Consider the following 69,573-nt stretch of genomic DNA (forward strand, 5'->3'; position numbering starts at 1 on the left):
AATGAACCACATACATCTTTACTACAACGGGAGTATCCAGCAATCCCCACGACATTGGCTAAATTGTGAAGCATACATGTTTACGTTATTTTGATCACATAAATTAACAGTCTACATTTGCTGAAGTTATTAATGGGCTCGTCCGGGATTTGAACCCGGGACCTCTCGCACCCTAAGCGAGAATCATACGCCTAGACCAACAAGCCTGTAAAAGGGCTTCTCGTTTGATGTCTGCCTGACAAATTCCTCCATTGTCAGGCAATTCATTTTGACGCTATTTGATATCACAGCTTCTGAAGTTTTATATATAGTCATATTATATATACAAAAAACTATAGTTTGTTTATGAAAATATACAACAAGAATAAAGACATTTTTTTTACATTGTATTGCTATTTTACCTGTTTATAACTATCAAACAAAAAATATTCATGTGTCAGCTACATTAGGTTAATTAAAGTCCCTCGGCGGGTTTAGACCACTTGGCTACAGGCGAAACAACTCATCTCTTCAGGGATTGCCCACGGTCGTTTTCCAACAGATTGAAGGCTACAAATGTAAATGTAAAAAAAAAAAACATGGAACAAAATGGTGGACAGGAACAAAATGGCCGAATGAAACCCCCTTTGTCCAAAATGTTTGTACAGGTGGAGCAAAAGAACTCGGATCTCCCCCTGGATCTTCTGACAGGTGAACGGGGAGCGGCTGGGGGGAGGGATGGGTCTGGGGGTACCGCACAGGGTGGGGGGGATGGGGAAGAGGGGGTGGTTCAGATAGAGGGCAGAACCGGATCAGAGAAGACTTTAACAGAGACAGGCAGTAAGGACGCCCCTCCTCCCCCGCTCCCTTCCCTTCCCCTTGCCTCCCCTTCTCTCTCCCCTCCCCCTCCCCAAAGCCCAACAGATAAAGAGGCCTCTAGGGGAATTGTCCCCGGAGCCCTCTGGTGTCTCAGGAAAAAAAGGCAGAGCTGAAAACTCCTCTGACAGCTCTACCTTGGAGGAGCCTAGAGTCTTTCCCCACAGTTCTCCAAATAAGGTCTCGTTTTCAAATATAGAGCTCAAAGTAACACAAACAGACTCGCAGCTCACCACGAGCTTGCAAAACCTCGGAGTTCGAAAAGGAAACAGAATCAAACCCTGCCATTCTTCCCCAATGAAAATAGACAAACTCCTCTAAATAACACCCTGACAATGCCATCACAGTCTTTTAAAATGCTGTACCTGTTATTTTTAACCTTACTCATGACATTAACCTTCTCAACCATAAATGTTAGAAGTGTGAAGTCGAGAGTCAGAGCTCAGATGGTTTTATCCTTTCTCAACTCCTCTAAGTCGGATGTGTTTTTAATACAGGAATGTGGCCTGCCTTTCTTAAACCACTACAGGGAGTGGGAAAAGCTATGGCCACAAACATCAATATGGAGCGGATCCAATGAAAATAAAAATGACGGAGTGGCCATTTTATTTAAAAAACCCCTTATCGAGGTGAAGGACAGCACTGTGGTGAGAGATGGCCGGGCACATTTAGCACACCTGTCTTTTATGGGAAAGGATTTTAAGCTCCTAAATATGTATGGTTTTAATGACAAAAATGACAGGTATGACCTTTTAGAAGACCTGCAGTACCACATGCTAGGTAGGGCACCCTTAGTTGTCGGAGGAGATTTTAACTGCATTTTTAACAGGAATGATAGAAAAGGAGCAGGAGAAGACTTTAAAGTTGACAAAACATCAGTTTTACTACAAAATATATGCAAAGATTTTAAATTGTTGGACTGTTTCAAAACAATACATCCCAGAGAGAAAGGCTTCACATGGGCCAGTAGTGATGGCACCCGAGCCTCCCGAATTGACCACGTTTTAACACGGGATTGCCCACCAACAAATGCTAACTTGTCACCTGTCTTCTTCTCAGATCACCTAATGCTCTCCTGTACCCTCATACTGTCCGCTGGGGTGACGACAGGAAAAGGTCTATGGAAACTAAACTGCTCCCTCGAAATCAAGCAAATCAGTTTAGGGAGTAGTACAAAGAATGGCAGACCCTCCAAGACATGTACGACTCGCACGCGACTGGCAGACCGGGGGTGGTGGTTCCCATCTTCAAGAAGGGGGACCGGAGAGTGTGCTCGAACTATCGTGGTATCACACTGCTCAGCCTCCCGGGAAAAGCTTATGCCAGGGTGCTGGAAAGGAGGCTCCGACCGCTTGTCGAACCTCAGATTCAAGACGAGCAGTGCGGATTCCGTCCCGGTCGTGGAACAGTGGACCAGCTCTTTACCCTCGCAAGACTACTGGAGGGGGTCGCGGATGATGTGGTCCCGTTTGCCTCCTCGGACCGTGACCTCCAGCATTCACTGGGGCATTTTGCAGCCGAGTGTGAAGCGGCAGGGATGAGAGTTAGCACCTCCAAATCTGAGGCCATGGTGCTCTGCCGGAAACCGGTGGATTGCTCCCTCCAGGTGGGGACAAACTGCCTACCGCAAGCGAAGGAGTTCAAGTATCTCGGGGTCTTGTTCACGAGTGAGGGTAAGGTGGAGTGGGAGATGGACAGGCGGATCGGTGCGGCTGCAACAGTAAAACAGGCACTGTACCGGTCCGTCTTGGTGAAGAGGAGCTGAGCCGGAAGGCAAAGCTCTCCATTTACTGGTCGGTCTATGTTCCAACCCTCACCTATGGTCACGAACTCTGGGTCGTGACCGAAAGAACGAGATCTCTGATACAAGCGGCCGAAATGAGCTTCCTCCGTAGGGTGGCCGGGCTCAGCCTTAGAGATAGGGTAAGGAGCTCGGACATCAGGGGGGAGCTTGGAGTCGAGTAGCTGCTCCTTCGTGTCGAAAGGAGTCAGCTGAGGTGGTTCGGGCATCTAGTCAGGATGCATCCTGGACGCCTCCTATTAGAGGTTTTCTAGGCACGTCCAACTGGTAGGAGACCCCGGAGAAGACCGAGGACACGCTGGAGGGATTATCTCCCGGCTGGCCTTGGAACGCTTCAGGATCCCAGAATGAGCTGGAAAGTGTTGCGGGTGAGAGGGAAGCCTGGGTCGGCCTGCTGAACCTGCTGCCACCGCGACCCGACCCCGGATAAGCGGCTGATAATGGATGGATGGAGAAGGCAATATCAATAGCCTAAAATATCAAAGTAGTATTAGCTACCTCTTACATTCCCAACCATAAAAGGGGTCAACTTTTGCAGCAGGATGGTGCTCCATCGCATACTTCCATCTCTGCATCAAAGTTCCTCAAGGCGAAGAAGATCAAGGTGCACCAAGACTGGCCAGCCCAGTCACCAGACATGAACATCATTAAGCATGTCTGGGGTAGAATGAAAGAGGAAGCATGGAAGACTAAACCAAAGAATCTTGATGAACTCTGGGAGGCATGTAAGACTGCTTTCTTTGCTATTCCTGATGACTTCATCAATAAATTGTATGAATCATTGTCGAACCACATGGATGCAGTCCAAGCTCATGGAAGTCATAAGATATTAAATATGGATCTCACAGCACCACTACTTAATTCACTGTTATGCAACATTTTTATATTTGAAGTAAATTATTTGTTCAATTTTCAAATTACTCTTTGTAGGCGACAACTTTTGTCTTGCCAAAATCTGACCTTTCTGTGTTCATTAAATGATCAATCTTCAGTGAAGCAAATTTATTTTAGTATGTTAAACATCATTTGGGAGGGTTTTAGCTTTCATATGAGCCATTTCTAAAACCAATGGATTAATTAAAAGTCAGGTTATAACCTGTTTCAACAAAATAGATAGGTGACAAGACTTGTCAGGGACTGTACAGTCCCCAGCTGTGCCTCCACCAGTGGCGGCCGGCCAATAGAGGGCAACGGGGCTTGGCCCCACCAAACCAAAAAGGAAAATATATAAAAATATTATTAAATTATACAAATTGTCTATTTGTGTTTGAGCTATGGAATGTACCCAATAATATTTGTAAAATAGGATATCTACGCCAAATATATGCTTTTCCTGCTTGTCCTCCTGTGCTGGTGCACCTCTGAGCTGCTCACATGCACTGCTCTAGGCTTGTGCACGTCGTGGGGCTCAAGCGATTCTGCCAAACGAAGACGGGTCTAATATGCAGTTTAGCCAATCACTGATTAAAGAAATACATGACTCATCCAATCAGCGTCCTAAAAAAAGACTTCTGGGAGGGCTATTCTCATCAAGCCCAAGACTGCGCATTCATGTGTCTTTGATTTCTCAGGGCTCGTGTCTTGTTCAAACCTCGCGTGTTCTTGTCTCTTGTTTTTTCCCCGGCTTCCCTTGTCTCGCAGCGCCATTTTAACGTCATCATGGCAATGGAACAGCCTAGCACCAGCGCTTCTCTTCCAAGAAAACTCAACCCAAACTCTATCAAATCTCTCCTCCAAGACTCGTTTGAGAGAAGGACTTTGGCGGATAAACTCCTGGTGAAACAACTGGGCCCAGACCAGCCTCCTGAACTCACCTTAAAACAGACCGTTGTGAAAGGCAAGCAGCACATGCGGACGTTCTATAAAGACTCGTACACGAGGACGGCTTGGTACCGCTGACACCATCGCTACAGCGCTGAAGGAGAGGCTGAGCGCCATACTAGCAAACGGACAAAAAGACAAACTTATCGCCAAAGCTTACGGCGGGGCTGCTGTAATGAGGGGAGCTACCGGCGGCGTGCAGCGTAAGATACTGGATGTCTACAAGAACGCTCACTATGTCCACTGCTACGCGCACCATCTGCACCTCCATCATGCAGCAGGCAACAGCACACATCCTCAGGATCCACACTCTTTCTGACCTTGGAGGATTCTCTGCCTTCTTCTCCAGGAAGCGAACCACCGTGCTAGACCAGGTGGTGGTGCATAGACTTCCTCAAGCCTTCACAACACGGTGGAACCTTGCAGCCAAGTCAAGCAGCTTCATTTACCAAGCTGTCAGGAAGCTTAACTCTCCCTCACCACTCCCACATTTAGACTTCATGTCCTCTGCTGCTAAACTGTCTGACCGCTGCTATAAAGCACACTTATAGTGTCCTAATTTATGTTGCTTTACATTTGTTACTTTTAACTGTTTTGCACTATTCACTTCAGACAGAAACACAATTTCAAGTCTTCTGTATGTTTGTACAAAATAAAACTGACTTTGACTAGTCATAAAAACATGCAGATTTCCTCACCACACTGATTGTGTCTTTCCCCAACAAACAAGCTTCATATGGGGCATCTTAAGATATAAACTTCTATTAGACTCTCTCTCTATATATATATATAAATATACTGAATTGTATGAATAAGATGTCCTTACTGCTTCAGTGTTGGAATAAATGAGAAATTGATTGGCTGGCCCCACCCAAAATAAAAAAATCCCCCAGCTGTGCCAACATGTCAACAACCATTTCACTATCGCCACACGTGACTGCGCTGCGGAGCCCCGTGACGTATTTAGTGCTCGCACTAATCAAGCTGGTGGTGGCAGTGATCATCAGCAAAGTCCGTCTCTTATGAAGTTCTCCTCTCCGGACTCTAGACTGTCTTTGTGTTGTCCGGTCTTCAGCTGCGTTCTGATCTCTTCCGCCTTTGAAGTGCGCGTGGTGCTTCCGATGCCTACAAGCTCTACCCCTTTTCCTCCTGAGTCAGAGTGCTTGCACTAACTAATTAAATGCTTTGTTTATTATTTAATTTACGATTATTTATATCTTCCTGGTTGCTTAATTTACAATTACTTTTCCTTACATTTTGTATTACTTTTTATATATAAAATAAAATTCATGTTTGACTTCAAACTGCTCTTAAAGCTTTTATTTAAATTATCATTTCTTATTTTCTTTATTGTGAGAAGCACTGTCACATTTAGTCTGTATTAAAAGTGCAAAACAAATAAAAATTGATAGATTTGTTTTTACGTTTACGTGTTGTAGTTTATTACAGTCTGTCTGTCTTATTTCCCTAGAATGATTTATTGAACTGGGTAGATGAGTCTGTAATCAAATTCTGCCAGGGTCGTTTTTATTATTTCGGTTCATCCTCCGTCCTCTCCTAACTCTGGCAGTGCCTGCAGCAAGCGGCCTCCACCAGGCGACTGGTGCTCGGCCAGTTCACTAATGATGGCCAAGAAATAACGCTTCACAACAAAATGCAGATTGGAGACTTCTTTTATTGGAGCAAAAAACAAATTAAATAATGCCACAGAAAACTGTTAAATAATAATCCATAATCCTTGTCCTCTGCGGCCTCGAGCCGGCCTGAGGTTGAGTCTCCCGGTAGATGAGTCTGCCGTCAGGAAGCCTGAAGGTCCTCCTTCCACCAGGCTGGTCATCAGGACCCTGGATGTTCTCCTGAGGACAAACTGAGCCAGCAAGCACAGAGTGCTGGGAAATATTATATCTTCATTGTTGAGTTAATTTCACAATTAAAAACATAAGATACATTATATCCGTAGGAAGAGGCAGAAACCCCACTGGGCTTATGTGAACATAAAATAAATATGCATGAGATGTCTACATAATTGACGGAGAGATTTTTTACAAGAGATTTTTACAAGATTTGATTATATATATATATATATATATATATATATATATATATATATATATATATATATATATATATATATATATATATATATACATATACACACATACATATAATAACTATCAAAACATTTTAAGAGTGTTGTGTTTCAGGGGATTTGTTTCTACAGCTGCATCAAGTCCTGAACGACAGTAAGACTACACGTCTTAATGAGAGAAACCATTAAAGGGTCATGTAAAACCTACAAACAAGTACATGGACAATAATACGGAAATAAAGCAATTACGTTTTCTTTTACGCATCTTTTGAATAATGAGGAATATTTTGTTTTGTGGGAAAAGAGTTTTGTTCAGTTTTATAAGAGGTGAGAGGCCGTATCAACACTCGCCTGGAGGACCCAGTTTCCTTCAGACCTCGGCCTCAGAGATCCTGGAGACTCTTCAAACCATTAATCCCAGTACAGATTATAAAACATCAGAACAGCTTCATGTTTGATCACATGACTACAATAAAGAATCCCAGTACAGATTATACAACATCAGAACAGCTTCATGTTTGATTACATGACCACATTAAAGACACTTGAACCAACGAATTGGAAATCTGTGCTATACAGGTAAACCCCTTGTAATTACAAATAAAGTTAACACTGTATGCCAGATTCCTTGTAATTTGTCCTAAAATGTCATAATATTGTAATGAACCCGGTTAAGGTTGGAAAATACTCTGTATAGTTATATGAAAAGATACTGTTGAGTTGAGGTGTATAAAATAAATAAATAAATAGAAGAGATGGTACTAGGGATAAATTTAGCGCAGTCCTTCGCTAACTGCTGCTTTGAGTCCCCCAAAATAAACACTCCCCCCAAAAAGTCTGGGGGGGAAAGAGAAGACCCTAACAGCATGCATAAACCTTAAAACCCTTTATAAATTAAACACATTTTAAACCATCCCTTTGGCTGAGGTGCATGATAATGCTGCCTCTTAGTAGTGAGGTCCCATACAACATAGTATGCAATAGTATACAACTTGGACTATGGAAAGTGTTTAATGAGTATAAAACTTATGACAGGAAATTAGAACACGAGTCCCTTAGTGAGTTTAAATTATACAGATTGTCCCATGAACTTATTCTGTATTTTGCAGGCGAGTCTCTGGTGTGGAGTCCGTCTGGAAGATCTACGTGGTCAGGAAAGGTTGTTTTTTTTTAGAGATCCTCCAGGCCTGTGAAAGGACAGCAAGAAACCTCTGGTGCACAGTCCTTCTCCCACCTCATTGAGGCCACTTGGCTCCCTAGTGTCTCACCTGAAGATCCAGCCTCTCTGCTGTCTACCTCTGCTCCAGAGTGCTCCATCGTGGATTACACTCAATAGGTCACTTGTAATGACTCCCATCTGTGCAGGATGAAGTGAGCCACCAGTGGGGTGAAGGTTCTTTTTGTTTGCAACATTATATATTTGTGTTGAGCGACCCTATTGAAAAGTGCATTTCTTTTACACCACATGCAGTCCCCAGCTGTGCCTCCACCAACATTTCACTCTTGCCACACGTATTCAGCGCTCACGCTAATCAAGCTGGTGGTGGCAGTGATCATCAACAAAGTCCGTCACTTCTAAAGTTCTCCTCTCACCGGCTGCCTCTCCAGACTCGTAGATGTCTTTGTGTTGCCGCAGGTCTTCAGCTGCGTTCTGATCTAGCCACCAAGCATTCGTTTCATCCCCACTTTAAGTGCGCCCCCGGTGCCTACAAGCTCCGCCCCTTTTCTTCTCGAGTCAGATTGCTTGTACCAACTTTTAATTAAATGCTTTGTTTATTATTTAATTTGCAATTATTTATATCTTCCTGGTTGCTTTAATTTCCAATTACTTGCATTTACCATTTTTTCTTTTTTATATCAAATAAAAATCATGTTTGACTTTACAGTATCACTAGGACGCGCAGCATTACCTTTGTTTCTTTATTTTATCGTTGGTTTACTGCTGCTTTTTGAGAACAATAGCAAAATATACCAAGAAGAAATTGTTTACTACAAGTGAAGTCCTGGCACTGCCGGAGATCGACGAGGGGAACACAGCGTGATCTGTTGATTCTTCTTCGGACGATGAGGATCTGATCCATCCAGAGAACGCACAAGAGAGTGAAGATGGTCCTTCATCAACGGAAAGGTATGGATGGTCTTATAAATGCTATATTTGACGATTTATTGGTGTCGATTTTATATCTATTTATCTTTGTTAGGGTAGAATTCTGACTTACAGACATGCGTTTCTGCTCTGTGAGGTGTTTGGACTGTAAAGCTCTGTTATTGCAGCCTTATAAATGTCATATATGTGTGTTTAGTGTCTTATACATGTTGTGTGTATTGTATTATGCTCCCCTCTGGTAACTTCTACTGCAGCCAAGCGTGGAGCAAGTAGGATGGCCTCTTCAGGGAGTGCGCAGCTCAGGTGGCATGACAGGGAGGAGTCCATCAAACCTACACCTTTCCGGTTCAAGCCTGCCAGGGACCCACATGTGACTCGAGCATACCATGGTCTCCTATTAGCCTGTTCCAGTTGTTCTTTTCAACATCTGCTAGCACAATAGTCAACGCCAACGCTGCCAGAAGAAGCTAAGTGGGATCAAATACAAGTGGGAGGAGCTCAATGTGAAAGACTGCTTTATATATTTCTTGCCATAGTCATCTTCACTGGCCTTGTGACGATGCACCACAGGTCAGACTATTGGCGGAAAACATGCGCTTACAACTTTAACTTCCCCAGTGACTGTCAAAACGGCGGTTTGAGGCCATTTTGTGGTCCCTTCATTTTAGTGACCCGCAAGAGGACGATGAAAATGATAGAAAGACACTGTTGCGCATGACAAGCGTTTTTTAAAATAAATCCTCTACACTGATATGGGGACCGCCTGCCAAGCGAATTTCCATCCAAACAAAAATCTATCCATTGATGAGCAAATGGTCGCTAGCAAAGCACACGTCGCAGTCGAGCAGTTTATGAAGGAAAAGCCTACGAAGTGGGGCGACAAGCTCTTTGTGCTGGCTGATTCCTCCAATGGCTACACATGGAACTTATCCATGCTCTATCTACCTTATCTATGCAGGCAAAAATGAGTGCACACCAGGCCACGGTTTGAGTTATTCATCCGTGGTGGACCTTTTGCCTGGTCACCCGCCGAAAGTTGCATGGCCACTTATTTCAGCCAGAATGGAAAAACCCAAAAGGTATTGCAAGAGGTACAAAGAGAATGGAATACCAAGGGTGAAGACACCAGCTTACTGCAGAAAGTGTACGGTTCCTCTCTGCCAACAACAACTGCTTCATGCTGTGGCACGATGAGCAAGGCCTTTAGAGCAAGCAGCATTTGAAGGTGATACTTTAGTGCATCAACGGCTCATTTGTTAGTGCCTTTTGTAGGAGGCCAAGTTTAAACCTTTTTGAGAAGAGACATTTGGTCCTGAAGTGAAACCTAAAATGATCAGACCTATGCCCTCCCTGATCAGGTAGGCTTATGGGGACATCCCATTTAAATGAGTACACCAGTGGTCGAAAATACTGAGCCGAATCAGAGATCCAGTGTAGGTTGTCCGGACTGGTCTCGAAGTCCTCCTCTGTAATCATTAGTGAGGACATCTTCAGTCTGAGACACTGAATCCCTCCAGCTGCAGGGATACTGCCGCGTTTCTGAGCCCGACCTCCAAGAAAAGAGAATATCCAACGGGGATCAGAGCGTTCACATTAGGATTCATGCAGTCTCACTTGAACTCGACAAATGAGTGGTGCTAGATGCCAGAGCAAGGCCGTCAAGAGAAACAATATTAGAGAGAGAGGTTTAGTTTATTTACTGGATCCCCATTAATCTTCCTGGGGTCCACAGAAAAGACAAAATACATACAAAAACGTGCAAAACAAACGTGAAACAAACAGTTAAAAATAACAGAATATAGAAAATAGTACAGTCAGATACATAGTGCAGTTGAGGGCTAGTATGTATATTATGCAGTTCAACCATAATTTATACAAGAAAATCTGAAAAACGGAATGAAAACGTCAAGTGAGTAATGTCCTGAGGTGTGCCTTTAATTGTTTTTTAAAATGACAGATTACCAGTATGAGATATGACAAAAGACCAGGGAATGTAACACCTGACAAACAATAGAGAGTGTTAAATAAGCAAAGCACTTTCTAGTCATAGCTATGCTCCTTCCCATTTTAGTGACAATGCAGTCAATGTGTTCAGACCACGACAACTGTTGAGCCAACACTACACCCAGTAGTTTGGCCTTTCTGACCTGTTCTATTGCTGAACCTGACATTGACAGGTGAAGCTGTGTGTCACCATTAAGTGTGTTCCTTGAACCAAACACAATACATTTAGTTTTCGAAATGTTCAGGGCTAATTTGTTCACTGTCACCCAATCAGACACTCTCCAGATCCAGAATGGTTTCAAGTTCTAGTTTGTTTGAAGCATGGCTGTACAGTGTTGTGTCATCAGCATACATTACCATGTTGGAATTCTTAATTGACAAAAGGGAGATAATTTGTAAAACTGGAAAATAGTAAAGGGCCTAAGCAACTTCCTTGTGAAACACCACAAGGAATGAGGCATTCTGGGCCAAGTAAATAACTTGGGATACTCAAAAAGTTGCCAATTTATTTCCTAAGTCACAAATGTGCCTAAGGTGTCAAAACACACAAAAGTCACACTTGTAAAACATTACATTTAGCTGATGCTTTTACCCAGTAAGTGACTGACAATAAGTGCATTCAACCATGAGTACAATCTCAGAACAAGAAAGTACAATTTCTTCAAGAAAGTTAAACTACAAATTGCTATAAGTAAGTGCCTTTAAGTGCTACTTTTCCACGCACACACAAGTCTTTGGCTTAAAAGCCAGGAGATGCCAAAAGTACAATTATGTGTGAAATGTTTTTGTAGAAAAGGATCAAATAATAAATAAAAGACATGATCAAAAAGCCATATGTTAAAAGTTAGCAAGGATGAGCGTTAAGTGCAATATAAGCACTCCTAAATGTTTTCCCCCACTATGGCTCTTTGGAGGAATACATGACAGAGTAACGCTGACACACAATATATAGGAAAAAGCAGGGGGAGGAGCTAAGAAGAGTGCTCCTGATTCGCAGAAAATACTCATCACACCTGCACCTTATTTAAGCAATAAGGTACGAGAGGCAGTACTGTGTCGCGCAATAATGTACTGTTCAAGGGAGTTGTTAGTTGTTGCCGGCAAATCCTTGAACAGTACATTATTGTAGACACAGTACTACCCCGAGTACCTTATTGCTTTTATAATACGGGTACCTGCGACTTTATAAATACTAATAGTAAGCTCCCTTTCAGCACAAAATAGTTGTAGCCACTAAACGTCGTGTATCGCATTTCAGCGAAAGAGAAAATAGTCCCAGTTGCCGCCATACACATACGGGACACTCATACGGGACTATAAAACTGACTGCCTGGTCAGTAACCGGTTGAAAGCAGGGTGGAGGATGACACTCCGCCACCGACATAAAGAAGTGCTCTCGCTGCTTCTGTCCGTCTTTTCTCCATAATTTTTCTCCTCCATGATGTTTAGAGAACTTGCCTCGTGTCGGGGAAATTACCGACGTAATTATCTCTCACTTAGTTTCTGGTTGTATGCACTCGCTCCCCGCTAACTAGTCTGCTCTCAGAGCGTTATCTGCTCTGCTGTCCTGATTGCAGGACCTCGATACATGCCAAAATGAAAAAAAGTCCCGTCGCCTTTTTGCAGCTCGCGACGTTAATACTTTACAAACATTAAAGTCCCACGACTGGAAGATTCGTACAGTCTCTACGGTTACAGACGTGGTACGTGGTCATGTTGAGCTTACGTAATTATAAAAATACAACGTTCTTTTTTTTTAAATGTAGTCCATCCTTTCTCTTCTCACAAGGTTTTACAGTACTTTAGCCGTTTAAATGTATTAAGTCAGACCTTGATTTGATCTACCCGTATTATAACTGCTGTTATTACAGGGAGAGCAACGAGGACTAATGATCTCCCTGCACACACTCATCACACCTGCATGTTATCTAATCCACTTACAGGGAGAGCAACGAGGACTAATGATCTAACAACAGGGAGAGGGGGTGGGGGAGAAGTGTACAAATAACCAATATATCACACAGATACAATCTTAAAACATTTTTCTACACCTATTTATTCCCCTATGAAGTGTAGTTTTCTGGAATGTATTAGTGTTTGCTCCAAAATCCTGTGTTAATCCACAATAAGGGACCATAGTCACCTGAAAAAGAAAACAAAAAATCCTGTCTATGTTTTAGTAGTTCTATAAAAGGAAGATGTACTTATGGCACAGGCAGGTTAGGTAAGGGGAAATTAGTTTTCCGCTTACCACAAAGGTAAGTAGAGAGCACTGTCACATAAAGTCCATCTTAATTCCTCTTCTTCCTCACAATAAATAACTATTTAAAAAAAGAAAAGAAATCCACTTCACTTAAACCACTGGGCAACATAGTTTTTTTATTTTTTAATCCAGCGTCTTTCTGTTGCACATCTTTGAGCTGTAGACCACCCCCTAGAGTCTCAAAATCAGAAGGTTCTCCTTGCCATGTCGCCGAAAATGTACATATAGTTCTTATCTAGGCGATCGATACAGTACCGTAAAATGCGGGTTATAAGTAGGGTTGGGTACCGAAAACAGATGCCACTATGGACCGGTACCTACCGGACCGAAACTCAACGCAGATTTCGGTGATTCCTTTCAGTGCCTGAGCCCAAACTCACTTCTTTGTTTTATACACTACTCTGAGTCCGTCCTGGCAGGAGGTTGTATAGCTACAGTAGCTAGCTAGCTAGCCATCAACCTTTTAACAGAAAAGTCCGAAAGGTAAACAGTCAAAAGTGTGGTTGTATTTTGCAAAAAAGATTCGAACAACGCGCCGTGCAGCAAATGCAAAAAAACAACTGTGTGTAAAGAAGAAGAGCCGAACCCCGAGAGAAACGCTCCGTTTCCTCCACCAAACCTCGGTGAGGAAACGTCCGTTTTAAATGCTGGAATTTGGACGAGGAAGATGCAAGCCGTGACACAAAGTGAGATTATTAAGGAGACGTGTTTGTTCCTCGGTTCAGTTGGTGTTTGCTGAATTCAAGAGCAGCTCCGTCTGGTTCAGAAAAGCTCTCCCAGTTGATATTAATGATGACGTGTAGTCCATAAAGCAGCAGAGTTTGTAGAATCCAACAGTTTCTGAGTGGAGTTCTGTTGCACACGGTTCCAATCAGGCCACCTGATGCTTTCTTTCTGTTTTTTTAAATATATATTGTTTATAGTTTGAAGTTAAAAAGTTTGAAGCTTTAGTTTGAAGTCAAGTGTTTTGTATTTATTTGTTTATAGTATATTTACCATAACGGTTAATATATTGTTCAATTTGACGAAGAAAAATTTTGTTCAGGCACCGGTATCGTTTTAAAAGTATCGTTTTAGCACCGGTATCGGGGAAAACCCAAACGATACCCATCCCTCGTTATAAACCGCTACTTTTTTTGTTTTTTTTCCTCAACTTTGACCCGTGTGGCTTAAATATTGGTGCGGCTAATTTAACGGTACAAAATTCACGTGAAATTCAAGTGATCTCACTGTAAAAGAGGGTCCTCTCAGCAGCAGCCAAACTCCCTGCTGTGTACCTACTGTTATCTACGTTACCTGGTGAACAGTGAGCTGTGTACCTACGTTACCTGGTGAACAGTGAGCTGTGTACCTACGTTACCTGGTAAACAGTGAGCTGTGTACCTACGTTACCTGGTAAACAGTGAGCTGTGTACCTACGTTACCTGGTAAGCAGTGAGCTGTGTACCTACGTTAGCTGGTAAGCAGTGAGCTGTGTACCTACGTTAGCTGGGAACGGGTGTCAAAAGTATTCACATTCATGACTTAAGTAGAAGTATAGATACATATATGCCCATGTAATATTATCACATTTTATTACAGTGCAAATACATTAAAGTACCATATGTGTACTACTGAGCATTAACATGCGTTTCATGGAGCGGAAGACATGATAACTAGTTGCTTATAAGTATTGTAATCATGCAAAATAGGCGGCGGCGACTCCGACACAAACACTTAAAGGTGTGGTTCTCAAACTTTTTTTTTGTAAATAACATAATTGTGTGACTCATCTGTGCTTTTATAAGTAACATAATAAAGACATTTGCAATCACTTTCAAGTAAATCAGATTGCCCCATCAGACAATGTTTTGTGTAAGTTCTATCTGTGCAAAAAATTACTCATATTTAGTTACTACTAAATAGCTCATTGTGGAAAATGATAAGCTTTTAATTTTTTTTGCCAAACAAAACAGAATGAGTGCAGATATGTGAGCCATCAGGTTGTATCAGTATTAGTGGATTCCTCGACACATGTTATAAACAGGGTTGTAGATTTGATACGGCCTCTCTCAATTTATGCTCAATATTGAGCTTAGATCTGTTTTTTTATTTTGAGAAACGCAACCGCAGGAAAAGACGAGCTCACGGAGACTTCTGGCAAAACGCCAAAAAAAATGTTGCGCAAGCGTAACTTGTTAATGGCGTACCGTAACCATTTACCTGAAAGTACAGGCATTTGTCCGTGTATTTATTAATGTCTTAGTGTACGTTATAATTTTGTAACATGTGAAGCCAGCAGCTCATTGTTGGTAGAAGACACGAGCACTTTGGCTCTTTCACCTGGAGCAGGAGAGCTGCTCCGGGTTCAGAGAGCTGCTCCGGGTTCAGAGAGCTGCTCCTGTGCGAGCAGAACTCCAGTTGCTCCTCACAGGAGAGCTGCTGTTGCATCTTCACCCTGGGAGCGTTTAAAACGCAGATATAGCGGTCTGCTTTTCACGCGACATATTTTTTGACGCTCTCTGTCCGCTGCTGTGTGCTCAGTGCTCAGATTTTTCTTTTACATGGGTGTGTTTTTTTTTCGTCATAAGGCCCTTGTAGGATTTAGAGATAATACCCTTATTTGGTTTGTTTTAGTAGGCACCGAGAAATATTCTCAGTATTGGTTCATCAAGGTCTATTGTATTGCTAATGTTATGTTCAAAATGGTTGCGTATCTGGAGATATATATAAAAATCAGATTTTTCAAGACAATGTTGTTTCCTTAGGTGTTCAAAGTCCTTTAATTGCCCTTTCTCTGTCAGAGTAGAATGTTGTTACACCTTTTGGGATTTAAGCTTTAAATCTATGATCTATTTCATTTGACTTAAACCCCGGGTCATAGGCACACCATTGAAGTATTTGTAGTTTATGATCTAGTTTATATTCTCCTTTTATCATGTTCCAGATTTTTAAATTGAATTTGATCCATGCGTTTTGTAAATTGTCTATAAGCTTTCCCAGGTTTTTGTGGGCCAATACTGCTTGAATTGGGGGGTCATTCAAAATAGAGTTCAATATCTTTCCACCTGGCGCAATAAAATGAGGTACACATTTTAATTAAGGGTTTAATCTGGACATCATAGAAGTAATCCTTAAAGTTGGGTAGAGCCATTCCTCCTTCTTTTAGAAATTGTAGAGTTTTAAATGTAATCCTTGGTTTTTTTCCCTTGCCAGATAAATCTTGAAATGATTTTATCCAATTCAGAGAATTGTTTCGGGAGAATTTCTACAGGGAGTGCTTGAAATAGGAACAGATATCGTGGGAGACTGTTCATTTTTACAGAGTCAATTCTATGGCTTAATCCGAGGAAAGAAATAGCGTTCCATCGATTATATATCCTCTTTATTTTTTGTTGAGGGGAGTGTAGTTTCTCTGCCAATGTTGAGATATCTCTTGGTAGGTGTATTCCTAGGTATTTCAAGGACTTCTGATCCCAGTTAAGGTGGAATTTATCTTTGTATCTTCGTGTTTAGGAGGTGTACAATAAAAGGTCAAGATTTGTGTTTTTTTTTGCAGGTTTAATTTATATCCTGCATGTCGACCAAATGTTTTTAACAGGTTCATCAATTCAAAAAAGGAGTTAGAGGGGGGTACTTAAAGAAATCAAGATATTGTCAGCATACAGGGTCACTTTGTGGTCTGATCCTTTGATGCTTTCTGTCCATCTTATCCATTGCGCAAGAGGCTCTATATAAAGGGCAAAAAGCAGTGGAGAAATTGGGTCACTCCAGTGTTCTAATGGTACATTGTGTTTGCTCATCGCATAGAAGACTAATGGATGATTAGAAAACCCTTGTGCAATAATGTTAGCACAGCTTAAAACAGTTATGCTGGAGAGAGAAGCTATGAAACTGGCCTTCCTTTGAGCATCTGGAGCAAAACATTTGTGGGTTCGATTATACTCTCAAACTAGCCAGAAACGTGCATTATCTCTGACACACACACTGCAAACATTTAAGGCATGGTTCGCTGCTGGTCGAGCCACTGCTCCTTTGGAAGAGTCTATTTGAGGGGCAGTATATTGTGCCCTATACTGGCTATGGCCAGTCTCTACTGTCCTAAACTTCCCACATTTCTTGCACGTGTTGTGCGCGACCTTTCTGGTCAGCTTTCTGCGGGCAGGAGCAATTCTCTGATGGCCTGATTGTGAAGCAGAGTACAACTGCCACACAAGACGCTGAGGGACAATGGATGGTGGAAGGAACTGAAAGACAGCTGTGGGTGGAGGGGCCATGGATGGCGGAAGAAAATTAACCACTGCTGTGGGCGTAGGGGCCAGGGCTGGAGCAGGAAGTTGTTATCCCTTGCATAACCACGGCATTGTCCTGTTTCTTGACCCGTTGGTTGTGCCACTGCACCATGGTGGTGTGGCTCACATCCACCAGCTGCAGGGTGGTCTGCTCCATGACTGCCATTTCCTAGTATGCGCTTCCTGATCATACGGTAGTCTTGCACAATCAAGTCTTCGTCCCTATCTTTTTCGGACTACGGTGGAGAAGGCATAACCTTATTAAAATTGCCTCCATCAGGCGGGAACAATCGGGACCTGAATCTCCCCGTGACCAGCCTATCTTGATGCCTGGCAGAAATCATAATCGTCCAATTCCTGCCAAAGAGCAACAATGTTGCAGAGAGAGAGAGAGAGAGAGACAGAGACAGAGACAGAGAGACAGAGACAGAGACAGAGAGAGACTAAATCAATGCGTGTGAATATGAATGAATGAATACATACTTTATTAATCCCCAAGGGGAAATGTGGTGTCAAATAACAATATAAAAACAGCAGGGATGAAATATATATATATACGTATATGTATATATATATATATATATGTATATATATATATATATATATATGTATTATTGTGTGTATATATACATATATGTATATATATATATATATATATATATATATATATATATATATATATATATATGTATTATTGTGTGTATATATACATATATGTATATATATATATATATATATATATATATATATATATATATATATATATACATATATGTATATATACACACAATAATACTAATCATAATAAAAATAAAAAAATAGCTGGGATGAAAGAACAGGCGTGATCTTAAAAAAAAATATATATGTATTATGAAAAAATGTAACTTCCACATAAACACAACTTAACAATCAATGAGACCAGGTTTCCCTGTTGCATGAGTACGGCCTCCACACAGTGTATGTTCTCCTGGTCAGTTTGTCTTTGTTTAAAAGTTTCACACACAAGTACACAGACTTCCCCGTGGCAGTACAGAAGTCCACTCGATGGCTGTCCGCCCCGCTCAGCAGTGTTCCTGGGACCCCACTCAGGTCCGGAACGGATCTCAGCTCCGGAAAGGGGTCTGCGGGGTCCGGTGCCTCCTCACCTCCGCTATACTCCTGCAGCATCTTCCCCTCTCCCCTCGTTAGCCTCCCGGCCCACCTGCTCAGGATGCCCCCCGCTCTGCCGAAGGGACTTCCGCCCGGGCAGAGAGGCCAGCGCAGGTGCGTATAAATATTGCTCGTTAGATCCTCAAAACTGAATTATATCTCATGTTTAACCGCTACGGAGACATCGGAGCCGGTGGATCATTTCAAAAAGTCCTGCCGGGATCAGGCTGCTGTCGGCAGGCAGCAGAGCGCTGGAACTCAAACCGTCGCCGTATCTTTTTAAGTAGGCTGATTCTTGACAAACCGACCACAGATTTGATGCTTAAACAACTAACTTCTCGCCTGAAAACATCCTAAAATTACATTTTGTGACTCAATAACAGTCGTATTCAGAGAACGTCAATTTTCAGTTGTGTTTTCTCATCCGCCATTGTTCCTGGTGCAAAATGCATTCTAGCCAATCCGAAGACGAGGATTGTAACCAATTAGATGTAGAGATGGATGGGGACTGGATCCGCCCACTTACTGTCAAAAAGAAAATCTACTCGAGCGCGAGCAGGTAACAGAGCGAGCAGGTTAAAGCTTCACGAGAGCGAGTTTTGCTCGCGCGAGAGCAAATTTTGCTCTCGTAGTGATGTAAAAGTGCTCGTCAAAGTAAATTACGCGCGCGGCTGTTTGATTTGCGCGCTCTCGTGGAGCTCATTTGCGCTCTCTACTTTTGACATTAATTTGCCCCCATAGCCCTCACTCCTCTACGGAGCAGGGGAAGCCCGCTATCCTCACCCTGTGTCTCCGTGAGAGTCCGCTCAGGTCCATGTCGGCGTGCCGTGCCGCCGTTATTTCCGCATAGAGAGAGAACGAGCAGATTCCTACAATCCCTCTATGTCTGAGAAGTGATCCTCTAACTTCATCCTCCTCGTGTTCTTTGTGTCTTTAAGAAATTTCTAAATCCTCTCTAAGCTGTAGGTCTTACTACCACTCCGACTTTTAGGTTCAGACCCAGAGGAGTCACTCTCTGCAGAGTCCTTCTCCCCACTGGACTCAGACTCTGCTGTCCCTCCCCCGACTCACCCGGAGCCCCCTGCTCCCTTTTTTGGCTGCGAGCTTCCGGCATCCCCCCTACACTTCCTCTTCAGCCGGCCAGCTTTAGGCCCCACTGCCTCCATGTCCGCCTCACTCCCTCCCACCCCAACATCCTCCACACCTTCCTCACGCTCCTCATCCTCACCCGCCTCCTTCTGACCCCCGTCACCCACCTGCTGGAGACCTATCACTTCCTGGAACACGTCCACCTGCTGGACCACGTCCCCCTGGAGCCAACCTGGCTCTTCCTGACTCCCCTCCTCCACCTGTTGTCCCACGTCCTCCTGCTGGACGTCTCCCACCCCCTTCCGACTCTCCACCACCCCTATCTGACCCACCTTCTGGACCCCACCTGTCCCCTCCCTAGCAGGAGCTCCGCCTGCAGCGCTCTCACCTGCTCTCCTCTCAGGAAACACTCTGGCCAGGTGTCCTGAGCTCCTGCACACAAAATATTTTCCAGACCCTGAGGTCGCAAACATGACATATTCAAAGTCCTCCACCCTCACTTTGCCCATGTGGTCAGAGAGAGAGAGATTTTAAATGAAAGTATCTCAGGTTAAATTAAAGTATTTCAAAGATGCTTTTAGATTGTGTGTACATTTTATTTTATATTCAATAGCAATATTCAAATGATGCGGTCTTGCCAATGGACAGCACCAGCAGGAGAGGAGAAACGGGAGGTAAAGTTCTCCCTCACACCCGTTCCAGGTGCTGGACAGCTCTCTGCTCCACAGCGGAGAAGGTGGGAAGGTCACGGTCCTCCGAAGTTGTGGAGAATGCAGGTGGCTTTGATGACCATCTCTGCCACCTGTGGAGACACCCCCAAAACTCTCCAATACAGTCGCCACTGTGTGGCAAGAATGCCAAAGGTGCATTTAACCTGGCCCGGGACAGCCGGTAGTTGAAAACCCTCCTCTCTCTACTGTTGCTCTGTCCCGGGTAGGGCCTCATGAGATCCCTCCGCAGAGGAAACGCCTCGTCTGCCACAAACACCGGGCTCTGATTTTGATCCTCAGCACCACAGAGAGGGAATGGTCTGGGAATATAAGGCCTTCCCAAAGGCAGACACAGCCAGGGTCCCTCCATCGCTGCTCTTCCCGTATGATGCAACATCAATGATGCGGAAGCGGTAGTGTGCATTTACTACAGCCAAGAGCACAACAGAGAAGTGCTCCTTGTAGTTGTAAAATAGGGATCCTGTGTTGGCTGGGGCTTGACTCTATCCCTACTTCCCGTCGATTGCGCCGAGGCAATTTGGGAAGTCCTAGATTTGATGGAAACCTTCAGCGATCTCCTTCCAATTTCTGGTTGTCGGTACAGGCATATACTCAGTGACCAGACAATCCCAGATGGCTGTGACCACACACTGCACAATACCAGCCACCGTTGAAAAGCCGATGCGGTAACTGAATCCCAGGCTTCTGAAGGAGTCTCCAGAGGCAAGATATCTGCAATTCACTGATGTTGATAGTGTAGTGTAGCGGTCCAAACAGTTATACTATAAACAGTTATACTATCAATACTGCATATATATATTATTGCATACTGTATATACCTCATGTGTATATATCATGTATGTCATCTTATGTATTTATTTATTTATATATTACCACGATACATGTAAATACTCTGCTGGTTAGATGCTAACTGCATTTCATTCTCTTAGTACTTGTACTGCAATAACATTCAAGTTGAATCTAAAATATATACTATATATTTTTATTTATTGGAAGAAACTCACCTGTAACAAATACTCAGCCTTTCTGATGGGCTGATAGTCTCCCGCCAGTTGGTCTCCTGCCTCGAGATGCTTGACCCACCATGCTTAGAAGACGCTTGCACTGACTCCTGCTCAGTCGAAAGTACAACTGAAAGCGCTCGTCATCGAGACACAATTCGCGGAATGGAGGGTGGTATTCACCGTACTCTTTACTTTTCTTTTTTTTTATATTGTGAACCCAATTCCTCCGCTTTTTGGGGGCTTTTTCCTCTTCCTTATCCCACAACACAGCAAGGGTTTTATCGCCTGGTTGCGCACCACGCTGTTTTGCCAAGGCGTTTTCCCATCTGGTGTGATCAGCCCCTATAATGGTTTTTGTTCTGAAAAGTTAGTTTTGAAAAGTCAAATGCTTTGGTAAAGAATATTGACATGTTTTATGTCAGGTAATGAGTTGACTAAAAAGTTGAAACACAGAGGTGGGTGATAATTTATACTTTATAAAACAGGCAAACCAGACGGGGCCAAGTGGTTTAAAAACAGCATCCTCACTAAACTTTGACATATACCAGTCTGTGATGATCTATCAACACACAATACTCTGATCATTAACTATAGTCAGAATAATTGTTTGTTTTTTTTAACTTATAAACAAGGTAAAAGTTCATGTAAATTAGGTATTATTGGCCTTCAATTTAAAATAGAATAAAGAAATGCTGTTAATGTGTTTGAATTAAGTTGTTATTAAGGTGTAACACATAATTGGGGGAAGTATCCACTTTATATTCTTTAAATAACAGCAAAACCAGACGGGGTCATTTTTTAGGTGTGATTATGTGCTGCCATTAGAAAAATTGAAGTGTTTCAAAAACAGCATCCGCTCTAAACTTTGACATGTACCACTCTATATTATTTTGACTATTTGACTTATTACAAAGTCAAAATAATTCATTGTTTCATTTCCATTAAAAAAAAAAGGTATACTTTTTAATAAACAAGGCCTATTGGTCCTAAATTCCCAAATAAAAAAGGAGAAAAAAAATGTTAATGGGTTTGACTGAAGCAAGACTAAAGGTGTAGAACAGAATTGATTGACAATTTATACGTTATGCTTTAAATAACGGTGAAACCAGGAGTGGTCATTTTTGAGCCCAGAGGACAGCAGGTGTGTGGCAAACGGGAGGACATTAGAGGGTTAAGCCATATGAAGCTACGGCCCATGAGTGAACCAATTGGAAGGAAAGTTTCAATGCTTCAGGAAGCTTCATCTCGCCATCACCAGTCTTACCTATGTCCCGCCCAGAAAACTGTAGAAAACAAACAAAAGGGGCTTCTCACCCCGACCACTACTGACACCCTTGCTAACCCCACCACCCAAGAACCCGTGACATGGAAGCTGGAGAGACGAGAGAGAGAGAGAGAGAGCCGGCCTCCACAGGTTCCCTCCCGTCCAATCACCTGCAACGAAAAGAAGCCTTTAGCATGGCAAAACATAACGTGCTACTATATGTTTTATGAGACAGATTGTTTTATCAGTGAGGATATTTTCTATCAAATTCCCTTTTCCACAAAAAGTAGTCAAAATGCTTAAGTACAAAAATAAGCAAAGTTCTGTTGAAATGAGAAAATTACTTATTTACAAGATTCTGTAAACTTATGAAAAAAGATAAACCCATTATAACAGCATCCCTATTCATACGCAAAATCCTGATTTACTTAATGTTGTAAATTCCTGAAGTACTAAATAAGAAAAATTCAAATGAAAAGGTTAATTCCGGAATTACAAATTAACCCCATCAGCCCGAGGGTATCCCTATTGGGGGACTTTAGATAATAATCTAAATAACACAGAAATATAAGACCTAAAAAAAAGAAAAGGAAAAAACCCCCAGAAAAATCAGGGCTACAAGAATATTTTATTGCCATGTACATGCATGTACATGCCATGTACACAACTCAAACAATAAATAAAAGATCACAAATATAGTATAGACGAAAATCGCCATAAATATACTCTCACGGCAGGTTTCTGGACCAGGCGATCCGTATCTAGCAGCTAGCAAACAAAGTGAGACGGCAAAAAGCAAGCTTTCACACAGATTCCACACGTATCAAGCAAATCCCTGTAACCCAAAGTATCAGCAACTTATGAGCAAAGGAACACCAGCAACATAAATAGCTTTATCGCTTTACGGTCAGCCAATCCGTCTTACCTTTGATGATAAAACGTAGAAAACGATTTTTTTCCCGATAAATCCACACTGTTTTATTTTCAACTGATATCCTGTGTCTCTTTCAAATCATCGCAAACTTTGGGAGGGGCCGTTCTGACCAGGTAGATGAGCAGACTATCAGCGTATCGGATCTTATGCTTCACCAATGACGACGCCTATCTGTAGCCTATTGGCTCACAGTGCTGTCAATCGTCTTTTTGAGTCTACAGATCGATTCTATAGGCTGTGACGATTCCAGGGATAGTTCATTTTCTGAAATCGGCCAACTAATTACCGAGATAACTCCGTGCTTAATCATAAGTGGCCAGGGATGAGAACGTCTTCATTACGCACCAGACAAACGGACGGAAAACGACTGTTTCTCTAGCTCCTATTACGCACTGCTTTGTAGACCTTTAGAGCACTTTGTACTTCAGAATTACTTGTTTTAGCTACGATGTCAAGACCTGTGAAAAAACAAACTTTCTCCGTTTGGGACATCATTGAATTAGTCCAAAAGGACGCTGAGTACCCGGCTTACGATGATGATTCATCGTAAGCCGGGTGTGTATGTGTATATGTATGTATATATATGTATATGTGTGTGTGTGTGATATATATATATATATATATATATATATATATATATATATATATATATATATATATATATATATATACACACTCACCTAAAGGATTATTAGGAACACCATACTAATACTGTGTTTGACCCCCTTTCGCCTTCAGAACTGCCTTAATTCTACGTGGCATTGATTCAACAAGGTGCTGAAAGCATTCTTTAGAAATGTTGGCCCATATTGATAGGATAGCATCTTGCAGTTGATGGAGATTTGTGGGATGCACATACAGGGCACGAAGCTCCCGTTCCACCACATCCCAAAGATGCTCTATTGGGTTGAGATCTGGTGACTGTGGGGGCCATTTTAGTACAGTGAACTCATTGTCATGTTCAAGAAACCAATTAGAAATGATTGGAGCTTTGTGACATGGTGCATTATCCTGCTGGAAGTAGCCATCAGAGGATGGGTACATGGTGGCCATAAAGGAATGGACATGGTCAGAAACAATGCTCAGGTAGGCCGTGGCATTTAAACGATGCCCAATTGGCACTAACGGGGCCTAAAGTGTGCCAAGAAAACATCCCCCACACCATTACACCACCAGCCTGCACAGTGGTAACAAGGCATGATGGATCCATGTTCTCATTCTGTTTACGCCAAATTCTGACTCTACCATCTGAATGTCTCAACAGAAATCGAGACTCATCAGACCAGGCAACATTTTTCCAGTCTTCAACTGTCCAATTTTGGTCAGCTCTTGCAAATTGTAGCCTCTTTTTCCTATTTGTAGTGGAGATGAGTGGTACCCAGTGGGGTCTTCTGCTGTTGTAGCCCATCCGCCTCAAGGTTGTGCGTGTTGTGGCTTCACAAATGCTTTGCTGCATACCTCGGTTGTAACGAGTGGTTATTTCAGTCAAAGTTGCTCTTCTATCAGCTCGAATCAGTCGGCACATTCTCCTCTGACCTCTAGCATCAACAAGGCATTTCCGCCCACAGGACTGCTGCATACTGGATGTTTTTCCCTTTTCACACCATTCTTTGTAAACCCTAGAAATGGTTGTGCGTGAAAATCCCAGTAACTGAGCAGATTGTGAAATACTCAGACCGGCCCGTCTGGCACCAACAACCATGCCACGCTGAAAATTGCTTAAATCACCTTTCTTTCCCATTCTGACATTCAGTTTGGAGTTCAGAAGATTGTCTTGACCAGGACCACACCCCTAAATGCATTGAAGCAACTGCCATGTGATTGGTTGATTAGATAATTGCATTAATGAGAAATTGAACAGGTGTTCCTAATAATCCTTTAGGTGAGTGTATATATGTATGTATGTGTGTATATATAATTTTCATCCAAACATTTTTTTTTTTTTTTTTAAACTGTATTTGGATGTATTGAACAACATTAGTAATATACAAGTGAAATATATTGTTTGCTACATGAGAAAAGTCAAATGGCACCCATGGTGCCAAATGTACCCTAATGTCCATTTTGGGGACCTCGCCTAAACTGCCTTTTACTAAAAATGCTCTAATTTTGTTCTGCTTCACTTTTTCAAAGTAAAACTTTGCAGAGAGACTGGTCACATATTGTGCTACCACTGGAAGAGGCCTAGGCAGGCTGATGCATCATTCCAAGGAGATAATCATCCTGAAAGTGCTTTCTTTTTTAGGCGAACCTGAAATCTCTAATTTGGGCTGTGTGCCATCTTCATTTACTCTTAAAGAGTAGCATATATATAGTCGTATTAACACATCTGAACAATGTCTCACAAGTGTACTGTTTATTATAACACCAAAATTATTAAAATAGACCTTGTGGTTGTAGAGATACACCCTTTTTAGTTTAGGTATGCAATTAAGTCAGTTTATTAAAAAAATGACCTAGGGCTTATGGGGTTAAGCAAAATGTTCATGACTTTAGCAAAATCCTTTATTATAATTTTTTATAATAGTCAAGTCAAAGTTTTGACTTGACTATTTACAAAGAACAAACATGAGTTACATTCTTATAAAATAAACAAAATTCTTAATTATAAATGTTTTTAATATCCTTGATGAAGTAATTTTGTAAATTCATTAAGTACAATAATAAGCAAAAGTCAAATGAAAAAAGGAATTTATTTAATTATTGTCAATTAATAAAGTACAAAAATAAGTAAAATCCTGAGTTAACAAAAGTACATCTACGAGCAAAATAGTTAAATTTCTTGAAGGCCCTCTCAAGTCAGAACAAAGCACAAATAAATGAGGCAAATGAACCACAAGGGGGCGATAGAGTGAAGTCATGAAGTTCATTGTATGTTTACATCACAAACACCAACAGATTCTCCACATATGTCAACGTTTCATGTTTATCCTGATTTATTATCTCACGTTAAAATTGTTCCTGATAGGCTTTGGTTTCTGTGAGGTGTTTTTAAAGATTCTCATCTTCAGCAGGAGCCAATGGGCTTGGAGATGAGAGACCTAGACAGGAAGGCTGAACGTATGAAGAGACCGGCATCTTGTTGAGAGGAAGGCCCAATTCCAATGTCCCCCCTAAACCCTGAAACCCTGACCCCTCAGGGACTTACTGAACCCTGAAGCCTCTCACACTCAACCACTCAAGTGGTTGAGTGTGAGAGGCTTCAGGGCTTGATGGTGTGAATATGAATGACAGCACTTTGCTGCAACATCACGTGACTACATAAACATTTATTGTGTACAATGGTGTATTTATTTTATACTTTTTATTCACTGATTTGAACGTCTTCCTCACGAGATGAGAAGTCATTTTAAATGATCTATTTACTCGTTTTGTCAAAACAAAATCTTTGAATGTAAAAAATATATTAAATATATCATTTCTGCTTGCATTCCTCTGATTTCATGTGTTTTCATGTTCATCTTCAATCCGTAATGTTGTAGTGTAAAGGTATTTTATCACGTGCCTCTTTGTTTACCTTACAACAGTGTGTCAGTACCTGACATTAGAAGTAGAGGGCAGTGTTCACCAACAGCAGAGTCAGTGGCAGAACGACAGCTCTGATGATAAGTGGTGTTGGATCTGATGGAACACATGACAGTCATCACACCACATGACATCAATATCATCACAGCTCCCACTGAACCTGACATCTACAATCACTTCAATGTATTCCTTTCCAATGAATTGCCGCCTCAACCTGGTTGAGGGGCGTATGTGCCCCAGTGACCATGCGAGCCGTGTTGTTGGGGGCAATAGCTCTTGGTAGGGTATCCCAAGGCAAAGTGGTCTCATGGGAGGGGACAGGCCAAGAGTGATTCAGTGACCCATTATGAATTGGCGGGAAAAGAGTTGTTGCACCTTTTTGTTTAGAAAAGAGAAACAGGGGCCCCTCCTTCAGCCAGACCTGGGAGGAGAGCTTGCCAGTGAGCGTCTGGTGGCCGGGCCTTGGCACATGGGGCTTGGCCAAGCACAGCCCGAAAAATCATCATGGAGCTGCCATGGGTTTGAGTGCAATGTGACCCGGGGAGCTGGAAAAGTTGGCTTTGCAGACTAGCTCTCGGGGCGTGGAATGTAAACTATCTGGCAGGGAAGGAACTGGTCAGCTAGATATAATTTAGCTCACCTCCACACATATAATTAGTTCTGGAACGAAACTCCTGGAGAAGAACTGGACCTATTCGGAATGGTCAGAGGTGAGAGACGCCAAGCAGGTGTGCGGATACTCGCATGCTTCTGGGTAAGCGTTGCTGTGTTGGAGTTTTTCCAGAGCAACGAGAGCGAGTGTGAGTCGCTGAGGTTAAGTCTGTGACTGTTGTTTGTGCCTGTACACAAACCGGACTTCCCCGCGGCTCTCGGCATCCACCCTCCGACAAATCCGGAGTCGTCGGCCCTCGCCTTTCAACCGCCCCGGAGTGTAGCACATTCCGACTCTAGCGTCCCCCACGCCGCTCTTCCAGCCGCCGGAGATCCCGACTTCTGTGTCCCCCACGCCGGCCAACGGAGACCCAGGTGCCCGAATGACGGGCAAAACAACGCAACCCTTGTTCACCATTCCGACACTCTGACAATAGCAAAGAATCCCTCTTTTCCAAGCGTACAGTCCCTCGAGCAAAAGATGCAACCAATGAACGTAACACCTGAGAAAAACACTTTTAAAACTGCTTACGGACTCGGCACAAACACCCTGGATCTCCGAGCCCCCAGAGCACTTCCAGGTTTCCCGCGCTGCGTCAGTCACGACGCATCTCAGGGTTCTATGCTCTGACCTCAGGATCCTTTGCTTTTCTCTCAGGGTTATATGTTGTGATCTCAGGGTTCTATGCTCTGACCTCAGGATTCTTTGCTCTGACTTTAGGGTTCTATGCTCTGATCTCAGGAGCCTATGCTCTGAAATCAGGGTTCTCTGATCTCAGGGTTCTATGCTCTGACCTCAGGGTTCTATGCTCTGACCTCAGGGTTCTATGCTCTGATCTCAGGGGCCTATGCTCTGAGATCAGGATTCTATGCGCTGATCTCAGGGGCCTATGCTCTGAAATCAGGGTTCTCTGACCTCAGGGTTCTATGCTCTGATCTCAGGGTTCTATGCGCTGATCTCAGGGGCCTATGCTCTGAAATCAGGGTTCTCTGATCTCAGGGTTCTATGCTCTGACCTCAAGTTGTCTGGTCGTGTCTGGTTATAGCACCGTGGTTGGCTGAAATTAGTGCTGTCAGATTTATGCTTATTCACTCCTCCATACCGGCAAGTAGTTTCTGCATATCAGCGATGATTAGTGCTGGGCTATTGCTGACGCCATGTGTGCTGTCGCCGCTAGTTAGGTCTGATGCTAGGCCGCCATCATGTCTTCCCTCGCTCTTGCTTTCGTTTTTTTTTTACCTCCTCTGGCTGCGTTGGGTTTGCCCATGCTGAACTGAATACAGTGTACACCGTAGCAGGAATAGGTTTTAGAAGCTGGTTCTCCAAGTTTCAGATGGGTAATTAGTAAAGCAAATGCCAAATAAATTTAAAATAGTGACACAGCCCTTCCGGTGAGCTGCTTACTCCACCATTCGCTAAACCGGAAGCCTACAACAGTTTTTTAACGCCAGCCTTGCTTCACAAGTCTGACAAGGGTTTAATGAAGGGTGCACACAATGTACAAGTACAAATTAACACTCAAATATCGAAATATTTCAGTAAAACTCTCCATTAGAACAAAGACAAAATTGTCCCAACACAGAAGGTCACATAAGCTTTTTTCATCCATATCAATCACTATCCCTTCAAAGTATTCAGGGCATTATCTTTAACAAATATGAAATGATATAATTTTACAAATTAAGGGAAACCCAGCATAACAAAAGGCATAAGCAAATGTCCATGTTACACTCAGATAATATATTTGACCTCATGCACAGGCCCTACTCTAATCTTCATTGACATCGAATGGAGCAAATGGGAGTGGGGTAAATAAGAGTGGGACACAGATTTTTACTTCTTTTGTGTTGTAATTTCTGTCGGTTTCATTTTACATGTCTTACATGTCTTTTTAGTACAAACACATGTGAATCCAAACCTTTGGTAACTAGCTGTTCTGAAGGAAGCAAGAGAGTGATACACCATCCAACCACTGCTACTGAGTGAGAAGCTGTGGGTGGTGGGGGTAGACTCGTCCACCATCTCCTGGATCACTGACTACCTCACAGGCAGACCACAGTTTATCAGAATAGGCCGTGTGCTGTCTGGAACGGTGGTCAGTGATGTTGGAGCCCCACAGGGAACTGTTGTGTCTCCCTTCCTGTTCACCCTGTACACCACTGACTTCCAGTACAACACAGAGTCATGCCATCTGCAGAAGTTCAATGATGACTCTGCAGTGGTCGGGTGTATTAGGGATGGACGGGAGGAGGAGTACAGGGCAGTGGTGAGTGACTTTGTGAAGTGGGCCGGTGAGAATCCCTTGCTTCTAAACGTGGCCAAGACCAGAGAGATGGTGGTCGACTTCAGGAGGAAGACGACAGCTCCTAGTCCTCTGAGTGTTCTGGGAGAGGACGTGGACACAGTGGAGGAGTACAGGTACCTGGTGTCTCATCACGTAGTGGAGGAGTACAGGTACCTGGTGTCTCATCACATGGAGGAGTACAGGTACCTGGTGTTTCATCACATGGTGGAGGAGTACAGGTACCTGGTGTCTCATCACATGGAGGAGGAGTACAGGTACCTGGTGTTTCATCACATGGAGGAGGAGTACAGGTACCTGGTGTCTCATCACATGGAGGAGTACAGGTAGCTGGTGTCTCATCACATGGAGGAGTACAGGTACCTGGTGTCTCATCACATGGAGGAGTACAGGTACCTGGTGTTTCATCACATGGTGGAGGAGTACAGGTACCTGGTGTCTCATCACATAGTGGAGGAGTACAGGTACCTGGTGTCTCATCACATAGTGGAGGAGTACAGGTACCTGGTGTCTCATCACATGGAGGAGTACAGGTACCTGGTGTCTCCATCACATGGAGGAGTACAGGTACCTGGTGTCTCATCACATGGAGGAGTACAGGTACCTGGTGTCTCATCACATGGAGGAGGAGTACAGGTACCTTGTGTCTCATCACATGGAGGAGTACAGGTACCTGGTGTTTCATCACATGGTGGAGGAGTACAGGTACCTTGTGTCTCATCACATGGAGGAGGAGTACAGGTACCTGGTGTCTCATCACATGGAGGAGTACAGGTACCTGGTGTCTCATCACATGGAGGAGTACAGGTACCTGGTGTCTCATCACATGGAGGAGTACAGGTACCTGGTGTCTCATCACATGGAGGAGTACAGGTACCTGGGTGTTTCCATCGACAGCCGACTGAACTGGAAGGCCACTGTCAACGCTGTCTACAAGAAGGGGATGAGTCGACTCTTTTTCCCGAGGAAGCTTCGATCCTTCTATGTGTGCAGCAAGATGCTGGAGATGTTCTACCAGTCGGTGGTGGCCAGCGCCCTGTACTTCTCCATCGTCTGCTGGGGAGCAGCATTGGAGTCGGTGACACCAACAGACTTAACAAGCTAGTTAAGAAGGCCGGCTCCATCCTCGGCTGCAAGCAGGAGTTTCTGGAGCAGGTGGTGGAGAGGAGGACGCTGAAGAAACTTTTGTCCATATTGGACAACCTGGACCACCCTCTCCACCACCTGCTGCAGGGACAGCGGAGCACTTTCTCCAAGAGGTTCCTCACGCTCCGCTGCAAGAAGGACCGTGACAGGAGAACATTCCTGCCTACAGCTATACGGCTTTACAACAAGTCACCGCTTGCTAGATCCTCTGTGAATTAAACACTGTATATGTTTATAGTTATCTACACTAAACATATCATAGTACATACATTATTTGCATCTTTGCACTCTCCTATTGTTTGTTGTTGTTGTTATTTTTATTTACACCTTAATATGCACATACATACTTGCACTCTTGCACTTCTACTGTTTAAGTTAATTTAATTTAATTCCTAAATTAATACTCTGTTGTTCTTTCTTTCATCCAGCTATTTTATTATTGTTGTTATTGTTATTATTATTATTTTTATCTTCATTCTATTAGTATTATTATTGCATATATCTTTCATCCTTGTTTTTATATCTTATCTTATTTTCTGTGTAAATGGCTGCTACGCGACACACAATTTCCCCTACGCGACACAAAATTTCCCCTTGGGGATTAATAAAGTATATATTCATTCATTCATAAGAATGAGAACAAGTGGTAGTCAAAACTGCATCACAGTGATGGCACTTTTTCTTTTGGTCTGATATTTACCCTTTCCATATAATTCTTCATTGTTCTTCACAACTACTACTAAAACACATCACTGTTATATTGAATGACATGTTATTGTATATCCATGAATGTCACTGAAAATAATCAGCCAATAGTGACATTCGTGGTTTTGACCTGAAAATGTAGCTCAGCTGTTCATGTTGCTCTCAAGAATTACTGTAATAACTGTGGCGATGCCCTGACCTTTCAACATCATCGTCATCGTCATCATCAGGTCCACATTTCAGTCTGTCCAATCCTCTGCAATCTCAACACCTCATGGTGACAAACAAACAAAGCAATTTCCCCCACAATCAATGTCGTCTCTCATTCGGACTGTGACCTGACAATAAAAGTCAGTGATGCTTGTATCAGACTACAGATAAAAAGAACAAGGCTACAGATAGTATCACAATAGCCAAGGTGATTTTTTATAGATCTTTTTATTGTAACCTTGTCCATTCTCGCTCACTTCCTGGATTCTATTGTAAACTCCGGCATCATATCATGTTTCCTTAACAACAACTTGTAAAACTATTAGAACCCTCTGAAGCATTGCACATATTGTTCTTGGTAGGATGTTAATTATGCAATCTATCTCAAAGGAGAGTACGAGTCATGGCAGAGAAACCTCTGTCCTTGTGCATTCTAAGCTTCACAGAATGTTGAGGATGTCCACATCTTTCTCAACTCTAAGGAAATGCTGCACATGTTAGTGCTTGCGTTTTATAGATCCTTAAGGCCTGAACAGGACAATGGACTGCAGCTGACCCGGTGTGCTCCTCACTGTCACTCAGTAAAGGCATATGTTATCTGTTTTCGGGTTTTACAATGCTGTCAAGGTGAAGGTAGTAGAAAATCTCTGGTTTCACAAACCAGTGAAACACAGAGAGGGAGTTTGTGGCCTTGTGAATTGATTGCTCCCCATGATTTTAACAGTAGCGTTATGTCTGTGTTGTTATTTGCCCTTCTAAGGCTGTTTTATGGTTAAATCAATTAATTTTCGTCCAGCTGAAGGGCACAGCAGAGTTGGCGGATCTTCTCTCTGAGTTTCTTATTACACCTGACCCCTTTCACATAATGGGTGTAAGTAGACTGATAAAGCCAGAGCAAGCCATCACCAGGAGGAACAGCTATTTCTTCAGGTTTTCTGAACAGGTATGAACCACATAGAAAGGTAATGACATGGATATTCATTTGGATTAACCTTAAATGTTGTCATTAATTTAGCAATTCGATATAAAATGATTTTTCCTTGTGAAATGATTCCAACTGAAAGGAAGTACAGATGGCTGAGAGCTGCAAATTAATCTTTAAAAAGTCCTCTCCCCTTCCTGTTCATTATGAAATCTTTATAGACATGTGACCATAAAATGACATTCATATAATGGTAGGATTACGGAAAACAGCCACTCTGTTAAACTTTAACTACAGAATAGAACATGCGATAAACCATTTGGAGATTGCGGAGGATGTAGGGGACAACATTATTATTATAAGTATAAGAAAAATAAGAATTTCATAGATCAGAAGCCTGTTGCACCAGCTGATCATAAGGTTGACTTGCCTCCTGTAGCAGCCTTTTTGAGCATCATTGTAAATGAGAACTGATTTTCAACTGACTTATCTGGTTAAATAAAGGTACGCAATAATAATAATAATAATGATGATAATACAAATAATATTAATAGTATTAGTTGAAAGTTAACACTAACTGCTACATAGCAACTAGTAATTCCCGACATATAACTCTTGGATAATTGTATTTCCCAAAATGTCAAACATGTCCAACTGTCAAATGATAAACTTAATTGTTAAACTATCGCAGGAGGTGCTTTTTAGAAGAACTACATGAACACATGGATAGACATTTTTGAAAAACTCGATAGTTCTTCCTCTGAAAACTTGATCTCTACTTATGCACTTACATTTCTGGGCATTTATTTTCAAGAAGTTTAGAGTACAATTCATTAATTATCAGTATCAAGATATTTGAAGTGCCAATTTTGACATGACCAGTTGAGCCTGATATTTACAATCACACTGTTAATGTATCACCTCGTGCAGTGAAAGGGAGGGGAGATGCTACCGACGGCTACAAATAGAAGTTACACCGCCCACCCTTCTTTGACTGTGACAGTGTGGGGCTCCAAGACAGGCAGACAGCATGGGGAAAGGTTTATATATTGGTAAGGCTGTTGGGATAGTGGCCATCATCCTGTGTGCAGGGGCCCTGGCTACGATCATTGCTCTATCTGTGGTTTACTCACAGGAAAAGGCAAAAAATAATAATCAGGTCTCGCCAACGGATGGAGGAACAACATCCAAACCCCCTGTCACACCGTCCCCGTCCAATGAGCCTTGGGACAAGTATCGGCTGCCCAAGATCTTGGTGCCAGACCACTATAATGTCACCTTGTGGCCGCGTCTGACTTTAAATGAGACAACTGGACTCTACATCTTTACTGGTAAGGCTTTTTACTCATCCCTGATCGTCTGGAGCGAAATCAATTTCTTCATCCAAATTAGTTGCATTCCGAGCCTACATCAGAGGATAGGCGGTTTGAAGTGTGTGAATGATTACAATCTGATGTGCAGGTAGCACCACAAGGCGGATAAATCTCAGCTTTAAAAGGGTACATGTAAAAGAAAACAAGACATGAATTAGAAACACACCCTCTGCTTGACCATGTATCCTGTTTCCTGACTGCATGTCCTAATATCAAGCACTCCATAACTACTACATTTCTTAGCAAATGCATTATTAAGTCCCTTTGTCCACACCTGATGCACTCATCACTCATAAGGAAAGCACAACATACAAGATGTCCTTTCAGCTTGACAACTCAATCTAGATAGAGCAGTGGATTACATTTTGCCATCATATAGTGTATATATACTTTACTTGCTGTCCTGTGAAAAATTCCCAATACATTAACTTGTCATGAACTGAGAAAAAGCATTCCTCTTTATAAGCTTTGTGGGGGTTTTAATGGGTTTGTATTAGTTATTTAGCTTAAGAAGTAGAAGAATGGTCAAAAAACTTCAAAAAAGTAAAAATTCCCAAATTTGGAGATGGTTTTCAATGGAGAGCAACAACTAGCTTTATTCTGAATTGATATAAAGGGGTCATTGTCTCGGAAGTTTCAGTGGTTGCAAGATAGATCTGAATGGAAGCAGAATAAACAGGATAGGAAAGCGTTAGAAACATTCCTCTAAGATTGGCTTTTTTCTTGTAAATTACTAGATAACATTTACCTCTTTGAGATTTTCTAGCCTTTTCAAATAAAACAACTCCCAACCAACTCACTTACATGAAACTAGTGCTGAGGGTTTGCAAGTGGCCATTGCTTTGTTTTAATGGGTCACAAAGCTAAAAAAAAAAAAAAGGTTGGGAACCATTCTTCAAAGTGACCCAACCTGCACACACAGATGATATTAATAAATTAAAGCTTGGATTCTGATTTCCAATATCCACCAACTTGTTCAATTACATTCAGAAAATGCTAATTTGAGCCAATGGGTTTCTTACAACTGTTGATCACAGATAAAGTTATTTCCTGTTGTTTTAGGTGAGTCCAGTGTGGAGTTCACGTGCACTGAGGAGACTGATCTGATTCTCATCCACTCCAATAAGCTGAACTACACCAAATTGGAAAATGGCCACTTGGCGAGGCTCATATCAGTCAATAGTGGGGCCAAAGCCCCTTCAATCAAGTATTCCTGGCTCCAGACTGTGACTCAGTACCTGGTCATAGAGCTGGATGATAAATTGACTAAGGACCACAGGTACCACCTCGACACAGAATTCACTGGAGAACTGGCTGATGACCTGGGAGGCTTCTATAGAAGCGAATACACGGAGGATGGAGTAACTAAGTAAGTGTATTTAATGTCAGATGATGTACCTTGAACATGACTTGGCCAAATGTAAGACCGAGAAGTTTCGGAACATGCACTAACCAGCAATGACCAATAAGAAACAAATTCTTGGGTAATACATTGGATTGCTATTTTAGAAGAATAACCTGTCAATTATCTGGAGTGATTTTAGAACTTACTTCATCAATTCATGTTAGATTCAGACTTTATGATATCAGCCTGATTGTAGCCCGAACCAGCAGTCGTAGCGCTGGCTCTGATCGGGAATGACAATAGACTTCAGGTGCGACAATCGATAATTATGGTTTTATCCTGTGTAGTGTGTCAACACATTCTAAGCGTCAAATACTGCAGCTTGTTCAGTGCTCTTACACTTCAAGCTATAACACTGGTATCCCTATTGCGCCAGGTTTGCACATGTCAGTGACGGTGTGTCAATATTCTGGTTAAATGTATTTAACCAGCGAATATTGACACACCGTGTTAATAAATTCATGTCTTCACAGGAAGTTAGGTTTAGGTAACAACACCACTTAGTTAGGTTTAGGAAAAGAGCGTGGTTGATGTTCAATTTACTGACCAACAGCAGAGTGACATGATTAACAACAACAACCACTCAAGGACTGATGTGACAAAATGTCAATGTTTGCTTTAAGTTTTGCTTAATCCAATGAATGAGAAAAAAAACAGTACAATGTGATTGCTCTAAGGCTGTATAAAGAGATTAGGTGGCTCAGGTAACAACTAAAATCACAAAACCGATTTACAGCAGCTGACCAGTTGTAACCACAATAAATATTCTCAAGAATTGTGGCAACACCTGCTCAGCTCGGCAGCTTCTTGGTTGTTGAACGAGTGACGCTTGCTTGCCACTGTTTTGATGCCTGGCTGATGCTTGCCACAGACTTTCCACTGTCAGTAATCACTCTCACTCTATTGTTTGTTTAACACCAGGTAGGGTTGTTTCTTTAAACATCAAGTTTCATTTGTCTATCACCTGTCAGGATTGTCGCTACTACTCAGATGCAGCCAACAGATGCAAGGAAAGCATTCCCGTGTTTTGACGAGCCAGCTATGAAAGCTGTTTTCTACATCACGCTAATCCACAACCATGGAACTGTTGCCCTGTCCAATGGGGAAGTGAAAGGTAAATTGCACTGCAATAATAATTGGACAGGAATATGTTCATTGTCCTCCTCAGGAATGAGGAGGACAATGCTCGTCAGGTTTGTTTGTGGATGTAACTGGATGGTCCAAGACTGTGGACAGCAGGGTTTGTTAAAGTGACATAAGAAAAAGGAAATTTGAATTTAGTGAAAGGGATTGAAAATTCAAGTAATAAACATGTTGGTCTATTCTGTTTAATTTCTCTTCTACAGAATCAAGCATCGTCACCATTGAAGGTCACAGTGTGCAGAAGACAACTTTTGAGCCAACTGAGAAAATGTCCACCTACCTGTTGGCGTTCATTGTCAGTGACTTTGCCTTCATCAATAATACCATCGATAGAGTTTTAGTAAGTGAATTTACCTTAAATTGAACCTAATTGATCATGTGCTGATGATGTCATGATGCGGGTTTGTCTTGTTTCCGGTTTTATTTTGTAGTCCTTGTCTGCGTGTTACCTGTGTGTTCGAGTAAGTCTGTCAACCTCTCTGTTTAAATAGTGTTTTTTAAAGCCTTTTCTTGTTCAAATAAATTTAATAAATGTTATTTTTAATTTATTTAACAGTAGCACATTAAAACAAAGTTACAGACCTACAACATAAAACAGTGACAGAACATTTTTAGATCACGGCATAAGTAAAAAACAAAACCAAGACTCAAGTCATCATATCCTAGTTCACACAGGTGCACATCCTCAGTCAAAAGCATCTACAACCAGATGAACCTTCCTCCAACTCTTTCAATCTATTTTTAAAAACACCTAAACAGACATAATCCCGGAGACTCAAATCAGTCTGCAGCAAATTCCAAGCTGCAGGAGCAGCAAACCTAAAACCCCTTTTTCCCAATTCCAGACGGACATTGGGGACAGATAACAAGAGTAGGCCTTGCACATGTGTCACAGAGCGAAGACGGTAGCTTCCAGCATTTTCTGATGAATTAACTTGCACAGATAAGATGGCAGTATATTAAGGATTGCCTTATAAATAATGACATGCCAATGACTTAGCCTACGAATGGACAATGTAGGCCAACCAACCCAGGCATACAGGGAGCAATGGTGAGTAAGGGCCTTAAGATTTGTTGTGAACCTCAATGCTCCATGGTAGACAGTATCCACAGAGTGAAGACATTGAGAAGAGGCATGCATGTATAAAACATCACCATAATCAATCACTGACATGAAAGTAGCAGCAACAAGTCTCTTTTTAGCATGAAAAGAAAAGCAACTTTTGAACTGTTGCATCTGCATTTGGGTCCACTCCTTAAACCACCTTGTGCCAGAACGAACTTACCTGGACCCAGACTGCAACCTTTTTTTTATTTTTCAATCCTTTTTTGTTGGATCCATGGCAAACCCGCGGCCGACCCCGATCCGCCTGTTTTTTTTTTACTCTCGTGGCGTTAGCCTGGGCCATTACGACCAATATATGGACCCAGAGCGTGACTCTTCTTATGAGCCCCGCCAGGCTTTGGGTGGTCCCCATAGCCACCAGAAAAGACACTTAGACCGCTGCATGGACCCTGAGCGTGACCCATGGTGTGGAAATCCCCAGTCTGCCACTTGTACTAGACCTCCATGTGACAATGAAGAGGCTTTTTAGCCAAGAGAGTGCAACAATGTCCAGGTCATTCAATCCACAACCCAAAAATGTCCCGCAGTTCTCTCATTCTGTCGGCAGATGGTTTAATTTCCTTGAGGCCAACCAAAAGTCTGTGATGTGGTTTTAGATTCGTATCTTCGCCAAGAAGTCTGCTATTGCCGCTGGTCAAGGAGACTATGCCCTTAACACAACTGGACCCATCCTTAAGTTCTTTGAGAAGTATTACAATTCCAGATACCCTCTTCCAAAGTCCGGTAAGTCCACCACACATTATGATATGAGAGAATGCTCTATTTTCATACCCTTTTTTCATGTGATTTTGGTAAATGTATGCTATCAAATTTGTTTGCTATGATACTTTTCAGTTTTTGCTCTATGACAAAGGTATTCATTAATGTGACATCTCATCCGAATCCGATTTAACGGTACCACTCCTGCAGTGGTTAGTAGTAGTTTAATATAGTTTTTGTGGTCAACTACAAAAACCTCTTTGTAGCAATTGACTGCCACTTCGAACACAACAGCAGTGTCAGTCATTCTGAACACCATGTAAAATGCTATTGCTTCATCTTTTCTTTTGTCATCGATGCAAGACGTATGTGCTTATTACAAGGATGTTGGTGCCTTTCAGTTTGGACATTTCAGACGATCTGGGAAGATTACATAGAGTATCAATTATTAACAGATAAAACTTGATAACTTGAATGTTATAGAGTTTTTCATGACAGTTGTAATCCATTTTCATCCACAGTATATTACAGTACAGTACACAGTGTTCCACATTTCAAATTCTGGGCAATCTTCCCTAGATCACATGTTCAAACACTATGCAGTTAGAACTTACTTAGTCAACTTATAGCAGTAACTCCACAGGTAATCAACTACTAATAATGTCTTGCATAATGCAGATCAAATAGCTCTACCAGACTTTAATGCCGGAGCCATGGAAAACTGGGGTCTGATCACATACAGAGAGACAGCACTGCTCTACGATGAAAAGTTCTCCTCCAACTCCAACAAGCAGAGAATTGCAACCATCATCGCTCATGAACTGGCTCACATGGTTTGGATTTAACACTGATAACAGTATCCCTTCACAATGTCTATTACATCTTGCATAGCAGATCCTTGACAGGGTTTGTACACATGTTCTTAGCAAATTAATTCTAGATTAGCAAAAAATCTGAGTGGATTTGATAACTCAAAAAAAATTCAGAAAAGGCAAGTTATAAAGGAATTACAACCAGTCTGCCATTCAGTGGGATGATTTTCTTCAAATGTTCATCATCACAGCCCAATCAAATAGTCAGTAACTGCAATTCAGTAAGCCAACTGACCAGACAAGTTTTCAAAACCAAATTTTGGGGATTATAGTGACTCAAGTCCAACTTACAGGTCTACAGGTTTAAGAACTCATGTCTTACTTATTTTCAGCCCTTTCTTGGCATAGGATTCACACCGTTTCTCTCTGCTGTCCTTTTAGTGGTTTGGTAATCTGGTGACCCTGAGGTGGTGGAATGACTTGTGGCTGAATGAAGGCTTTGCATCCTATGTTGAGTACCTGGGAGCAAACGAGGCTGAACCCGACTGGAAAGTGGTAAGAATTTCCTTCCCACCTCGTGGCCTTGATAATGATTGTAACGTAGGATGATGTGACATTTATCGGTGAAGTTTTGGCCTGACTGTCTTATTTGTCTCCTAATAGAAAGACCTCATCGTGCTCAGTGACGTCCACAGGGTGTTTGCCGTCGATGCTCTGGCCTCTTCTCACCCTTTGTCCTCTAAAGAAGAGGACATCCAGAAGCCAGCACAGATCAGTGAGCTGTTCGATGCTATCTCATACAGCAAGGTGACCTCATACACACACACCTTAACATGTTTTACTATCCTCCTCTGTTGCTCTCCCTCAGGTTTCTTCCCTTTTTTCCCTGTGAAAGGGTTTTTACTATGTTTATTTGGGGAGTTTTTCCTGATCCGATGTGAGGTCCCGGGACAGGATGTTATGTTACAGACTGTAAAGCCCTCCGAGGGAAACTTGTATTTGTGATTTTGGGATGTATAAAATAAACTGAATTGAACAGCAGCAGAACACTTTCTGTCCATCTCTGTATCGAACATCAATCCATTCAGGTTATGCATTTCATTTCTCTCTTTGAAACCATAGATAAATCTATTTCCTCTTTTCTTTCAGGGAGCATCTGTTCTGAGGATGTTGTCAGACTTCCTAACTGAAGAAGTCTTCACAGCGGGACTACAGGTATTGACTAAATGGAGACATACATTTGAATATTAGAAATATAATATATATAACACTAATAAAATACCTCATACTACTGTGAAACAATTCTCTTCACACGCGGCTTGAAAGAACAAAACATCAATCTGTCAGTAATTGTAATTCAGCTCATAATGCTATGTGAGCAGCAAAGCTTTTAGATAAAGCAGTCAAACACCTCCACTTTGAAAATAAATGTTTTTGTCTATCCACCCTGCAGACCTACCTGAAAGAATTTGCGTTTGGGAATGCAGTCTACACAGACCTATGGGATCATCTGCAGATGGCATGTTCATCTCTATAGACATATGTGTTAATCAAAAGGATCTCCAGTTTCTGCCAGCCTACTCTTTATGTTGCTTCATTTGTTCTTGTTTGTCTGCTTCCACAGGCTGTCGTTGCTAATGGCACTGAACTCCCAGACACTGTCCACAGCATCATGAACACATGGGTGCTGCAGATGGGCTTTCCTGTGGTGAACATCAACACCGAGACTGGAGTCGTGTCCCAGGAGCACTTTCTCTTGGATCCAGACTCTGAAGTCACTGCTGTATCTCCCTTCAAGTACGTGCACTTGTTGTGCTTGTCTTACTGCTAAATACCATTACATCTACAGTATAGGACAACACAACTTCTGCTTATACTACTAAACTATTTCGGCCCCTGAATGTATAGTAATACTACTATCTTCAATACTATTATACATTATAGTATTGTCACAAAAGATTATGCAACTAAGACTTTTCTTCTACTAATGAATTCCTAATCATTTTTCATTTTCATATCATTATAATAGAAATTATATAGTCCAGTTTTTAAAAGGCAAAGAAAAAAAAACTAAAACAAATCTATACGTAGATCCATCAATGAATAAAACAGTTGTATGTCCTGCAGCTATGAATGGATTGTTCCAATCATGTGGATGAAAACTGGAGTCGTCCAGGAACCTCAATGGCTGAAGAGTAAATCAGGTAGGATGTTCAGACACCAACAATCAGAATCAGCTTTAATGGCCATGTAAGTTTGCACATACATGGAATTTGACTCCGGTTTTGCTCTTTGCACTTTGCTCTTTGTACTTTTTCACACACAATATACAGTAAACAAGATCAATATAAAAAGATAAAAAAGACATTAAAGACAGTAGTAAAACAAAGTGCAGATAGTACAGATGGAACTTGGTGCTGACAAATATAACCACTTCTGCTGACAGTAAGTGTAGAAAAAACATCTTTGAAGCCTTGATCATCAACTGCCGGCCTTTCTTGATGGTCAAGACAGATTATATAAATATATTCCTTGACTGTGAGTGTCTAAGGACTTTAGAAACACCTTTTTCTCTATTTGACTGATTTAAAATAATGCAAAGCAGCAGTAGAAACGTAAAAGCCGGACAGAGAATAACCAAGCCTAACAAGGAAATCAAACCGTAATACAGCAGATGAGCAAACCCTACAGAATGAGTGGGTGGCCAAGTGATTGTTCACTGCATTGTATAACCCTAAAATGAACAAAATCATGCAAGTACATCAAACATGCTAAATGTCGAGCGCTACATTTAGAAACAGAGATAGAGGAAAATGTTTTTTTCTTCTTCTGAAGGACAGTTTTAAATTTGCAATATAAGATAAATAGTGTGCAAACAGTCAGCATTAGAGTGAGCCTCCTCATGTGAGGGGGCAGCCAGCTGGCCGGCAGCCAGCTGGCCGGCAGTAGCAGGGCGCCGGTGACGAGCGTGTATGGATTGACCACGTCCTGTATGTAGAACGTGCCTGAGCATTTACAGCATTGTAAGCAAGTACCAGCGTCTTTCATTTGTTTTCTGACTCACTATCTGGTTAATATATATGTTTATTGTAGGTCTGAAGAAAAAAAAGGACCACAAACAACTTTCTTCATTTATTAGAAATAATTTTCTTTTCTGTTATTACCCTCAATAACTTTTATTATTACTAATATTACTACTATTATTAACTACAGTCAGAGAGAGCTGGAGAGAGGAAACCTTTTTTACATAATTTATCATCATTTCCATTCAGTCACGTGCGGCTGATCATGCCTGAGCGTCGGGTTTGATGAGTTATGTCACTTCAATTTTTCCCAAAACAATGAGCCTAATTAATACATTTTAGTGTTCAAGAGAAACCATAATCATATTCTGGGTTATTTAATGACGTCACAGTCAGAATTTCAAAACATACAGACTTATAATTCATAAATAAGACGCATTCTGCAGGTATACATCGCCCCTGCAGCACACAGAACACAGTTTACATACCACACACTGGATATAAATACACAGCAGTTTGTTTATCAGGTAACAGGCTACAGAGACAACACATCCATACTCTGGCAGTGATGATAACTGTGTTTGTGTCTGTACACATGGTCAGTGTACAAATACTAACTCCGTCACAATTCTCTCTCTCTTTGTTTACTAACAAAGACCACAGCGATATGAGTCGTCCAGGAGGTTGTGAAAAAACGTTTGTCAGCGGTTTAAAGTTTAGCTCGTCTGTCGCACGTCAACTGAGTCGAACAGGAAGTGAACAGGTTCGTTGTGCTTATGTACTTAGCGCTCGGGTAGTTGACTGAATTTGGGTCGTGGTCTTCGTTCCATGACTATGTTTATGAAACTGCATTTCAAGCCGACTGACAGCTGATCCAGACTGCCATCAGAAACAGACGCTTCATGTGAAGCTTTAGAGTTGAGAGGAAAGGACGTCTCATTTCTCTTTCAACATATGTCCTCGTGTCCTCTTTCCTTGCTTGGTTTCCTTGCGTCTCTCAATGCATCTCTGGTGGGAGGAAGTAGGACGCAAGGAAAAGACACAAGTGAGGGAATTTTAGAGACTAGGAATGTAGCCAATGGGTGCATCCCAAATCGGATGGATAGATGGATAGATGGATGGGTGGGTGGGTAGGTAGGTAGGTAGGTAGGTAGGTAGGTAGGTAGGTAGGTAGGTTGGTAGGTAGATGGATAGATGGATAGACAGGTAGGTAGGTAGATGGATAGATAGGTAGGTAGGTAGGTAGGTAGGTAGGTAGATGGATACTTACTTTATCATATTTCGCAACATAAATATATATTTACAAACACATATGAATAAATCCAAAGGTGGTCTGAAAACTACAAATCGATTACAGATCTAACAGGAAGAAACTGTTTCTTTGACTTGTGTCTTTGAAGGCAGTTAAAAAACTGTCGGACTTGACAGGAGTTGTTTTTCATCGCCGCCCCTCTCATCCACTTTCAAGGCGAGGCGCTGTTCATCTCCAACGAGCCTATTGAGTCCATGGACGAGGATTCTGGGAAACTGAGTTCAATGGCTCAGCCACCAATTTGAGTGCTGAGTGCAAACAACGATAACGACTAACTCCGACCTCTTTTTCTTCTCTAGCCACAATTATTGAAATGAAGGCACCAATGACTGACTGGGTTCTGGCTAACCTGGACGTGGTGGGCTACTACAGAGTCAACTATGACATGGGCAACTGGAACAGACTCATAGATAATCTGAGGAATAATCATCAGGTATATTTTAGGTTTACTCTGAAAAACGCTTTGTGATCTCTGCTTTCCTATATACAGGATACTTGATCTGAGCTGTTGTAGTGACAAGGATAATTTTCTTCTTTTTAAAGCTTATTCCAGTTATAAACAGAGCTCAGTTGGTGGATGATGCCTTCAACCTTGCCAGGTAAGTCCTGTTAATACACAAGAATTGATCGTCAGTAAGGAAGAGAATGATCATCTGGACTACTGAGATCTATATACTTAGTTTGCACCAGAAAGACTTTATTAAAGATGGTCCAGGCAGCAACACCCTTTAATACCATGTGCATTGTCAATATCCCATTAATCTTCTCAATTCTGTAACCCCAAAAGAGCAAAGATCCTCCCGACAGTACTGGCCCTTGAAACCACCAAGTACCTGAACAAGGAGAGAGACTATGTGCCCTGGGAGTCAGCCCTGAATAACCTGGATTTCTTCTACCTTATGTTTGACCGCAGCGAGGTTTATGGTCCCATGCAGGTGTACTTCCTTTCAGCCAAACATATCAGCAAAGAAATCCAAAGAGCAAAACCCCAAATTAGTACTTTTCTGATTCCAATCTTCATGGAATTATCACATTTCCTTATCTCTGCCTTGCTTGTTTTTTAGGATTATCTGAGGAACCAGGTCACCCCTCTGTTTGACTACTATAAGAATATGACAGTCAACTGGAGCAAAGTACCCAATGGACATATGGACCAGTGAGTATTGGAAAACACATTTACTGTTCTACTTTTAAGAGAGGCAATAAAATAATGACATTTGCAAACTAGCAAGTTAAACATTAAAGAACAGCGTTAGAGGTTGCAGCAACAACATTGAAGATCTCCAGCTCTTGAATAACCATATCTGTAGTTCATATTTACAGTTATGCAGTTGCACCATTTTTTTCTGGTTAGGAACAGGCCAGTTCCCCCTGCTACCTGTCACCAGTCTTGTACACTTATGGATTTCCAAACCTTGTTCGAATAACGTTGGTAACATTAGTCCATTGTAAGAGCTACCTGCCTGGAAACGCATTTTATAAACTTGCTTGTGAGTCTTCATTCACTCGGTAGGGATTCAAGTCTTTAGTCACTTGGTAGTGACGTGACTATTCATCCAATAGGGTCAGGAGTCTTTAGTCACTTGGTAGTGACGTGACTATTCATCTAATAAGGTCATGAGTCTTTATTCACTTGGTAGTGACGTGACTTCATCCAATAGGGTCGGGAGTCTTTAGTCACTTGGTAGTGACGCAAGTCCTTTGTCACTTGGACGTGACGTGAGTCTTTAGTCACTCTATTTTCCTAAACCTAAGTGGTTTTCTTGCCAAATTCTAACTCCTTGTGAAAATGGAAGTTTCATTTGAAAGCACACTATGCATGTAACTAACGTATATTGACACACCGTCATGTTGAAAATGTACCTAGTGCAATACAATCGTCAGTTTTTGACGAGTTGGGAGTGAGAATGTGTTGCAATTGCTGTTATTCTTGCTCCCCGTATTTATTGAAGACGTATTCATCCTTCCTCTGTTCCTTTATGTTTCTCCTTCCTCCAGGTATAACCAGGTGAATGCTATCAGCATGGCTTGCAGGACAGGCCTTGAGGAATGCCTACATCTGTCTAAGACATGGTTCAATCAATGGAGGAACACCAGTGAAAACCAGTGAGTGTATCCCATCATGTATGTCTTAACTGTATTTTTGGAGCGTCTCTCTTTCCATCAACTACATTGTACTCTCATCTTGCTTCAGGATCCACCCCAACCTGCGCTCCACCGTGTACTGTAATGCTATAGCAGCAGGTGGCGCTCAAGAGTGGGAGTTTGCTTGGTCAGAGTTTCAAAATGCCACCATTGCTATTGAAGCTGACAAACTCCGCTCTGCCCTGGCCTGCACGAAGCAACCCTGGCTGCTCAACAGGTCTGCTCCCACACAGCTTTTAATACTGTTATGCTAGCGGATAACTGTCCCGGTGCACACATCTATACTCGCTGTTCTGCTGTCACCCTCTCAGGTACCTGGAGTACACTCTGACTCCAACCATGATCCGGAAACAGGATGCCACCTCCACCATTGTTTACATTGCTAACAATGTGGTTGGACAGTCTCTGGCGTGGGACTTTGTCAGGGCTCGATGGTCATACATCTTCACAGAGTGAGAACAACTCAATACATTTCAGTTGCAAACATCACTTCGTTCCCTTGAAACATATAAAAGGCACCAGATTTTTAGTCAAGCCTGCTCAGTATTAGCACTTTAAAGGCGCTAAAATAGGCTTAATGGTTCTAAATAAAAGGCTGTTGCGAATACGGATGTTTTTGGTAACATGTCTCTGTGACCTATGATATTCACATGCCCAACTGAAACACGATTTCATAAGAAAAGATCAACTGTCACATACTCACTTAACAGCAGGTAGGCAGTTTTACATTCAGATGTATTATCAGTGACATGTTTTATAAGATAAGATAAGATAAGATAAGATAATCCTTTAATAGTCCTGCAGTGTAATTCAAGCCCTGCCTCAAATGACCTTTGGTCTTGACTCCTCATAAAACATGCAGGCCTCCTCCACTTGACAGAGCATTACCCAGTGCAGGAAACACACCGATAAATTAATGACATTTAATTCAATTCAGTTTATTTTGTATAGCCTAGAATCACAAATCACAAATTTGCCTCAGAGGGCTTTACAATCTGTACACATATGACATCCCTGTTTTTTTTTCCTGATGCGATGACCTCACATCGGATCAGGAAAAACTTCCTCCAAAAAAAGAAAAAGACTTTCACAGGGAAAAAAGGGAAGAAACCTTCAGGTATGCTGGTGGATCATTCTGCTTCTCCAACCTCATCACCAAACACTTTCCACTGAATTCAGAATCAGAATCAGAAACCGTTTATTACCAGGAATGTTTGCACAAACGAGGAATTTAGTTAGGCGGAAGGTGCATACATTAGACATAAGACGAGACGAACAACAATCAACGACAGCAACAGTGCAATGATGTCTGAATCAGATAAGGATAAAGTGCTCAGACAACAGATAACATTAATATAAGTGTATGTTAAAGTGACGTGTGTGTTTAAGTTAAAGTTAAAGTTAAGTGTATGTGGCATGAGTGTTTAAATATGAATTGTGCGGTGGAGTGACCGGTAAGAGGAGAGAAAGGAATACAAATAAATGGTCCGAGAATAGTCCTGTGATGATAGAGTCAGTCAGTGGGGAACCCGGGCTCTATTGATGAGCCCGACGGGAAGAAACTGTTGGTGTGGCGTGAGGTCTTGGTCCTGATGGACCTCAACCTCCTGCCAGAGGAGAGAGACACGAACAGGTTGTGTCCAGGGTGAGAGGGGTCAGCTGCGATCTTTCTTGCCCGCTTCAGTGTCCTGGAAGTGCACAGGACCTGGAGGGATGGCAAATTGCAGCCAATCACCCTCTCCGCAGAGCGGATGATGCGCTGCAGCCTGGCCTTGCCCTTGGCAGTGGCTGCAGCGTGCCAGACAGTGATGGAGGAGCAGAGGATGGACTCAACGATGGCGGTGTAGAACTGCACCATCATTTTCTTTGGCAGGTTGAATTTCCTCAGCTACCTCAGGAAGAACATCCTCTGCTGGGCCTTCTTTGTGATGGAGCTGATGTTCAGCTCCCACTTGAGGTCCTGGGAAATGATGGAGCCCAGGAAGCGGAAGGACTTCACAGCGTTGACGGGGGAGTCACACAGGATGAGAGGGGCAGGTGGGGCTGCATTCTTTCTGAAGTCCACAAGCATCTCCACTGTCTTCAGAGCGTTGAACTCCTGGTTGTTCTGGCTGCACCAGGTCACCAGGTGGTCAGTCTCCCACCTGTAGGCAGACTCGTCCCCACCAGAGATGAGTCCAATGAGGGTGGTGTCATCCGCGAACTTCAGGAGCTTGACGGACTGGTGACTGGAGGTGCAGCTGTTGGTGTACAGGGAGAAGAGCAGCGGGGAAAGAACGCAGCCTTGGGGGAAACCGGTGCTGATGGTCCGAGAGCCTAAGATGTGTTTCCCCAGCTTCACGTGCTGCTTCCTGTCAGTCAGGAAGTCTGTGATCCACCTGCAGGTGGAGTCGGGCACCTGCAGCTGGGAGAGCTTGTCCTGCAGCAGAGATGGGATGATGGTGTTGAAGGCAGAGCTGAAGTCCACAAACAGGATCCTGGCGTAGGTTCCTGGGGAGTCCAGATGCTGGAGGATGTGGTGGAGGGCCATGTTAACAGCATCGTCTACAGATCTGTTGGCCCTGTAGGCAAACTGCAGAGGGTCCAGGAGTGGGTCAGTCAGGGTTTTGAGGTGGGACAGGACCAGGTGCTCAAGGGACTTCATGACCACAGAGGTCAGGGTGACGGGCCTGTAGTCATTGAGTCCTGTGATCCTGGGTTTCTTGGGGACGGGGATGATGGTGGAGGCCTTGAAGCAGGCTGGAACGTGACATGTCTCCAGGGAGGTGTTGAAGATCCCTGTGAACACCAGAGACAGCTGATCAGCACAGTGCTTCAGGGTGGAGGGAGAGACTGAGTCCGGGCCTGCTGCTTTGCGGGGGTTTTGTTTTTTAAACAGTCTGTTCACGTCCCTCTCCAGAATAGTGAGGATCGTCACTGGGGAGGGCGGTGGTAGAGAGGCGTGAGCCCCTGATGGACTGGGGGAGGGTGGGCTGATGGGTTGTGGCTGGCTGATGGGCCTGTGGGGGATGGCGTCAGGACTGCTCCATTGTCTATCAAAGCGACAGTAGAACTTGTTCAGCTCGTCTGCCAGGCGGAGGTCGTTCATGGCGTGGGGGGTTCTTGGCTTGTAGCTGGTAATCTGCCTGAGCCCTCTCCAGACAGAAGCAGAGTCACTTGCTGATAGCTGTTGTTGCAGTTTCTCAGAGTACAGTCGTTTAGCATCTCTCACCGCCTTGCTAAACCTGTATTTTGACTCTGTATACAAGTCCTTGTCCCCACTCCTAAATGCCTGGTCCTTTTGCAGCTGTAGCTTCCTGAGTTCCGCTGTGAACCAGGGTTTGTCATTGTTATAACTCACCCTGGAGCTGGATGGAACACAGCTGTCCTCACAGAAGCTGATGTATGAAGTTACAGCCTCTGTGTACTCATCCAGACTGTTAGTGGCAGTCCTGAATACATCCCAGTCGGTACAATCCAGGCACGCCCGGAGATCCTCCAGAGCCTAACTGGTCCACTTCTTGAATTTCCTCACCACAGGTTTGCAGAGCTTTAGTTTCTGCCTGTATGTGGGAATCAGGTGAACCATGGCGTGGTCAGAGTTTCCCAGAGCAGCGCGTGGAACGGCGTAATAAGCCCCACTGATTGTGGTGTAGCAGTGGTCCAGAATACTCTTCTCTCTAGTAGGGCATTTAATAAACTGTCTGTATTTAGGGAGTTTGTGGCTGAGTTTACCTTTGTTAAAGTCACCAAGGACAATAACTAAGGAGTCCGGGTAGGTCCGCTCCACACACCGTATCTGCTCGGCGAGTGTCCACTGTGCGTCCTGCGCGTTGGCCTGTGGCGGCATGTAAACACCGACCAGGATGAATGAAGTGAACTCACGGGGGGAGTAGAAGGGTTTGAGGTGGATGATGAGGGATTCCAGGTCCGGCGAACAGTACTGTAGAATCACTGTTACGTCGTTGCAGCAGCACTCATTGCATTCGAGCTTCAACAGGATGTCCACATTGTTTCTTGCAAATGGGTTTGGACCAATTTCACCCAGAATCAAACAGATTTTTAAATCTATTTTATGGGATTTTAGAGATTGTGGTCTGCCCGGTTCATTTTGTTATATCAACTATCATATATGTAGGTAACAGCAGCACAGTCTAAATGTGGGGCATTACTACCTTTGTGCCCGGAAAACAAAAAGTATCCGCCGCTTTTCTCCTCACGTTCCTCACAATCAAATCCCAAATGCTGAGCGTAGGAGAGGCAGCAATCGGAGGAGAAAACGTTACCTGCAACGGTGGAGAGGATGCAGGACGCTGCAGCTCTCTGCGGTGCCGGTGTGAATTGAGGAATGGAGCGCCAGATCTTTTTGTGGGAGATGTTTTGCGTTGTGGTTTTTGGAAGGCTCGGAGAGGACACCAAAATGCGGAAAGGCCGGAGAGCTGGAGGAGGCCCCCCATCTAGAGGTGAGAAATCATGCTGGTCCAGAATATCGTACCTGTTCACCAGCTGGATAGTGAAGCAGGGGGGAGCACCTCCCTCTCCTGCTGCGAGCACCAGGGACTATGGCTCCTGATGGTGTGGAGTTGAGCTGACCAAGGCTCCGAGATGTATCCAGGAATCCCCGTGGATGGTGACTGGAGGAGCGTCGGCAGCAGCGGGACATCGAGCAGCGACACTGGACTTTGGCGGCGAGGCAGTCCCAGTGGCCAACTATGGCAGCGGGACAGGGCACTCGGGTACAGGTTGCGTCGGCTTGTGCTGGTGGTCCGAAGGTGATGGTCTCTATCCGCTCTATGGAGCTGGTACAGCGTGGATATTCTCTCTTCCAGCGCTGCAATCTTGTCAGCCAGGCGAAGGCAGCTGACAGCCAGATGGAGAGCTCAGTGGAGCCATAGATGGAAACGTAGACCCGCTGTGAGGTGGTTTATATGTTGTCCAGTAAAGTTCTGAGAAGCTAGCGACTGTTAGCCTCCTAGCTTTTAGCTCGGTATGGTATCGATAGCAGCAATCAACACAGTACCTCAGGCTTTGTGGAAACAGTTGTTTTACAAAATCGCTGTTAATGCTGCCAGAGGTTAGAAAGTCACTGGAGTTGCTGCTCTTTAAAAACCCATTTAGTCCGAAATAATAGACTCGTTGGAGATGAGCCAGTTAACAGTCAACGATAATCTCACGAGAGCAAGGCGGCCGTCAATTTCTGAGCCAGCCGCTGCAGTAGCTCTCCACCGACTGCGTGGCCCAGTGCATGATGGGAAAACGCTTGGCTGTCGCCACATCAGAGAGCTGATTGGCGCTTAGATCTGACAGCAAACACCACGTGTTGGAGAAAATCCTTATTTTATGTGTAATTTAATATTTGACACTCAATTGTTGACTGTTAGTCTCATGTTTAATCTTAAAACATATCTTGTGTGGTTGATAATAATAAATCTTATTTATACACACATATCAAAATGAGTAGTAATGTATTTCACAGGCAGACATAAAAAGAACAAAGGATGCAGCTACACATACATTTCTACATAAATATATATTTACAAGCACATGACTAAATCCAAACGTGATTTGTAAACTACAAGTAGACAAAAGATGGGAACTCGCAGGAAGTCATTTTTTCTGTGACTTCCTGTGTTTACTTTGAAGGCAGCTGAAAACTGTCATGACTTGACCACAGTTTCTTGTGTCACTGCCTCCTGCTGCTGCCGCTGCTCTCTCTGGATTCCAGGCGAGACGCAGCTCTATGAACGAGCCTGACAACATCCCAGTGTTTTGTGCAGCGTCTCACACTGATGACGTGTGTCAGAGGTTACATGTGTATTCGATAAGTATTGACTCGATTCAAGTGAGGTAAAAGCTTTAATTTGCATACAAATAGACTTCATTATCTGCCATGTCTTGACTCACAGGTATGGTGGTGGATCATTCTCCTTCTCCAACCTCATCAACGGAGTCACCCAACGCTTTTCCACGGAATTCGAGCTTCAACAGGTTAGATATTCAATGTCCACATTGTTTCTTTAAAATGGGTTTGGACCAATTTCACCCAGAATCAAACTGATTTTTAAATCTATTTTTAGGGATTCTCATGTTTCAGTAGTCTGCCTGGTTCAATTTGTTATATTATACTATCATACATGTAGGTAACAGCAGCACAGTCTAAATGTGGGGTATTATGTACAGCATAGAAATTAAAATAAATAATATTATCACTATATAAACGATATCACAATAAATCTAAGTGAATAGTATTCAATCACATCAATAAAGATATTTTGACAGAAGTTGAAGCAGTCTTGCTCAGCAATGTGACATCACTGTGTTAGGCCCAGTTACATCACTGTGTTAAGCCCAGTTACATCACTGTGTTAAGCCCAGTTACATCACTGTGTTTGGCCCAGTTACATCACTGTGTTAGGCCCAGTTACATCACCGTGTTAGGCCCAGTTACATCACTGTGTTAAGCCCAGTTACATCACTGTGTTAAGCCCAGTTACATCACTGTGTTTGGCCCAGTTACATCACTGTGTTAGGCCCAGTTACATCACTGTGTTAAGCCCAGTTACATCACTGTGTTAAGCCCAGTTACATCACTGTGTTTGGCCCAGTTACATCACTGTGTTAGGCCCAGTTACATCACCGTGTTAGGCCCAGTTACATCACTGTGTTAGGCCCAGTTACATCACTGTGTTAGGCCCAGTTACATCACCGTGTTAGGCCCAGTTACATCACTGTGTTAAGCCCAGTTACATCACCAGTTACATCACTGTGTTAGGCCCAGTTACATCACTGTGTTAGGCCCAGTTACATCACCGTGTTAGGCCCAGTTACATCACTGTGTTAGGCCCAGTTACATCCCCAGTTACATCACCAGTTACATCACCAGTTACATCATTGTGTTAGGCCCAGTTACATCACTGTGTTAGGCCCAGTTACATCATTGTGTTAGGCCCAGTTACATCACCGGTTACATCACCAGTTACATCACTGTGTTAAGCCCAGTTATATCACCGTGTTAGGCCCAGTTACATCACCAGTTACATCACTGTGTTAAGCCCAGTTACATCACCAGTTACATCACTGTGTTAAGCCCAGTTACATCACTGTGTTAAGCCCAGTTACATCACCAGTTACATCCCTGTGTTAAGCACAGTTACATCACTGTGTTAGGCCCAGTTACATCACCAGTTACATCACCAGTTACATCACCAGTTACATCACTGTGTTAAACCCAGTTACATCACCAGTTATATCACCGTGTTAAGCCCAGTTACATCACCAGTTACATCACTGTGTTAAGCCCAGTTACATCACCAGTTACATCACTGTGTTAAGCCCAGTTACATCACCAGTTACATCACCAGTAACGTCACTGTGTTAAGCCCAGTTACATCACCAGTTACATCACCAGTTACATCACTGTGTTAAGCCCAGTTACATCACCAGTTACATCACTGTGTTAAGCCCAGTTACATCACCAGTTACATCACCAGTTACATCACTGTGTTAGGCCCAGTTACATCACCAGTTACATCACTGTGTTAAGCCCAGTTACATCACTGTGTTAAGCCCAGTTACATCACTGTGTTAAGCCCAGTTACATCACCAGTTACATCACCAGTTACGTCACTGTGTTAAGCCCAGTTACATCACCAGTTACATCACCAGTTACATCACTGTGTTAGGTCCAGTTACATCACTAGTTACATCACTGTGTTCAGCCCAGTTACATCACCAGTTACATCACTGTGTTAATGCCCAGTTACATCACTAGTTACATCACCAGTTACATCACTGTGTTAAGTCCAGTTACATCACCAGTTACATCACCAGTTACATCACTGTGTTAGGTCCAGTTGCATCACTAGTTACATCACTGTGTTAAGCCCAGTTACATCACTAGTTACATCACTGTGTTAAGCCCAGTTACATCACTAGTTACATCACTGTGTTAAGCCCAGTTACATCACCAGTTACATCACTGTGTTAATGCCCAGTTACATCACTGTGTTTTCTTTTGTTGTGCAGCTGAAGCAGTTCAAGGCAGACAACAGCGAGGTCGGGTTTGGCTCTGGGACGCTGGCAGTGGATCAGTCCATTGAGAGAACCATCAGCAACATGAAATGGGTCACAGAGAACAAGAAGAACGTTCTAGATTGGTTTGGCAAAGCCGTGTAGATCTGTATAGACTTGTACCACATGCAATATCGTAACTATAAATAACTTCATTTCTTTAAATCTTGCGTGGAGGAGATGACACACAACTTTCACAAACACTTTTTTTTTTTACAAAATAAATAATCTGATCCAAATTAGCTTGCGAAGCTTTGATGCACCTCCTCTTCGTTAAACTGAAAAAAGGAAAAAGAATCCTTGAAAGTAGAACTACTAATAATTATACATAAAATATGAAACCCATGATGTTAGACTTGGGTAAGGATGTTTTGTTTGTATTGGTTTGTCTTGTACTTTTTTTATTGAGGGTTGTTTTTATCTTGGCACATCAAAAAAATCTTGTATTAACGCATCACATTTTTTGTGACTTTGCAATCACAGAATAATGATCTTGTGATCACAGCATGATTATTTTATATTTTTATCAGGATAAATACACTTAACATGATTAAACTAAAATTAGGATATTACTAAAAATTACTACTCTTTGGCCATTGTTAATATTAGCTGAAACAAAATAAACATTTCTATTATTATTTTACATTCCTCTGTATTTAATATTGAGTACCTTAAGGACTCTGTAATTTGAAGAGTAAATATTTGAGACAATTATTATTGAAAACATTCCTTAACTACAGCAAACCAATATCTTCATGTACAATTATGTAAACTGGATGTATGTAAATATGTTCACCTTTAAAAATGAAAACCTTACAATTATGTCCACCTTGTTGTGCATGTGAAAGTCCAACATTTTAAATGATTTTCATCTTGTGATTGATATTGATGTTGATATGTTATATATGTGAAGGCAATGGGAAGAATAAACACACCTGACTACCAAGCCTTGTGTCTGCTGCTCCCTAACAACATCAGCATCATGCTGCTGAAAACCGCTTTGTTGCTGCTGATGGCCTTCAGCACCACAACATGTCCTGGTCAGCTACAGCTGGATATGTCGGGATCAGATGTCTGACTGTCTGTTAGCATCAGATCAATGACATGCTGTCTGTAAGCATCAGATCAATGACATGCAGTCTGTAAGCATCAGATCAATGACATGCAGTCTGTAAGCATCAGATCAATGACATGCAGTCTGTAAGCATCAGATCAATGACATGCTGTGTATCATACTGTGGGAGAGCGGGGTCGTCCTCAGATCGTTGGACTAGTCCATGTCGGTGTGTTCAGTCAGAGTGAGACGGTCCTGGTGGGCAGCTGGTGCCTCACATTGTGGCACCATGTGGACGATGCCATGTAGTGTTAAAGCGCTTTACAAGTACAGCCATGTCCATAATGCATCATCTTTTTGTTGCAGCTAAAGTAATGTAACGTTGAGATGGACCACATGGAGACAAAAGGCTGCTCTAGATTCACGTCCTCAGGGGATCAAAACTACGATCTGAAGATTATAGACCTGAAGTTACATTCATCATTTACCCACTACATTTAGGGTGAGGCTAATCTTTTGCTGTTATAGCTGAGTGTTGCTACTGAATCTACCGATGATTAAGATCCTTTTAGTAATCTTCTAGAAGGCTTCGTGGATATTTTACATGATGTCAACTAACTGATGCCTGTTCTAAATGTGTGACTGGATCCTGAATCAGTTTTGTGTGTGTGTTGTCTGCAATGCGTCTGAGATCCGGATCATCCTGAGAGAAGAAGATTTCTAAGCAGCTTTGTCTGTTCCTATTGTTCTACTTCAGGATCATTCTACACATCTTCTACGTTCTGCTTCACCTTTCCACATCTTCAAACGTCCTCTGTGACTTTCAATCATTTCCAACCGTTAAACCTTCATTCTTCTATCTTTCTTCATTATTTTCCCTCTCAGTACTTTTCTATTCGTCATGAACAAAATGATCCTCAGGAAAATCACATGTATTAAGCATTCATTTTGATGTCGGCGTATCTCCATAGTTATTCTTCATTGGGTCCTTTAGACAGAGGTACCCTGACCCATTTGATTTAGAGGTCAGAGTTCAGTGCTCTCTAAACACAGTTATCATCGTGAGTCATCATAATCAGAGCCGTACTCTGAGACACATTCATCCTGAAGGACTCCAATGATTAACGACTATCAGTCAAACATCCACCTCAATTCATTTTTTATTTTTATTTTTGTGGAACCTCAGATTCTCCTTTAAGATCTTTATTCTCTGTGCAAAGAAGGTTTGATCGTCATGCCGGATATGATCCAGTCTGCAGGAGGTGTGAGATCTCCGAGAGGAGACGGGTCACGGGGCAGATCGTCTCCTACGGTCAGGATGAAGGCCATGTTAACATGTTATTGTCCTGCAGCCTACAGTTAGTTGACTTCTTGTATTAACTGAGTAAGTAAACACTTCCATACTGATACTGAAAAAATTAGTTTTGAAAAGTTTGGTGGAAATCAACTTTTTAATTTCCTTTCGACAAACAAATGCGATGTGAAAAGCGTGTTGTCTCCAAAGAAGTGGATGACAGTACAGCAACATGAAAGACATCAAAGATCTCATGAGACACACTCCTTATCTGGGCCTGGAGTCTGTGATGAGCAATGTTCAGGGTTACGCAATACACACCTAAAAAGAACAATATCATATATATACATGGTGACAAACGTCATTTTACTTCAGGAGGTGCAACATTTGACCACTGGAAGGTGCTCACACTCACTTCTATGACCTGTAAAGCGACATCACCTTCATCAGTAAGGCTACATCACCTTCATCAGTAAGGCTACATCACCTTCATCAGTAAGGCTACATCACCTTTATCAGTAAGGCTACATCACCTTCATCAGTAAGGCTACATCACCTTCATTAGTAAGGCTCACTGACAGGTCTGTAGTTGTCAGATGTTCCAGCCTGAGCCTGCAGCTCGTTGCTCCAGCACGATTACACGGTTTAGACTTCAGGGATACACATATGCAGCAGCCGTTGTTCTTTGTTGTCATGTGTTGCATCTTTGGGTAACAGACAATAACAAGAAGAACCACCAGCCGGCCTCACCCAGGGGGCTATCCCCTGAGTCTAGGGGTTGGCTGCAGTGCCTTGCATGATGTCTCTGACGCTCTGTATGTCTGCCTGCAGCGCTCCGTTGTGAGGGTCGATCCGTAGAGCAGCTTGGTAGTCTTGTAGCCCTGAGAAAACACAGATCAGCTGACAGAGCAGAGACGTATTGTTCTTCTACTATTGTGTCTTTAAAACACAACACAACATTGTGTGTGTCATTAAAACCAACACATTCTAAGATGCATAGTAACGCTGTTCAAACCTTCTGCATAGAGCTGCAGCCGGCAGAAAGCAGACCCTCGGCGGACGTTGGCCCTGGCTCTGGCGGCTGCGTTGGCAGCAACCGGTGGAGTCAACAGATCCAGTGCCTGCAGAGAAACGTGCAGAAGTTTATTCTCCTTTACTAATGGCTTAACGTCCCAATGATTCACAAGGAAAGTACACAGAACTCATACCAGCAGAAACAAAGTCACACTGATATTAAACTATATGATATCAAACTGGATCTCAACGTGATGACCACTGAAGATGTGTTTGGTTTCAAGGCTGCAGAGGCAGAATGGTTCTTCCTCTCTTTGTACACTTTCAAGGAGAGAGAACACATGTAACGCACAGACCTGAGAGGAATCCTCGATGGCCTTGTGCAGGTTGTTTAACTTCAGGTGGCAGGCGGCCCTGTTGGAATACAGAGCTGGGATGCTCCCGTTGAGCCGGATGGCCAGGCTGTAGGCGTTCACGGCCCCCAGGTGGTCCCCAGTCACAAAGCACTTACTGAAGGAAAGAGTCCATTTAGGGTCTCCAGACGTTCACAAAGACACACACTGTTAAATAGACGAGAGCAGAGCACTTACTCCCCTCGGTCCTTTAACCAATCAGGGTTCCTCTCCCCCTCCTTCAGGTCCCCCAGCTCTGCAACATCTGCATTTACTGAGCGCCAGCTTTCAGCTTGTTTCTGGAGCCACTATAGGTTAAAAAGGAAATGGTCCATTCAAACTTTACACACAGCTTTAATTGGAGATTTGTTCTTTTCTGGGAATGTTTCATATTTAAAGGCAAAGCTATCACCTGGTGGAGGTGGTGGGAGACAGGAGGATGATGCTATGCTATCACCTGGTGGAGGTGGTGGGGGACAGGAGGATGATGCTAAGCTATCACCTGGTGGAGGTGGTGGGAGACAGGAGGATGATGCTAAGCTATCATCCATGATGAACAACACCTCCCACCCCATGCAGGACACTGCAGCGCTGCACAGCTCTTTGTTGTAGAAGTCCCAAACATGTGGGAACATGAAACGCCCTCGTGTCTGGGTTCATAACATCATTCATAGCCGCACACAGCTCGGTGAATTTCATCGACTCCTCCAGGAACTGCGTCTGGCTTATCTCCGTAAAACAGTTATTGCTTCCTTCATCCAGCATGGAAATAAGCACTAGTTCTGCTTTATGCTTGTTGTGTAAACTCCACATACGTGAACATCAAACTCCATGGTGTCTGGGTTCATAATATTATCCGTAGTCCCACAACAGCGTCTGAATGAAGCCGCTACCAGCGCTACAAGTGGAGCAGGTGGATTCAGCGACGGCAAGACGGCGGTGGTGACGGGCGGAGCTTCTCAACGCTGATTGGCTGACGCAACTATGGCTCACGAGTTTTTGTCGCCGGAGTTGGGATATTTCAACTGGCGCGACTTCGCCCCGCGTCCTTCGCTCAGTTTGCGGCGTATCAAACGCGTCGCCCGGTTGAAATGTCGCGCCGTCGTGTCTGTACATTCACTTTGCATGTAATCTGGTCACGAGACAAAATTCTGTCGCGACCGGTGTGAACACGGCATAAGAGATAGAGTAAGGAGATGAGTTTCCTCTGTAGGACTCTTAGAGATAGAGTAAGGAGATGAGTTTCCTCTGTAGGACTCTTATAGATAGAGTAAGGAGATGAGTTTCCTCTGTAGGACTCTTAGAGATAGAGTAAGGAGATGAGTTTCCTCTGTAGGGCTCAGCCTTAGAGATAGAGTAAGGAGATGAGTTTCCTCTGTAGAACTCTTATAGATAGAGTAAGGAGATGAGTTTCCTCTGTGGGACTCTTAGAGATATAGTAAGGAGATAAGTTTCCTCTGTAGGGCTCAGCCTTAGAGATAGAGTAAGGAGATGAGTTTCCTCTGTAGGACTCTTAGAGATAGAGTAAGGAGATGAGTTTCCTCTGTAGGACTCTTAGAGATAGAGTAAGGAGATGAGTTTCCTCTGTTTGGCTCAGCCTTATAAATAGAGTAAGGCGCTCAGACATCAGGAGGGAACTTGGGGTCAAGCCGCTGCTCCTTTGTGTCGAAAGGAGTCAGCTAAGGTGTTCAGCATCTAGTCAGGATGCCTCCTGGACGCCTCCATTAGAGGTTTTCCAGGCACGTCCAACTGGTAGGAGACCCCGGGGAAGACCAAGGACACCCTGGAGGGATTATATCTCCCAGCTGACTGGGAACACCTCGGAATCCCCCAGAATGAGCTGGAAAGTGTTGCGGGTGAGAGGGAACCTGCGTCAGGCTGCTGCCACCGAGACCCGACCCGGATAAGAGGATGAAAGTGGATGGATGGATGTTTAACAACAAGAGAAAACCCTGCAAAGAACATAAAGGAGGTCAGGAACTCTCACCTCTTCCTCCTCTGGCACTCTTGATTCCCTGAGGGCTGTTGGAAAAAGTCTCGGGGTAAATGTGACTTGAATGTTTCCAACGAGTCTCGGAGCAGGCAGGTCCTCCGGTTTCCTCCTGCTCTTTGCTTCACTGCCTCTTTGATCTAAATACAGGAACGTGTTCATTAAAAGTGCAACACTAACCAGTGTAGGAGCAGATTGGATCACACAGGAAATGACTTACCCAGTTTGACATGTGCTCCACCTGAACATCCACTTTGCTGCTTCTCTGTCGTGGCGTTCAGTCTGTTTGGACTGTCTCTCTGCCTGTGGCGTTTGAGTTGGTCTTCTTCCTCTGCTTTTGGCTCCTGTCTCAGTTGCCATGCTGCCAGCTCTGCTGTGGTTTGCTCTCGCTCTTTGTCCTTGATTTTCTGGATACTGTCTCGTTTCTCCTTTTCAAGCTGAGATCAAGTAAAACACACTAAAAATAAGTCCTCCTAGATTTCACAGCAGATTTCCAATGAGTCCTGTTGGACACGTGGTGGTGTGATCTATAGGGTGTGCTGTCAGTATGGTACCGTCATCATTTTCTCCAGTGCATATTTTTTCTCTGCATGCTGCTTCGCTGCTTTGGATGTGGACTGTGCAGAGAGCTTCTCCTGGTATTTCAACAGAGCCTTTTCTCTGATCTCCTTTTTCTCTTTCTCATCTGAAACACATTGAGTTATAAATCTAGATCCATTCTATGGATGCTATTGGAGACTTTTAGTCAAGCAGACATTCAAAATGTATGATCTCTGTCTCAATATTGCATAGCCTAATGGCCCACAAGCCAAGTGCAGCCCAGCACCTTCACCGTGATTTATTTTAGAATTTAAATTATATTCGACCCGCTGATTATATTAATATCTAGTTCCTATTGTGAAAGAGACGGCGGGTTCCCGCTGGATGCAGAAGCAGGAGGCTGTTCACACCAGGAACACATTCCTCCCCTCAACCAGTCTGTTTAGACAGAAACATCATTTAAAGACCACAATCAGAAACAGCAGGGACTAAAGGTTATTTCTAATAAAACAGTGAATGAGCAGATTTTGAAATTTTATCACAGGTCAAATTTGGGCTATAATATTTATTTAAATGTGCCTGCTGGCAGTAGAATACAAATTAATATATACTTATGAGGATTAATGTACTGTATGTGCGTATGTATCATTGTATCATGTACTATATATGTGTATATACATGTATGTGTAGATTACCATATAACTAGGAGTTTGAATATGTGTTTATGGCGGATCAGTATGTATGTATGATTCATAATCAGAAATTCAATCAATTGAAGCAGTGAACATAAATTGTGTGTGATTCTCTGTATTCTTATCATGAGTCCACCTTAATCATGTTCTACAATAATGATATGTATGGTGTACTAATGTCATATAATTATGCTTTAACACATCCATAAATTTTGTTTTTGTCCGGTGCTATGTTGATTTATCCAACCTTGCTTTGTGGAACCGGAAAGCCTGACCTCATCATCTTATCCTGAATATTATCCAGCTAACTCAGTAACAGGTACAAGGAACGGGGCCCTGCTAGTTCTGTCAGCTGTTTGTAGTTAGCCAAACACACCGGACAAAACCATTAAAGTGAGAGCACTCAGCTGACTCACTAGCGGCCCCTGCTGGCCAGTTAAGAGTAGTGAGTGAGGAGGCAGTGAGAGGCAGTATAAAGAGGTAATAAAGTGAGAGTGAGGAGTCAGTATAAAGAGGTAATATAGTGAGTGAGGAGTCAGTATAAAGAGGTAATACAGTGAGTGAGGAGTCAGTATAAAGAGGTAATACAGTGAGAGTCTCATGGTGCAGTCAGGACTGGACCCTCACAATATGATGCAGCAGAGTTATAGTTAGCCGTACAGACACACAGATACACACTCACTCCCGGACGTGACTAATCGCATGATCCTTCTGGCGGAGATAATCATAGTGATAATAATTGTAACAATAGTTGTTTACATGTATTGATCAAAGCGTGACCCAGACTAACTTAAAGATTAGAGTTCTAAACCCCTGACACAGGAATCCTCCTGTAGACTACTGGAGATAGATGTTGGTGAAAGGACTACAGGCTCAGCTCTTACTTGTAGTCCTCGTCAGATGCTCCCACACTCTATTGGTCCTCTTTGGCAAACTGAAAACTGCGACTCCGTCTCCAACCTTTGCCGTGCTTCTGTCATCATCAACCGGTTCAAACAGGAAGGCCTCGAACAGATATGGTGGGTAATGCACCTGTGCAGAAATAAAGTGGAAAACATTGTCTGCTGTTTGGGGAGAAACACCAAAATGACACATTATAAAATACAGCATGCAGAGGCTGTTTGAGGGGCAAGGGCAAACAATAAAAAGACACCAGATGCACGTGGAGGAGCACCAGAGAAGTTCACTAGCATGAAGAGCTGCCTCTTCCACTGCATGGCCTCTTCAAGGCCACTTTAGAGCCCACTCCATCATGTATTCTGTAACGGCATGGCCTCTTTAGAGGCTCCATCATGTGTTCTGTAACGGCATGGCCTCTTTAGAGGCTCCATCATGTGTTCTGTAACGGCATGGCCTCTTTAGAGGCTCCATCATGTGTTCTGTAACGGCATGACCTCTTTAGAGGCTCCATCATGTGTTCTGTAACGGCATGGCCTCTTCAAGGCCACCCATCATGTGTAACGGCATCGGGTTTGACCCAAGATAACTTTAAAACGTTTTCACGCTTTAAACGAGACTGCAGGACTTTTACAAATAAATCAACGTTACATCCAAGCCTCTTGCCAAAGAAGTTCACACAATGCTGACGAGAGAACTCTGTGTTCCTCCTGGTTCTGTGTCTGTGAGCTGAGAACCAGAGAGCAGCCAGCCTGCTGACGTCTGTCATGAGCAGTGTTTAAGATGTTAACATTATTATGGAAGGAATACTATTATTACTCTGACCAGCTTTAATAAAGTAATATATGAACAGGTTGTTTATGTTAATAAAGTAATATATGAACATGTTGTTTATGTTAATAAAGTAACATATGAACATGTTTATGTTAATAAAGTAACATATGAACATGTTTATGTTAATAAAGTAATATATGAACCAAGCTGCAGACTGACGTCATAACATCGCCTGCCGTCGCGTCATATCTACGTCACTTAGTGAAAGTGGAGTCTGGTCCTCTAAACTTTGTGGTTGTCTTTTCCTAATTCCTCATGAAGTCTCCTTCCCTTCTTTCCTTGAGGTAATGGTCCTGGACCGGATGTGTACTTATAGCGTTACCTTGAGGTACTGGTCCGTGGACCGGATGTCCACCTGCCGCGCCGTCGCTCCGTGTAGCGGCACCCTGACGCAGACCGTGGAGTCCGTCTGCGTCCACGCGGAGTCCGTCACGAGCAGCGGCATCTTCCTCTGGAGGTGTTGTGTTCAGGGACCGAGCGGGGTTGTGTTCAGGGTTGTGTTCAGGGACCGAGCGGCGTTGTGTTCAGGAACCGCGCGGCGTTGTGTTCAGGAACCGCGCAGCAGCGTCCACGAGTCCAGTTCAGACGGCGGAGAGTCGTGGCGTCATGTTGCTATGGTGATCAGCATGTTGCTATGGTGATCAGCATGTTGCCTTCACCTTAGTCAGGGAAACCCGTGTTAAGAGCTCCTTGAAAGCAGCACAGCAGGGGCTCTCACCCTTCACAGGAGAGAAGCTCGTCCCAAAGAAAGGTTTAGTTGTTGAGAGAACAAACCACAACATGTCTGCTTTCTTCAGCATGTTTTACTGCAACGTGAGCAGTAAAACATGCATGAGGTTGTGGGTTGATGTTTCTCCGCAAAACCAAAGCTGTTCAAAAGGGAGAGTCTCTGGACAAAAGGATCAGGATGTTCAGTTATTGCATACATTTAAAGTTTCATCACAACCTTTGTTCTGCTTAACATTCACACACATTAATTATAAGCAGACATTGAATAGGATGATAATAATACATTTTATTTGTATAACATATTTGCACAACATATAATAACACACATCTCACAGGAAGAAAGCTTCTGCTGCCCTGCTCTCATTGAGATGACTCACCGCCCAACCGATGACGACACAGCGCGTCCAGCAGCGGCGTCTGGACCCGTTAACAGGTCCTAGCGGTTTAACGGGTCTATCAGGTCCTAGCGGTTTAACGGGTCTATCAGGTCCTAGCGGTTTAACAGATCCTACCGGTTTAACGGGTCCTAGCGGTTTAACGGGTCTATCAGGTCCTAGCGGTTTAACAGATCCTACCGGTTTAACGGGTCCTAGCGGTTTAACGGGTCTATCAGGTCCTAGCGGTTTAACGGGTCTATCAGGTCCTAGCGGTTTAACAGATCCTACCGGTTTAACGGGTCCTAGCGGTTTAACGGGTCTAGCAGCTCCTAACGGTTTAACGGGTCCTAAAGGCTCCGAATGGTTTAACGGGTCTTGCGGCTCCTACGGGTTAACGGGTCTTAACGGTTTAACGGGTCTTACCGGTTTAACGGGTCCTTGCGGTTTCCTAGCGGTTTAACGGGTCCTAAAGGCTCCGAACGGTTTAACGGGTCTAGCGGCTCCTACGGGTTAACGGGTCCTAGCGGTTTAACGGGTCCTAGCGGTTTAACGGGTCCTACCGGGTTAACGGGTCCTAGCGGTTTAACGGGTCCTACCGGGTTAACGGGTCCTAATGGTTGAAAGGGTCCTACCGGTTTAACGGGTCCTACGGGTTAACGGGTCCTAGCGGTTTAACGGGTCCTAGCGGTTTAACGGGTCCTACCGGGTTAACGGGTCCTAGCGGTTTAACGGGTCCTACCGGGTTAACGGGTCCTAATGGTTGAAAGGGTCCTACCGGTTTAACGGGTCCTACCGGGTTAACGGGTCCTAGCGGTTTAACGGGTCCTAATGGTTGAAAGGGTCCTAGCGGTTTAACGGGTCCTAATGGGTTAACAGGTCCTAGCGGGTTAACGGGTCCTAGTGGTTGAAAGGGTCCTACCGGGTTAACGGGTCCTAATGGTTGAAAGGGTCCTACCGGGTTAACGGGTCCTAATGGGTTAACCCGTTAGGACCCGTAAATCCGTAGGAGCCGCTAGACCCGTTAAACCGTTCGGAGCCTTTAGGACCCGTTAAACCGCTAGGAAACCGCAAGGACCCGTTAAACCGCTAGGACCCGTTAAACCGCTAGGACCCGTTAACCCGGTAGGACCCTTTCAACCATTAGGACCCGTTAAACCGCTAGGACCCGTTAAACCGTTAAGACCCGTTAAACCGTTAGGACCCGTTAACCCGTAGGAGCCGCAAGACCCGTTAAATAGTTCGGAGCCCAAGGGCACCAGGAAGTAAATATTTGGTTATGTTGTTGGGATGCGGCCAAAGGGAATACTCGCCTCGTCGTTTGTTTACTCGCACCTACATTATAATATTTCTGTAGGTTGTCGGGTCACTTAGGGTTCATCTCTCTACACACTGAGTGCTCGGTGAGAACAGAGCTGTTCAACCAACCAGAGGGAAGCGTCACTACTGGAAGTGGATAAGAGGAGGGAGGTTGTATACGAGTAGAGGCAGGACATTCAACTAGCATTAAGGCACTGTTACGATGTGAGGAATCACAAAACAGAGTAGAATACAACTTTCTTTATTTGCAGATGATATTGCGATCAGATTTTATGAAGGGAAGACAGTTACTGACTCCACTGAGACTGAAACCCCATTGAAACACACATCCCCACAAATATGAATGAAAGTGGATTAAAATGAGTTCGGCTCACAGACATGAAGCTGAGCTCAAGCTGCTGTAGCTTTAAGAAATGAAACAGTAAATGTTAAGATCAGCTGGTAAATGTTCTTTCCTGTTGAATGAAGTTAAAATGTTCTGAACAGGCTGCAGGTGAGAAACATGTTCACAACTCGCAGGAAAAGACACCGGACTGAAACAGAATAATGAAACACTTTTCACAACAAGCACGCATTTTCATCAGAAAAATATCCACAGAGTAAGACCATGTATGTGGGATATTTAACAAACACAGTAAAAGAATGTGCACATGCAATGTCAATTGTCTGAAAAACATCTGTAAAGGTCTAATTGATGCTTTCTACCAATAAAAAAAACAAACAAATATTCACAGTAATCGACCAACAGAGTTTCTTTTGCTGGTTTCCGATCCGTCAGCTCATTGAGGCGTGACGAGCAGACGGGCTCGTCAGACTCCGTCAGGAGGTCCGATGGTTTCATAGTTCACCGCTTCCTCATCATAACGCACCTGTGAGAAACACAGTCAAAGCATCACTTTCTGATCCCACTCCTCCAGTTGCACTGGAATTAGATTTCATTCTGAACTTTATCCAGAGAAACAGTTAAAATGCTCTTTAGACTAGTGATGGGACGAGCGACACTGGTGCATCAGCACTGTGCCGAGAGCTCAAGAGGGAAACCTCGTATCGGTGCGTGTATTGCTTTAAGAAAGAATCACGTGACCGATACAGGAACTGTGTCGTTTGGATGTGCCGCGCCAAAGTGTGTTTATCAGGAAACAAACTGTATCAACATGTCGTGGGTTTGTCGGATGGAGTTTTGCTTGATCATGGATCATGAATTCATGAACTGATCACTTTTTTGTCTTTTATTTCATATGATTTAACAGTTAAGTTGACAAATGTGCACATAAGTTAAAAAATTGTAACTCTGAATTTTTACTCTAATTTGCTATATTTTACATACCAACTCAGTTTTAGCATTTACACGAACAAGGACTTTCTTTACCTGCAATGATTTTATAACTACTGCAGGGGTCACTATTGGGTGACCAACACAGTATCAATACAGTGCCGACACAGTTTGTTTAGTGTGTCAATACACTCCTTGAGGTATCATCGTCCCATCACTACTTTAGACCGTAAAGAACCTTTAGCCACGAATGTTTCAGTGAGAAAATACTGAAGATAAGAATGGAATGAAGCAAGAACCAACTGTACAAATACACATTTCATTATTAGGTTGTTAAACTCACAGCTATTTCATCCGTCTGAGTTTTCTTCTCTGAAGAGACAAAAGAAAGAGTTGACTTTAGTTTCAGTAAAAATCCCTTTAGGAGCTTTAATGTGTGGATGTTCTTCACCTTTAGTTCTTGCCCAGATGTTGACGGCCACAACTATTGTTATGAGTGCTGCTAATCCAACAGGCACAAAGATGAACCTCCAGCCTGGAACGAGAACAATAATACGTGTTGCAACGGGACGGCACGGAGGACACCGAAGTTAGGGCAGCGCAGCAATCACAGGCAGAGTCAGTTCTGCAGGTCTCAAAAGGATTTTAATGAAACAAACACAAAACAACTCAAAACGTAGCTCAGTCCAGAGCTCCATCAGTTACCTACTGAACTACGGGCCGCTAGCCGGGCCGCTAGCCGGGCCGCTAGCCGGGCCGCTAGCCGGGCCGCTAGCCGGGCCGCTCACTGGCTCAAGCCTCAACCTTCACCAAGAGGAGCCGCCTGTCTCTCTGCTCCCTTCCCCTCCTTGGCTTTTGTAACCCTCCCTGACTAGGGGATCCGGATCAGGTGTGTCTCGTCCCACACCTGATCCCAGTGCTCTCCTGACGAGGGGATCAGGTGTGTCTCGTCCCACACCTGATCCCAGTGCTCTCCTGACGAGTGGGTGGAGCCTTCTGGCTGGTACGTAGACACCATCCACCAGCCCTCCCCTCAGGCCCTTACAGTATTTAATTTAATCTTTTATTCTTAAAATAAACTTTATTCACAATTAAAATTGTGAAATGTTCCTTTGTATCAACATGAAGTTGTATTTGTTTCCCCTGAAAAACAGATTTCATACATGAACATAAGAGTCCATGTCTTTAGTTAAAGAGAACAACTATTTTTTAGCATTTTCCTAGAAAGAGAGTTAATCGAATAACCAACTTTTTTTATTTTGTTGCCTCAAAAATACCAACAAGATTGAACCTGAATTGTAACGAGTGAATGACAAAAAAATAAAATAAATGTGTTAAATGTGAGGAGAGAAAAAAACATAAAATAATGAGTCACTACTTTGTAGTTCTGGTGAATCTTCACTGATTGCAGAAGTTGTCGTGGTTTTACCTTCAGTTGTTGTTGTTGTTGTTGTTGTTGTTGTGTCTTCACCTGAACAGATGAACACAACTCAAGGAACTAAACAACTTCCAATACATGAAATCAAGTGAATATTAATAACTTCAAAACATTCTCACCTGTTTCATCACCTGAGGGAGAATTTCTGAGAGGAAACTCCTGCACTTTGTCACCTCTGGTCACTTCACACATCAATGAATTAAACCTGGACGTGTTAAACTCCAGAGAGGCGGAGCAGAGAGACTGCAATGTCATCAAGTTGTTGTCTTTGTCAGCATCTCGACCCTGAAGCAGCCACTTCACTGTGTGTTCACATCGTCCATACGGAACACAGAGCAGTTCACCGTCTCCTCGTCAGTGTGTTCAGTCACTGGTGAAGACGGAGACGTTCAGAGAGAAAGAAGAGCAACAGCGTCACTGTAACCATCATTATTATGATGATGTTTCAGTATGTTGTTCTGACCAGGCAGTTTGAAAACATGATGATGTGAACACTCACAGGTCACAACGGACAGAAGAACCAGAGCAACTTGTTTTTGTCCTGATTTGTACCGCATGCAGACATAGTGACCACCATCTTCACCTTTGACCTTCATAATAACCAGAGAACAATTCTCTGAAACGCTCAGTCTGATTTATTTAGGGATTCATCATCAATCTTGCCTTCTTTAACCAGAAATACTGGTCGTGCGCTCCTTACATCACTGAAGCCCCACCAAGTAGAGTCACACTTCTTATGATCAACTATCAGACGGTCACAAGGCAAAGTGACTTCCTCTCCATGTCTGACAGGGATGTAGAGCAAAGGTTGTACTGCTGCTGAGAAGATGAGAGAGAAGTAAAAAGAATAAAGAGAAATGAAAACATGAGTATTAATGAGTGAAGATCATTTTAGACTCAACAACAGTTTGAGAATGTGCCTCATCGTTGGTTTCTAGGACTTCATTAAACTCACGATTCACCTGGATGGGAAACAAACAGACTACTTGTGCGTCTCCTTTAAATGAAGGTCAAGTCATAAAGTAACATTAATTATATTAATAAATAAGATTCTGTAATGTTTCTGTAGCCATGTACACATTATATGTCTCGTACCTGTAAACTGAAGCACCAGAATCAGAAACAAAGAGGATTTAATCCATCTGAATTCAGCCATCGTTCCTCTCGCCTCGCTGCTTCTTCTCCTCGGCCGTTGCTCAATACCAAGTACACAAGTCCAGACTCCCAAAGTACACAAGTCCAGACTGCCAAGGACGGAGGAAGCAGTTTACTCTATTCTTCACTGTAAAGTATTTTTACAGTCAAACTAAATATGACAACCCTGCTTTTTTTGCACTGGTTTCACAGACATACACATATCATTTTGTGACTCAACAACGGTAGTATTCAGAGAATGTCAACTTTCAGTTATGAGTTTTCTCCTCCGTCATCGTTCCCCGTTTGCTGGTCCGAAATGCATTCTGGGATATTGGCTCTCTCAAGTACGCTCAAGTCTGCTCTGATGCATCCTGGGTAAAATGGGAGGATCAAGTCACATCCGGGCATTTTCACCGTTCTTGGCGAGAAGCGGACTTTTGAATTGGAACAGTACTTGGGCCGCGACTGATGACGTTTCACGAGTCCAGAGAACACGAGCACAGAGGACACGAGCACAGAGGACACGAGCACAGAGGACACGAGCACAGAGGACACGAGCACAGAGGACACGAGCACAGAGGACACGAGCACAGAGGACACGAGCACAGAGGAGAACGCATATTGAGAGACGGCCTGAGTCTCTGAACTCGGGTCTTTTCCCGTC

General features: G+C 43.1%; 2 protein-coding genes across 2 annotated transcripts; one reads left to right on the forward strand and one right to left on the reverse strand.

The window, feature by feature from the left end:
- Positions 1 to 33,874: 33,874 nt before the first annotated feature.
- Positions 33,875 to 54,036, forward strand: LOC306741621 (aminopeptidase Ey-like; the record flags this gene model as incomplete). Its single annotated transcript, XM_079223933.1, has 21 exons — positions 33,875 to 34,175; positions 35,280 to 35,586; positions 36,594 to 36,736; positions 36,969 to 37,105; positions 38,488 to 38,614; positions 39,269 to 39,423; positions 39,844 to 39,957; positions 40,066 to 40,209; positions 40,552 to 40,617; positions 40,856 to 40,921; positions 41,027 to 41,199; positions 41,530 to 41,606; positions 44,037 to 44,170; positions 44,281 to 44,336; positions 44,525 to 44,672; positions 44,802 to 44,893; positions 45,736 to 45,843; positions 45,932 to 46,099; positions 46,194 to 46,334; positions 51,768 to 51,849; positions 53,887 to 54,036. 21 exons carry the CDS (start codon positions 33,875 to 33,877, stop codon positions 54,034 to 54,036), a joined length of 2,889 nt encoding a protein of 962 aa, XP_079080059.1.
- A 3,014-nt stretch (positions 54,037 to 57,050) lies between these two features.
- dnaaf4 (dynein axonemal assembly factor 4) lies at positions 57,051 to 63,083 on the reverse strand (the record flags this gene model as incomplete). Its single annotated transcript, XM_079224203.1, has 9 exons — positions 57,051 to 57,160; positions 57,295 to 57,400; positions 57,650 to 57,803; positions 57,884 to 57,993; positions 59,673 to 59,815; positions 59,896 to 60,112; positions 60,230 to 60,360; positions 61,792 to 61,939; positions 62,961 to 63,083. The coding sequence occupies 9 exons, from the start codon at positions 63,081 to 63,083 to the stop codon at positions 57,051 to 57,053; spliced, it is 1,242 nt and encodes a 413-aa protein (XP_079080329.1).
- Between the last annotated feature and the right edge of the window lie 6,490 nt (positions 63,084 to 69,573).

Source organism: Taurulus bubalis (genome assembly GCF_910589615.1).
Source record: "Taurulus bubalis genome assembly, chromosome: 9".
NCBI lineage: Eukaryota > Metazoa > Chordata > Actinopteri > Perciformes > Cottidae > Taurulus > Taurulus bubalis.